Source organism: Hippocampus guttulatus, chromosome 23 (assembly GCF_054856545.1).
Source record: "Hippocampus guttulatus isolate MCC_2025c chromosome 23, RoL_Hgut_1.0, whole genome shotgun sequence".
NCBI lineage: Eukaryota > Metazoa > Chordata > Actinopteri > Syngnathiformes > Syngnathidae > Hippocampus > Hippocampus guttulatus.
Genome location: NC_141283.1, coordinates 5,148,050 through 5,208,997, shown reverse-complemented (window position 1 = coordinate 5,208,997; position 60,948 = coordinate 5,148,050). Strand labels below are relative to the sequence as shown.

The window sequence follows — 60,948 nt, the reverse complement described above, 5'->3', positions numbered from 1 at the left end:
GAATTTGTTTTCCTGCTTCTCGAAACAGTGCTGCATTCACTCTTCTCCCCAGCTGCGATGCCACAAAGTTTGAATTGAGCAGGCCACACTCACCTCATTGCTTGTCGCCTCACAACATGGTTACGTGTTTTGTTTTTTTTCCCTCCTCATCAATTTGACAATACTTTTATTCAAATAGACACGCATCCTATTATGTGCATTTACGTCAGTTATAACCGCACTGTAGGACGCGGACAAAATCTCACCTACAGAGAAATACAATCATGTGCAGGACCACTAAATAATTATGGATAGATATTAGCGACAAAAACAGGATACTTGAGTAGATGGCTATACTAAAAAACGATTGATTTGTGTGCATTGGTACATCCCGTCGTGCGGACTCGGGCTCCCTGGCCCCCGTAATTTAAGCCAAGTGTCTCGAACTTGGCTCTTAAACCGGACAGTGATTTAAAATTGGACCGGCAATTTGGTGCCGGTGTTCAGTCAAATCCTAATTTCCTCCTTGAACGTCTATCAAGTCATGCCCGAGGAATCGCTTTGCGCAGATCATCCCTTCATTGCAAAAATGTCCGGCACAGCATCGTTGCTACAGATGAATGGAACTTCTTTAACCTTCGGGGGAAGCTGAGTTGCATGAATGTTATCCACGGAAAAAAAACGATTCTCACCTTTCAGCAGCAACTGGTGTCGAGAAGCATACTGCGAATGCGCGGTCCATCCAAGATTGATCCAAATTCATGACGGTGGCGGAGACGCTCTGTGGCCTTTGTACTGAATCACCCGTCACAATTTGCATGTTTCATGACAGAATCGCTCGTACAGCCTTTTCATGATTTACAAGGGCTTAATATTTGTCTACCAAATCAAATTTTCACCTTCAGGATCTCACACAGAAGCTGCCAAATATACGTTAGATGTTTAGTTTTTGTTTTTCTCACTCTCGGTGTGACACGAGACTTCCCCCGAATGCTTTTTAGCCACATACGCAGCAAAAAAAAAGAAACGGATGACTGCATCATTTGGTTTTAGTTGATTGACATTTATGATAACACAATGACAGAGTGTTGGCACGCTATAAAAGAATGACATTTCGTATCGATCAGGCTGTATAAATGATCACTCAATCGTACACATTCATTGACATTAGAAAACTCAACAGACATCATACGACGCGATCATCAACATTCAGGAGTCTCGAGACTCTGTCGACAGTATTATTCAAAAGATTTGGGGAGGGGGTGGGGACGAAAATCATCCTCTCTGTCCCCATCTGAATGCCTCTAATTTAATTAAAAGTATTCATTCGTACCTTGTCACGCCGAGACAAAACTAGCCAATCAGACGACTCGAGAGACAAAAGGCGTAACCAAGATTTGCTTCAGTCTTTTGCTCGCATGCATCAGCTGCTCACAGAGGCTCGCTGTTGCAAAGGAGGCAATTATAGTTTCTTGGCCGCTTACAGTATTTAACGACGGTGAGCGAGAGAGGTTAAGCTGGAGGAATTGCGACGGGCCTTCCGGCCAGCGCCGCCTTTTTCGCAGCACGTAATCTAAACGTAAAACCTCCCAAGCCTTTGCGCGATCGGATGGAGTCACCGTTGTAGTTCTTCGCATCTGCCGCGGCGATCGTCGTTAAAAGCACGACCGGTGCTTGACGGGGATCCGTCATATCCAACTTGTCGAGCTTGCACATGTATCTCATGATGTCCCCTTCATCGAAGCGAGATGTGTATTCATCCTGACAGAATATTGACTTTGGAAACCTTCGTTTGATTACAGCGCTCCATCTTTCGCCAACCGTCCTGCATGGCCGTGTCGGCGAACGCACGCGAGGAACAGTCACGTGACGTCCGGCGCTCTGTCACCGTTCGCGTCGGACCATCAGGTAAGTCGATGACCTCTTTTATGTTTTACTGAATTGTGTATTCCAAACAAATCAAACATCAAACTGGTAGCTTTTCATATCTGGCAATACTCCATCATGAATAAGTCATGCTATTGTTTTGTGTTTTTTGTTATTGTAAAGTGTCCTTGGGTGTCTTGACAGGCGCCTGTAAATAAAATGCATTATTATTATTATTATTATTATTATCGGTGTAGCTGCCTTGAGTACTGACGTGCATGCGCATTAGTCAGCTGGAGGCTTTTGGGCCGAGATGTGATGGGGGAAGCGCAAATATGGAGACGAGATCCGCCGGCCCGCTGTAGCAGAATATCATGTCTAGTGTGGGGGGGGTAGAACATATTATCGGAAGGCAAATTTGAAAACCTTTGAAAGAGGACAATAGGACAGCAGTATGAAAGTTCTTGAGAAGTAGAATAACAATCTTGCAACATTCAAACAAGATTTGGCGACCGTTTGTCGCTAGGTCAACTCGAGCAGAGACGCGTGCAGCGGTCATCGAGATCAACCGGCGTGAGATGATGCACTGACATCAGAAGACGGGTTGTTACCGCCTGAAAAAAAAACAACAAAACGCGTCAACAAAGTAGACCAGACAATGACAAAAAAAAAGAAAAAAAAAGGTAACCAGTCGTTGGTGTTTTGACTTTGTGAAGTCTGCCGTGACGTGCTGGTATCGAATGCACTTTGAGTTTGGTTTCCGTTTTCAGTAGTGGCAAGATGTTAATGTTGTTGTTGTTGTTTTTAAGTCCAGCTGACCCGGCGTTATGTTATCAATTTGGGAGTATGATTCAGTTCAAGGTTCACTGACGGCGTTGCGGTTGATTAATGCGACTCCCGGGCAGAAGGAATGGATCTCGAAACCATTTGAATGTCAGCGCGATGGATTCGGTGCTTCTGAATATCCCGAGATGATGGATCAAATAAAATCGCTGCGTTCATCCCGATGACGGGGGCCGCAACTACTGTTGGCAACTCGCAATGGAGAGTCGAAGAAATACTCAAAATGTGGTCGTTGTGCCGTTTGTACTCGGGAAGTATTGCACACTTATTAAAAAAAAAAAAAAAAAAATAGTAGTTATACCTCCTCGTCCAATGTTCTTAAAAGCTTGCAAGACACTTGATGAGTTTCCAGAACTGGTGATCTAAAAGTATTGACAGAACCCCACATGAGTACTTTATTGCAGAAAGGATATGTGAACTGGCTTAGCAAAATCATTTGCGTCAACGGCGTTATTACCTTTGTCCCACTTCCAGAAGAAGCTTGGGACAGTCTGATAAATGGCCTTGCGATTTCTGACCGCACCTGAAAAGGTTAGGGTACAAAATCGGACAGATGACTTTAGCTGGAAATATGACTTTTAATGGCACACTGCAAATGATTCTTCCAAATAGTGCCGTGAAGATGAACAGGGCAAAACGACCTTAGAAGCAAGTTAAGTTGCGGGACTGCTAAATTGTGATTGTTACGGACATGCTACCCCCCCCCCCCCCCAAAAAACCCCCCCTCTTGTTTCAGTGACTACATTGTAATCGTGCATCGTGAGAGCACAAACAATTATCAGACTTTTGTCATCAAATAAACGATGCGGGATACTTTCACTTTCTGTCATGTCTCGATGGCTGATTGTTGTCGTCCTGCCAGTTCTTTTGTGAGCCGTTTATTGCGCAATTCGTCTTGTTCGTTTCGGTGAAGTATTTTGTCTTTCTTATTTTGCCGTCTGGCTTCCATTTGTGCTTCGCCCGTCCACTTGTTGACTTTTTTTCCGCACTCACCTGGTGCTGATGTAGTACTTTTTTTGCTCACGGTCTCATGCTCCCTTGGTTTAGCAAATTATTTTGTCTCCCCAACATGCGTCAAGTGCTACATGCCATTTTAGTCAATAAAAAAAAAAGTAATTCTCGTGTTCGAGGTACCTACCCTTTTGACCAAGAGCGTTCCAAAAACCAATACGAAGAAACCCTATGTCAAGACAGAGAAAAAATTTGCAAAACTGGTCGGCAGTCAGGTGCAGGGTACATATAGAGACGGACAACCATACGCACCCACGTTCGCGCAAGTCGGGCGAGTGTAGCACAACACACTCGGCGACACGGAAGAAATCCATTTCTCAAGAAGCGTCGAGAAATGGTAATCGGAAACTCACCTGCAGAGAGTTGAAGAAGGCAAAGGCAATGTGGATTCCCAAATTTCTCGGGGCAACTAGGGTTCCCACTCCAAGACTCCAAGTTATTCCGAAAAACGGCGTGAGGATAGCCAAGGTCCGACAAACGGCCCCCAATACGTGCTTCTCGCCATCTTGCACGCTGCTTTGATTTCGTCGACTCTGCAGTACTTTCACCAACACCACGATTAAGATGAGGATGTTTATAAACACAATGAGGAGTGCCGGGATGACAAAGGCCAGCAGTGCTTTCGACTGATTCCAATTGAGCCAGCAGACCTGATTTTCTTGAACGTAAGTCCTCCTCGGAGCGGTGATCGCTATCGTAAGGGTCGCGATCAGAAGCGGCATCCCGTAGCCGAAGGAGAATCCCATGATCAACATGGCTGTTTTCGAGGGTCCTCTGCCCAAAACGTTGACCGTGTGATAGAACAGGAACATGGCAAAATTCAACATCCAGAAAAAGAGGGCCAAGTAGAAGAAATGGATGAAAAAGGTGGCGGCGGTGCAGGCGGGCGTATTTGTTTTTTCTCCTTCGGAGATACTGGCGCCGATAATGAACCAAATGTTTGCAATCAGGAGAGAGAGAGCGATGTTGACAATGGCGATGTTGCGCAAGTGGGATAGCGTGTCCTTTCGAACTCTGGTCCATATAAAGGCCTCGATAATGAGGCATAAAACTAAAGACCCCATGGAAATGCCCACGCCGATGAAGGTGATGTAACTCAAGATGCGGCTGTTGGGAAAGTTGGGCGACATGAGCATCGAAAACGAGGTCAGGTGGTCACACAGGCACGTGACCGTGTCGTCCGCTTGTTCGACGAGCTCGCAGCCTTCGCCGTCCCATCCTCCGAGACCGTCGAAGAGGGAAAAGTTCCAGAACACGCACTGAGGGTTCCCAAGGCCGTCGTTTACGATGTCGAAGGTGAACGTGATGTTGTTGACGGTCGTGTCGGATTGAACCAGGACGACTCTCCCGTTGATGACCCTGCCCGAGGCGTTGTTCTCGTCTCTCGGGGCGAGTACGTTATCCAGGGACTCAAAGGTGATCACGGTGAGGTTGGTCTCTCCGTTAGACTGCGGGATGTCGATCTCCACGGTGGAATTAAAGTCCCCGTTGAAGCTGCCGTTGAATGCCGTTTTGTTCAGGAGAATCAAAGGGGTTTCGATGCCGAAAGAATCATTGACGAGTCGACTCGTGATGCCCTCAAGAGAAAACAACAGTAGGGAGCTGGTGCTCTCATTTCTGGGAGTGACGGTTCTCCTTCCTAGAACCTCGATGACAGCTTCGGTGTTAAGAGTGTTCCACGCGTCAATTGCCTGATCTTGGGTAAGGACGCCGGTAGTTAACAGGACATCCTAAAGAAACAAAAAGGGGGCGGAGAAACAGTCAACAGTTGTTTTCACGTCATTTGCTGTGAGACGAGACGGGTGCCGATACCTCCATAGACTCCTGACTTATCTGGAACAAAACCGCCGTCACAAAGGAGGCCACATTGTTCAGAATGGTCACGATGGCCTCGATGTTGTTCGGATTTTCAGTCACTGGCTCGTTCAGTTCGATTGTGGCATTGCTGAGTTCGTCCAAGAACTCTGGCAAAGTCGTTTCAGTCAAAAACTGAAATGTCAGAAGAAAAATGGCCGTTGCCCTCAGTGCCTGGCTGGACTCAAGCAAACCCATCTAATCTTTGCAGATTTCTAGTCCTTAAACAGGACTAAAAGGCCCTTTTAGGTCATTTGTCATTGTACCGCCTTCATGGGAGCCCAGAACATTTCTTAAGGTGGGACCCAACTGGGTCCCCGATAACTCAAATCCTCGTTGTTAGAATGTTATTTGATTTAAAATAAGCAAGTCAAGCCACTCACCTGAGATTCGAGGAGTAGTTGCGCAATCCTCTGCAGGACGCAGGTATCTTCTCGATCTTCCCATTCGCCACTTTCGCTGCAAACGGCGGTCATCTCTCCCACCTCGCCAATATCACAAGAGACGCTGGCCATTTCGTTTAAAACTCCATTTCCAAAGTCCGGATCACCGAAACATATGAGTTCACCTGGAGATACGAGACATTTCCGCAAAGGGCGCCATCGTATTCCACGTGTCGTCACTTCCCGGCTCGATAGTTACCTTCGCCGACCAACACCAATGAGATGTTCTGTCTGAACTGAGTAAATTGAATCTCTTGACAAGGGATGTTGATTTCTCGGTTGTCGCAGTCTTCCTGTGTGATTATAATGACTTCTTGGATATCGGTGCCATTATCTAAACGTGCACAAAAATAGACAAGACGAGACAGATTATCGACACCCGTTTAGATTCGAACGCCAAGTCTTTCTAAACTAGGGAGAAAAGCTCAACTGTGTGCCTTCGCACCTTCAATAAAAAGCTAATGAACTGAACTACGCAAGACGGACAATCGAGAACTGCTTTCTTGACTGACTTTAGCGTGTTCGCAGAATTTTTAAGTGGCCCTTTTCACCCTTCCGTTTTTCTGTATGCAGTCCTCAAATGAAAATGTTTTGGCCACCCCTGAACTTAACTGAGCCAGATAAATTGGGTCTCTCGCAGTGCAAAAACAATGAGCCAATTCAGGAGTTTGCTTCGCTTTGTCTTGTCACATAGGGGCCGAAATTTTGACATTTCGTTGGTCAGTTCCAGTGTGATGGACTGGTCACATTTCCTCCTTTTTCTGTGCTCCCTTTCTAAAATATTTAGAACACCTCTGAACTTGCGAAGTTTTGCGACTGCAAAATCTTGTTTTGCTGCTTTTCTGTTGTTGTTGTACCTGAATCCGAGATGTCGCTAAACACCACCCGGTAGGGTTCCTGGACAGAACACCGGAGTGTCACTTCCTGCCCAACCTCGCACACGATTGTGTTTCGGCGCGGGACAACCCGGATTGCGGGTGTGATCCCAAGCCTGACTCTTTGATTCGACTCTTGTAGGAAACTTGACTCCCCATCGAACAGCCGACATTGATATTGTCCTGAAATTAAATCGTATTGGGAATGAAAGACTCCACCTTGAACTAATCTAGCAAGCGGGTGGTGACAATAGAGGAAAAACATTTTCAAATCACTAAATGCGTTATTGTTGCTCCCCCCCCCCCCCCCCCCCCCAATTGATGCCAGCAGATGACAAATGTATCCCAAGACCGCGTGTAAATTTTGCGTTCATTTTGAAAGCGCGTTTCCTCCAGAGATTTCTTACCATCGTCGGTGACAAAGAAATCTGTGATCGTAAGCGTTTCCGATCTTTCATCTCGTGAAAAGTTGTGGCGATCATCTATATCTTCATTGATTACAATTCCATCACGTGTCCACACCGTCGAAGTGATGCGGAAGTCGAGGTCCTGCGGTGGTGGGCCACATGCCAGAGTCACGGTTTCTCCGAAAAATACCTCAGATGGTACAGCTTCTAAGCTACTGCGGCCTTTGACGGGAAACGATGCAAAGATTGGACAATTATTCGACTGCAGAGACATTTTTTTTCCCCCCAGACAATGAAGAGAGACGACATGAGCAGGTCTTGAAATGTATTCCAATGAGAACCTGAGTTACTTACTCTCAAACACCACAGGAAACGAGTTCCTCAGGTCATTGAATATTCCTACTAGAAGTGCTTCAACAGTCGAGTCTTGAATTGGAGTATTTGCCGAAATGACAAAGTCGATAATGGTGCTACCAGACCTTTGTGAAAACATCAAAGCAGATGAAACAATCTGTGGGAACTTGATCAGTTGAATGAATTACCGCAATACTGTACAACTTTGCTATGTCCCGCGAGGTATGTCGTAATGAGGGTCGACTGTAAATACCGGACCAGTATCGCTGATCGCGATACTTTTGAGAGGCGTAGGGGGAAAAAAATATTTGACTGCTCGGCGCCGAGACAGATGCAGCAAGTCCGACGACATTGCTGTCGCCTATGTGACAAAACTCTTTCCGAGAGTGAAACTGAAAGTACTGTATGGATCTCGGATCGCTAGCATCAATCCGATGATGATCCTGACGCTTAGCAATATTCTTCGATCTGCACACCACTCGCGGAAAGCTCGCAGAATATCCGATGAAAGAATTAAATGTACCTGACGCGTAAAAGATCCGCTGATTGCAGACCTGGGATGTGGATCGGTGATTGCGTTTCAATCTGTTTGAGACAGTGAGCGTGCCCAACGGCTGAATTGAAACACTTCGATATCAACAATTACAAGCACTCCTTGAAGAGATGATGACAAACGATAACTTACGGAATTTGAAGATGTCAGGAAAACAACATTATTTTCGTCGTTGAATGAGTCATCAAAGTCCAGATCTAAGGTGAATGATAAAGACCTCTCTAAAATACAAACGGAGCTTGTCAGTGCAAATTTTTTTAAAAATCGAGAAAAATAGTAATTGCGTGTAACTCATTTACCGTCTATTGCCGGGGTCGTTGTCGGTGGACCTGGGGAGTTAATAGTAATGTTGAGTTAAAAAAAGAAAAACAGTTCTCAAACATCCCGCTATTTGTTCACAAATCTAACTCATGTTCACAAAACAACTTTCAGGACACTCTGGTTTTCACGAGATCAACCATAGAGATTAACCCCCCCCCCCCCCCCCCCCAACCAAACCAAAAAAAACCCATCTTATTAACCGAAACTCATCTGATTATAGTTGGGCGAAATCCGACTTGAGACCGAAGAACGGAACGGAAGTTTCTGAAAGAACGCTCTCAAATATCGATCGTTTTAAGTTTGCGATTCCGAAATGTTGCAGACGAGCTTCATTCAAAGTCTATCAGCACCGAGTTCATTCATAAATATATGCTTTGAATTTGTTTGCGGCATTTTAGCTCAATTAATGTTGGCGTTATATGCATTCCAGATACATTACTTTCTGTTGGACATGTAGCGGAGATGCCTGCGGAGAAAAAAAAAAGTTCATCGTAAACATCATGCTGTCACTCGCGTTATGACGAATAAATAAATACGTTCTGAAACATCTTGAGTGCAGTTGCGCTTACTTGGCAGACAGAATATCCCGTTTGGGGGAATTGTATTGATGCAGTCGCAATTTTCCACACTGTCAATGTTGCAGGCGCCAAAAGTTTCACAGACCCCGCAGGGCCATAGGTACTCTTCCCCGCACTCGCACTGCTCTTCCAGATTGAAATTTGACTGGCAGACTGAAAAAGAAATGGACACCGCAGCGTTGACTCATCACATTTTGAAAAACAAAAGACCAAGAAGCATGAAACGCGTTCTCACCCGTGGTCAGATTAAATTCTGTCACGATGAAATCGATGGCGACGTTTAATGGTAAACTATCCGCTGCTTCTCGGAGTCGTTGAATAACTTCTGTTGGCTCCGTCCTGAGTGTCCTGATGTCGAGAACAGTGTCTATCGAAGCTGACGAGAGGTACAGGAACAGGACGGCACTTTAAACCACATGCGGTATGATCTAGCCGCCTCAATAAAACAATCGACTGTGGACGATATGTGTTCGGAACGCTGAATCCCTTTCAGACAAACGTAATGGAAAAATGAAAATAAATGAGAAGAGTATTATTTAAATGTCAAGCCGAGGGTCAGACTAAGGACTGGAGTGCACCGACTTCTTGATTAGGCACATGCACCATCCCTTTCCATTGAATTTTCTCATCTCTCGCGCCCGATACGTCGATTGCGACGCAAAATCGGTCGATGGAAAATGAAAGACGCGAAATCGGGACTTTGAAATATGCACTTTATCGGGTTGGAAACATAAACGGGCTACGTTGAAAAGAGGTTTGACTGTACCTCGCATCGTTGGCTGCATGACTGGTGAGACCGGTGTTGGACATGGTGGGATAACTGTGGAGCAAAAAAAAAAGAGAACAAATATTCATCGTTTAATAGAAAGGGGAAACCGGTCGGTGTCAAACCTCATCAAATTCTAAAAAATCAATAAGCAGCTTTGAATAACAACTTCACATTCGACATTCAGTGTAGATCTTTTCCACCCTTGGGTCAGAATATTTCAAAAATATCCTCCTGAAATCACATCTCGGTCACGCGAGAGAGGCTACGTCTCACAAGCTCGAGGATGATGGCTGGAGACAGGCACGTCTGGGCATTCCGACTCACGACTGTTCCCGCCGCAACCCGGGTGAGGAGAAGGAAACGGAAGCGCGGAAATTGGTCGTGCTTGACTTTTACGAGCCGACTGTGATTTCAACAGATGAATATAAGATATCCACTTACTTGAAATTGGTTCACAGAACCCCGCAAATGGAGGGATGCCACGTATGCAGTCACACGTCGGTATTGTACTGGCATTGTTGCACGTAGGATGAGTTTCGCAGATGTCACACGGCCATCCAAATGACTCCTCGCACTGACATTCATATTCAGTAGCAGAGCTTGAATTTGAAGAGCAAACTAAAAAAAAAAACAGATGCCGGAATGGTCTTTCTTTTTTTTTTTTTTTTTTTTTTCCAACTCTGACAAATTTCTGAATTGGATGAGCCAGTCACATTTGTTGAGGAGACAAACAACGAAGCAAAATTCTTACCCGTGGTAAGATTCCAGTCCAGTCTTAAATCATTTATCCCCGACTCCAAGATCGAGGGAGCATCCTCCACCGCGACCCTCAGCGAATCAATGAACGCAAATGGCTTTGACGTGTTCACGATGAGGACCAAGTCCACTGATGCCGAGATGGGGCACAGGGGACACGACGACAGGAATCAGTTGACATTGCATTTTGGGACCTTCATTTGAAGCGCAGAGTTTTCTGCGTGGCCTGCTGGCCTTACTCGTAGGATGAGTGACGATGGTTGTACTTTATGATGCAAACTTGGTTTTCATCCAAACAAGAACTTGGCAAAATAGTGAGCCTGCGCGTGTGGTTAACGTCACACAGCCAAAACAATTTTCACATGGGACTACATTTAAATTGAATAAGTCTTTGTTTACAAGCATTTGGAAGTAAAAAGAAGCGGTACCTGTGATTAGTTGGGTCGGAGGTGCGATGGCGATACCTGCAAAGCACAATCACAACCTCAACAAAAAAAAAAAAGTTCATTGCAACCTTTGAATTGCAGTCGTGCATCGATTGACTAATGCTCCATCCTAATCAAGTCCTCTCAAACATTACTCACCATTCCTTTTTTCTCTGCCATGCCTGTGGGTTAGTTTTATGTCTGTTATCTCCTGGAACATATTGAAAGCACACTCGAGTCACATAAAATACCAAACTGGAATTTTAGGGCAGTTTGGAATGGGAGCTATTTTGTTGTTGTCAGTTTGCTCCGTTTTGTTCACCTCACAAACACTTTTTACAAATGTTTCCGCGTGTCTGTCTCAATCTGCCCGCCGGCATTCACGTCTCGATTTCTTTCGCTCTTGCAATAGCTGAATAACATGAACCGTGCTAAGGTAAACATGGCGAAAATAATTGGCTACACGCGTTCAAGAGCTTGTCAAATAAATCCAGGGTGTTCATTTGTCTTTCAATCACCCTGCACGTCACCGCAATTATAATTGCATGGATTTTCCGTTTTGCCCCACGATAGCTAAAAAAAGCATCGACGCTAGTGGAAACAAAAAACAAAACCAAAACACCAAATGGCTTCCCAATCCTAATTCCAACAACGTATTTGTAGTTGAAGAATCATTTGCGATGCGTTTGCAAGGCATCGCACTGCATTAAAAGCTTACTTTGAAAAAAAAGTTTGAAGACTGTGTGGGGTCCTTATTCCAGACGTAGGCCCCCAGAAGGAGAACACAGATGAATCGTAGTACCTTCTGTAATGTCATCCCGACTGTAGGGAGCAAACGGAATCGCAATCAGAAGAAATTCAAATTGGCCCTCTTAAGACAGAAAGCCGTCCACCCGTTTTCGAAAGCGCTTGAAAAAAATAAATAAAAATCATGTCAAACGTGTTGTTGCGCCTGCCTGGACATATCAAGTCAAAGCATGTACGACAAAGAAGTCGTTTCCAAAGTTTGTATTTACCTTTGGTCTTCTTGTTATTGGTGAACGCAGCTATTTTGCCGAACGGCTTCTGAAAAGTCTGCGTCAGTTGCCATCCATCTACTTTATAGGGCTTGCGTCCGCGTTTACGCACCAGTCTGACAGGTTCAGTTGCTACACATAAATGGAACAATGACATTCATTATGCGCTTTGAACGTTCGAATTAGGGAATTAGGTTCCTTCTTCCTTGATGTTCGGGCTGCTGCTCGAACGCCGCTGCTGTTTGGGTGTGCATGAGGGCCTTTTAAACGTGATACGAGCAGAGAGTTAGAGATCAGACAAATCCGCAGTTGCTGTATCGTATGATTTTCTGATATGCCAGCTGTCGTTTTAATACTGCTTTCCAGTGGTGAGAAATGAAGAAATTAAAGACTGAATAGTTGTTATTGTGACATGGTTTGATGATGGTGTACACCAAGGGTAGGGAAGTCCGGTTCCTCGAGAGCCGTATCCCGCTTGTTTTTGATCCGTCCCTACTACAACACACCTGAATCAATTGTTCATGATCGTTTCAGGCCCGTACAGAGCTTGCTGATCGTTTGAACCAGATGTGCTGAAGTAGGGAGGGATGAAAAACAGGCAGGCTAAGTCTCTCGAGGAACCGGACTTCCACGCGCCAGATGCATGGTGTTGATGCTTGGCTGGCTTGCGCTTCTCTGGGTTGGAGTCGCCGGTGCATCAGCCCAGCCTTCCGTCTCCCCCCAGCTACATTTTGAAGCTCAATTTAGACTCTAAATTTTAAGAGTCTTCCATTCAGCTGCCTTTGGAATGTGGGAGGAAACCGGAGTACCCGGAGAAAACCCACACAAGCACGGGGGAGAACATGCAGACTTCACACGGGAATCTAACCCTGCACGTCGGTGTGAAACCAGTGCGATGACTGCATACCACACCTATGACACGAACCGCATCATTATACGCCTTCTTGTCACTCTCTCGGGCGACGTTCTTTGTTATTCTCTTGTGCCAGCAGGAAGAAGGCATCGTCATAGAAAAATGTCTTGTCTCACAGAACTTTACTGGCGTGTTGACAGCAGTTAACTGACTTTCACTTTCACTTGACTTTCAGCAGCTTTTTATGCAAGTTACAGACATTGCTTTTTGACCTGATTACGCCCAAATACTGATGCGGTTGAGTATTGCAATACCTTTTCACGGTCCCTTCTACGAATTACCATTTTAAATAGCTAAATTGGCTCAGATTGGCTGACAACCGGGTCAGGGTGTCCCCCGCCTACTGCCCGAAGACAGCTGGGATAGGCTCCGGCATGCCCGCGAACCTCGTGAGGATAAGCGGATCGGAAAATGGATGGATGGATGAATACCTAAATTGGGTTTTTCATGTCTTGATAGTAACAGTTCCCCACCCTGATACTAAGCGACTAGAGTATATACTGTATTCCTCAGGATGTCCATTTGGCTCCTCACAGATGTATCGTTTGTTCTAAGTTTACTGAAGCGAGCGTCGTCATCGTTTTGGTCATAAATTGTTTTGTACAGTTTTCCCCTGGTTTAAGAATTGCTTTAAATGAAAGAAAATTATTACAGACAAAAGGCCGCTGGTTGGATAAAAATGCGATGCTTTGAGGAAGTATGTGTCAGGGTGTGCCCATTGGGTGTGTGTGCGTGTGTGTAAGGAATGTCCATCGACAGGTGACTTTAATTTGCACTTTGACAGTTGTGACTTGACCTATTTTATTTTTTTCAGAATCCTACCCACATTATGTACTTTATCTATGTACTTTGGGGCACTGTACTAAAACAGAGGAGGCTTTTGGGAAGTGCATGCTCTGTCTTTTGCCATGTCTCCAATTGAGTTTTCAAACATTTGTCATTTTCAGATTTTACAGTGAGGCTAATGTGTTTAATATTTCTGAGTTGCATATTCAATTGATTGCATAAAACTGCAGATAGATCATAAAGTGAGGCAGACTGAATTCTGCCTCCCCACTATTAAAATATCACTAATAATACTTAATTATCTATAGTGTTCATAATGTCTTGAAGTAATTAAGCTCTTAACCACGGAACATAGCGCTAGAACGCAAGTATCGGAATGTTAAATAACGCACAATAGCTAAAAGACTGAGATAATACACAAACATACAAGGAAGTGTTATAAGATAAGAAAACCTTTATTTCTCTCACAATGGAGACATTTCCAATTATGCGAGGGGTGCCTTGATCTAATGCTGTCAGCATCTCCAGTAACCGCTTCTGTGATTAGAGTACATAGCTTATGCACAAAAAGTTCGGAAAAATCGGCTTTTGAATGACATTTCAGGATGAGCAACATTGACACCACTTTTTGGAAACAGTTTGTCGGTTGTTGAGTCTGAGCTGCGAATTTTGCAGCGGGTATCAAGTGTTGATCGCCTGGGATGATGAGGAGGCCTGCGATGATGGGTTACTAACACCTGAAAAACACACAAAAAAACCCCACACTTAATCCAAGACCAAATGTGTGCAAATAGATTTATCTACCGGAGTTTCCGCCACAGTTTTTGCGGCGGTTCAAAATATAAATTGCTGTTGCATAATGTGGCCACACTGCAAAGTACAGCCCATCAAATGCACTGCCCATCAAATTGTCAGGCGCAGCAGGGCCCTGTCAGAGAAAACACCCTTGGGCCGCTGTGGAGCGCCCGGAATGGCGCAAGGTCGTCTGCTCGATTCCAAAACGCAAAGCTTGCGCCGAATAAAATAGCCCACTTTTCAAATGACACCATACCTCTTCTTCCAAAGTTCTTCCAGATATGCCATCCGCTTGATGAATTTTCAGCACTCGAGCTCTAAAAGAATTGAAAAAAAAAAAAGAAAAAAAACCCCACACAAATCAGTACAGGATTGATGATCTGCCAACAAAGTGTGAAGGAATCGCGTTCTAACCTTTGTCCCACTTCCCGAAGCCTGAGACTGTGTGAACATCGATATTTCTGACCGAACCTGAAAAAAAATGGAGTGCAGACAAATCAGCATTCGACTGTCCAACTCTAATAAATCTTACCAGGAGTTATGACAAGATTTCTCATTTCGATCATAATTTTTTCAAAGAGTGTTACCAATAGCACAATAAAGGAAAGCGAAGCAAGGCTAACATCAAAACGTCTGTGAACAATTATGGGGCTGCTCAGATGTAATGATTGCGATTACTAGGCTCAAATTAACTGTGGATGATGACAGAAAACCGCTCACGCTCAAACCTCGGGAAAATTTAAGAGTGTTCAAGCAGCCTGCCATGCATGTTTTTGGAATGTGGGAGGAAACCGGAGTACCCGGAGAAAACCCACACGGGCATGGGGAGAATCAAACTTGCAACCTCTGTACTGTGAGGCCGACGTGCGAACCCAAACATCGTTTTTTTTTTTTTTTTAACAATTACGGTACATACCTTTTTGTCCAAGAGCGTTCCAAAAACTAATATGAAAAATCCCTACATAAAGAAGAGAAGAGAAGCTTTAGACAACAGTGCCGATTCAAGATGAAATGCAGCGGCTTGCGAAACATCGAACCAGAGCCACATCTGCGTATGATGACTCAATATAAATATGACATGGTTATGGCAGTTCTGAATTAGGACTAAACAGTGATGACTGTCGTAATGCTCGTTCCTTTTGGATGAACGAGGCTTTCAGTCACTTACAGCTCATCCATAATGCTCTGATTTTTAACTGGCTTTCAGACTAGTATGAGATGATCCGGCCTGTGCTTGTATTTTATATTCTCATATGTTTAGTTGTTTCTACTCCCAACTTGCATCTAACCCCATTTCTTGCGGTTGTTTTTGAAGTCCTGTAGGGGTATTTTGTTATTGATTAATTGGTAGAGTCTGGTTTAACAAAAAACAGTGGAAAGCACAAAACCAGTCAAACTAAAAATCAATTCTCATGCGGAGTCAAAAGCCAAAGAATAAAAAGGAGTTTGAAGACGAGTTTTAAAGATGAGCAGCGAGGGGGCTCGCCGAATGTTCATTTCAAAGAGGGGGAACGGGAACGGAAAAGGCTCCATCCCCTCTCGCTCGAACGGTGTCAGAGAAGTAAGATGGGGCCAGGCCATTTCAAGATTTGAAAGCAAATCATCGGCTCTTCAAAAGAACTCTAAAATGGAGAGGGAGCCAGTGAAGAATCAATAAATATATGAAAATGGGGTTAAAGTTGAAAATCTGGGAGAGAATGTCCAGCGTAGCTTGATTCAGTTGACTAAATTGACACGAGATTGAAAGATGACTTCCAAATATATGAATGAAATATCAACAGATAAACACAAAACATACAGAACGACATCCGAAGCTCACCTGCAGAGAATTGAAGAAGGCGAAGGTGATGTGGATTCCGAGATTAGTTGGGTCAACTAAGATTCCAACTCCAAGACCCCACGTTATTCCAAAAAAGGGTGTGAGGATGGCCAAGCTGCGAATAATGACGACCAGGACATACTTCTCATCTTCATGGGCACCGCGCGTCATCCCCCGACTCTGCAATATTTTAACTATCACCACAATTAGGATGATAATGTTGAGAAACACAATGAGCAGTGCCGGGACCACAAATGCCAGAAGTGCTCTCGACTTTTCCCAATTGAGCCAGCAGATGACATTTTCTCTAATGTATGCGTCGTTGGGTGCAGTCACGGCGATGGTAATGACTGTGATAATTAGCGGGGCCCCGTAGCCAAGCGAGAATCCAATAGCTAGCATTGTGTTTTTCGAAAGTCCTCCACCAAAGACTCTGACGGAGCGGTAGAACAGCAGTAGGGCAGATGCCAACATCCAGAAAAAGAGGGCTAAGTAAAAGAAATGGATGAAAAAAGTCGCGGCGGTGCAGGCATCTGGATTCTTTTTATCTCCCTCGGAGATACTTGCGCCGATAATGAACCAAATGTCTGCGATCAGAAGAGACATTGCGATGTTGATGATGGAAACGTGGCGCAAGTGTGACGTGTTGCTCTTTCGAACTTTTTTCCATATCAGCGCCTCGATAATCAGGCATATCACCAAGCATGCCATGGAAATACCGACGCCAATGTAGGTTATGAAATCCAGCACGCGGCTGTTGGGAACGCTGGGCGACATGAGTATCGAAAATGAGGTCAGGTGGTCACACCGACACGTGACCGTGTCGTCCTTTCGTTGAACGAGCTCGCAGCCTTCGCCGTCCCATCCTCCGAGTCCGTCGAAGAGGGAAAAGTTCCAGAACACGCACTGAGGGTTCCCAAGGCCGTCGTTTACGATGTCAAAGGTGAACGTGATGTCGTCGACGGTCGTGTCGGACTGAACCAGGACGACTCTCCCGTTGATGACCCTGCCCGAGGCGTTGTTCTCGTCTCTCGGGGGGAGTATGTTATCGAAAGATTCAAAGGTGATCACGGTGAGGTTGGTCTCTCCGTTAGACTGCGTGATGTCGATCTCCACGGTGGAATTAAAATCCCCGTTGAAGCTGTCGGTGAAAGTCGTTTTGTTCAAGACTATCAACGGCGTTTCAATGCTGAAAGAGCCATTGACAAGCCTGCTCGTGATACCCTCAAGGGAAAACAACAATAATGAGCTGACACTCTCATTTCTGGGAGTGACCTGTCTCGTGTCCTCAAGGAGAGCTTGAAGGTTAAGATTGTCCCACGATTCCCTTGCCTGATCTCGACTAAGGACGTCCGTCACGATAAGGACATCCTGAAGTAAAAAGGGGGGAAAAGAATTCAAGTCAGTCCATATCTTAACATCCACCGTTTGTGTATTGTTTGATGAGACAACACAAACACACCTCCATCGAGTCCCGACTGATCTGGATAGTTGGAGATGCTGTGACCAAGGTGGCTACATTGTTGAGAATTCTCACAATGAACTCAATGTCGTTGGGAGATTGAGTCACTTCCTCACTTAGAACAAGAGTAGCATTGCTGAGTTCCTCCAGGAAATCCGGCAATGTCCGTTCATTCAAAAACTGAATTGTCAGAGGAAAGACAAAACAGGAAACACAGTGTTACCATCAATCGGTGCCTCGAGGTTTCCGCACAGAAAATTGGACTACCAAGTGCAATGTCCAGACAACCACTGATCGAGAAATCGCTCCCGTTGGTTGGCCAATGACATTAATTTTGTGCCGAAAAAAAGTCAACCATCTCACCTCAGATTCAATCAATAGTTGCACAATTTTCTGGATGTTGCAGTTGTCTTCGCGATCTTCCCATTCTCCGCTTTCCCTGCAAATGGCAGTCCTGTTTCCGACATAATTTGTTGCACATGAAGCTTGACCCACTTCGTTTAAAAATCCATTTCCAAATTCTGGGTCACCTACACACGTGAATCCACCTGGAAAGATGTGCATGTTTACCTCTCTGATAGGGCAGGGGGGGAAATAGTCTGAAATGTGTGGCCGTTGCCGGCTCAATACTTACCATCGCTGACAAACAGCAACGTGATGTTCCGTGTGAATTGGGGAAATTCAATCACTTGGCAAACAATGCTTATTTCTTGGTTATCGCAGTCTTCCTGTGTGATTGTTTTCAGAAGTTGGATTGCAATGCCCGTTTCTAAACAAGTGCAAGAAAAAAAAAAACACTGTGACAGTCTTCACAAAAAGTAAAAAAAAAAAAAAAAATTTTTTTAAATTCTGTAAACTGAATGTGAATTTTTGAAAATCCCAGATTCAGTAAAAATCCACACATGAACCCCCCAGTTAAATGTTGCGTCGATTGGTCATGTAGTTTTTTTCCATTGTTCTCAGTATTAATTACAGCTAACTCACACTTTTGACGGTTCGAGCAATAATTTGGGAATAAACTGCAAAATGCCAAATGTAGATGCCTTTCTGTTTCAGTCTTACCTGTATTTGGGAAGTCTTTAAACTTGACACGGTAAGGTTCCTGGACAGAGCACTGGAGTGACAATTCCTGCCCAACCTCGCACACAATCGTGTTTTTTAGGGGAACAATCCGAATGGTGGGTGTTTCCAAAAGACTGAATCTTTCATTGGAGTCTTGCAGGAAACTTGAATCCCCATCAAACAGCCGACATTGATAGTGCCCTGAAATAATATTATGCCAATTACGTAAGACTTGACTGCGAATTACCAAGGTGGGAGATAACAGCAAAAGGAAAATGATTTCAACTGGTGTAAAGGTTAAGACTGAGTTGCTTTTCCACAATCTCCCCCAGAAAAGATGACAAGTGTGCAATAGTTGAGTACACTCGAACCCCTTTTCACCCCTATAACGTTCACATTTCAAAGTCCCGATTTCACGTCATTCATTCTCCATCTGCCGATTTTGCTGACAACGAATACCTTTTTTATAACGTGATCTTCATGATAACAACCAGATTTACTTGCGTAAACTCATGAAAAGGCCTTTGTTACATCAAACCATGGGAAGCTCACTGTCATCGCGACCTTGCTTATGAACAAAATGTTCAGTGAAGGATTCTCCTCTTTTGCTTTGTGATACGACTGATAGTCTATGTTCATTGTTGTGCCCCCGGAGGCACGACGCGGTCCTGACCACTGTCAGGTTTCCGCAAGGAAACGTAAACTCGGAAAGAATTGACAAAAAAGCTTAATGAACAAAAATTGGTCGCAGGACCAACAAAGTTTGACAAAGAACACTGGTACAACCCCGGTAAAACACTTGCAAAAAGGGTGAAGGATAAAAAAAACGAATGAAAATTGCTTGTCAATAAATGGAGAAGAAGAAACCCAAACGCGTACAATCCAAAAAAAAAATGACACGAGCGTCCTTAAATAGTCGACTGATTATTTAGGCAGCAGATGTGCAAAATAGAGCAATGGCCCTCTTCTGCCACCTGCTGGAGAAACACAAGAGCAGGACCATGACAAGCACATGGTCTGAAAACACGTCCGGTAAAGGGAAGCAAATCTTTCTTTCTGAGAAGGCGGAAATTGTCCCGCACGTTCAAAAGGGAGTCTCCCAGGTCAGCCGAGACATCCTTAATGGCAACAAAATCATGGCAGATTGAAAGATGTTTGTTGGAACGAGGTTCGAAGGGATACATTTTGTTGATTTTAAGATCATAGACGGTGCTTCAAGTGTTTCTTACCGTTGTCAGTAAAAAAGAAATTGGTGATCACAAGCGTTTCCATTCGATTAGCCCGTGAAAACCTGTGCAGGTCATCTTCGATTATTAAAGCACGATCAATTGTCCATTCGCTCGAGGTGATACGAAACTGGAGCGTCTGTGGTGGTGGGCCACATGTCACATTCAATCTGTCGTTGAAGAATACGCCACGTGGTTGAAATGTTAAGTTTCTGCTGCCTTTGATGAAAAACAACACAGAGGGTGTTACAATTATTATTCAGCTGAAGATTTTCCAGAAAAAATCTGCCAAATGCCCACGACCCTTGTAAGGACAAGCAGATTAGAAAATGGATAGGCGGATGGATAAACCAAATGATGCGATGACATGAAAAATGTCTCCAAAATTATGAGTTACTTACTCTCAAACCTCATCGGGAAGCTATTCCTCAGGTCATTGAATATTGCCACCAGAAGTGCATCAACATCCTGGTCTTGAATTGTCATATTTGCAGTAATTTCAAAGTCAAAAATGGTGCTACCAGTCCTATAGAAAACATTTAAAATCAGATTTGACTACAGTGCGTGAACTTAATCAGAGCAACTTGAAAAATGAGAGAGATATGTTTCTTATTTGATCACTCATGAACCGAAAAGGTAGCTTTGACCAGAATTATGAAACAAAGGCCAAAAGTCTTGCATTGAACTGTCGTAACGGCAAGGTAAGGTAAATCATTGTTTAAAAAAAAAAATAATTCAATCTACCTGAAGGCCAAGAGATCAGCTGAAAGTAGACCAGGGATATGGATCTTAGAATGCGTTTCAATCTATTTGCAAGTATGAGAACATCCAACGTGTGAGTTCGACAATGATACCAGTGACAACAATTGCAAGCGTTCTTTGAAATGACCACAAGAAAAAAAGAACTCACAGCTTGTGAACATCTCTGGTGAACACTGTTACTTTCATCATTGTATGATTCATCAAAGTCAATCTCCAAAGTGACCGATAATGACCTCTCTAAAATGCAGAAGTAGCTGGTCAGTACAAATTATTTAACGACTTCATTTTGAAGAGTCATTATGTAAAACTTAATTACCGTCTATTGTCGTGGCCGGTGTAGACAAACCTAAAGAGTGAATTGGAGAGGAAAGTTGAATTAGAAGAAGTTCTCAAACAGTCCAGGAGAAAATATTGGATAAAGTATTGGACTGTTGTTGAATTAAACACTAAAATGTCACAGCAAGGGTGAAGGAAAGTTCTCTCACGTGAATTTGTTTCAAGATTGTGAAACCAGTGCGATTCTGAAATGTGTCGTTTTACTTTACCTTTGATGGAGTTCATGTATTTGTACTTGTGAGTTAAGATTTGAGGTGAATGAATGGAAGAGTTGTATACTGTACTGGAGTGTATGTCTCGGATACTTTACTTTCTGTTGATGGTGAGGTGGTTGTTGCGGTGGTCGCTGTTGTCGCTGTTGTCGCTGTTGTCCCTGTTGTCGCTGTTGTCGCTGTTGTCACTGTTGTCGCTATTGTTGTTGTTGTCGCTGTTGTCACTGTTGTCACTGTTGTCGCTATTGTTGTTGTTGCTGCTGTCGTTGCTGTCGTCGGTGTCGTCTGTGTTGTGGTTGGAGTTGGGGTTGGTGTTGGAGTTGGGGGTGTTTTTGATGGACAGGCGGTGGTGAGATCTGTGGGGCACAGTTGGAATATGTTTCTTATTCACAAGTAAAAATGACTGAAATGATCATTACATGATGTTTGCTTGCAAATTTAATTAAGAGTCAGTGATGGGGATTCCGTTCCTGGTATGGAACGGTTCGGAGGGACGGATATTTGGGGATGGAGGCTTAGAAGTCTCTTTCAAAAGGTACAAGGCAAGAACGGAAAATGGGTTTTCATCCCTAACTGGGTCAAGTATCGATGGATGAAATTTTCACAATCAAGAGACAGAAATACATCTACACGCATGAGCTTGAGAAAATGGATGGATGGAGACCAGCAATGCTTTCCGTCTTTGAATGACGTTTCATCACATTCACAAGAGCTGCACTTACTTGTGATTGGCTGACAGAACTTCCCAAATTGAGGGATTCCATTGATGCAGGCACAGGTGAATGGACTGGCATTGCTGCATGGACCATACGTGTCGCAGATGTCACATGACCAAGTGAAGGAATCTTCACATTGACATTCGGTTCCTCCGGCAGAGTTTAGGGGGCAGGCTGAAAAAGATATTTGCACCACAGTATTTATTGGTGACCCATTTCGAAACAGAATTAGAACAGCTCCTTACATTTGTCGAGGAGCGCTATCACCTGACAGAAAGCCTCACCTGTGGACAAGGTCCAGCTTGACAGTGTTAAGTCATCAGTTATCTCTAAAGCAGATGAGACGTTAGCCACGGCATCCCTCAGCCGATTAATGATCTCTGATGGCTCCATGTTGGTTGGAGTGTCAACCGTGAGGACAATGTCCACTGAAGCAGAGTAGCGTCGCAGGAGACAGGAGAAAATGTTACTCCAAATGTAGTCATCCAAACCTATTCCCCCAATACTTCAAAACAGTTCCAGACATGTCCGATGCTGAATTATCCCAAACAGTACCTTCGGTCAGTGGTGGACATGGGCCGATGGCTGTGGAGCAAATGTTGGAAAAAATATATTACTCTGTAAAGGGAAAAACCAATGTCCTGATCATCACAGTCATAAGAGCTGCACTTGCTTGAGATTGGCTGACAGAACTTCCCAAATGGAGGGATTCCATTGATGCAGTCACAGGTGAATGGACTGGCATTGCTGCATGCACCATACGTGTCGCAGATGTCACATGACCAAGTGAAGGAATCTTCACATTGACATTTGGTTCCTCCGGCAGAGTTTAGGGGGCAGGCTGAAAAAGATATTTGCACCACAGTATTTATTGGTGACCCATTTCAAAACAGAATTAGAACGGCTCCTGACATTTGTCGAGGAGCGCTATCACCTGACAGAAAGCCTCACCTGTGGACAAGGTCCAGCTTGACAGTGTTAAATCATCAGTTATCTCTAAAGCAGATGAGACGTTAGCCACGGCATCCCTCAGCCGATTAATGATCTCTGATGGCTCGATGTTGGTTGGAGTGTCCACCGTGAGGACAATGTCCACTGAAGCAGAGTAGCGTCGCAGGAGACAGGAGAAAATGTTACTCCAAATGCAGTCATCCAAACCTCTTCCCCCAATACTTCAAAACAGTTCCAGACATGTCCGATGCTGAATTATCCCGTATCTTTGTACAGTACCTTCGGTCAGTGGTGGACATGGGCCGATGGCTGTGGAGCAAATGTTGGAAAAAATATATCACTCTGTAAAGGGAAAAACCAATGTCCTGATGGTCACATTCACAAGAGCTGCACTTACTTGAGATTGGCTGACAGAACTTCCCAAATGGAGGGATTCCATTGATGCAGTCACAGGTGAATGGACTGGCATTGCTGCATGCACCATACGTATCGCAGATGTCACATGACCAAGTGAAGGAATCTTCACATTGACATTCGGTTCCTCCGGCAGAGTTGAGGGGGCAGGCTGAAAAAGATATTTGCACCACAGTATTTATTGGTGACCCATTTCAAAACAGAATTAGAACGGCTCCTTACATTTGTCGAGGAGCCCGATCACCTGACAGAAAGCCTCACCTGTGGACAAGGTCCAGCTTGACAGTGTTAAATCATCAGTTATCTCTAAAGCAGATGAGACGTTAGCCACGGCATCCCTCAGCCGATTAATGATCTCTGATGGCTCCATGTTGGTTGGAGTGTCCACCGTGAGGACAATGTCCACTGAAGCAGAGTAGCGTCGCAGGAGACAGGAGAAAATGTTACTCCAAATGCAGTCATCCAAACCTATTCCCCCAATACTTCAAAACAGTTCCAGACATGTCCGATGCTGAAATATCCCGAATCTTTGTACAGTACCTTCGGTCAGTGGTGGACATGGGCCGATGGCTGTGAAGCAAATGTTGTAAAAAATATATTACTCTGTAAAGGGAAAAACCAATGTCCTGATGGTCACATTCACAAGAGCTGCACTTACTTGAGATTGGCTGACAGAACGTCCCAAATGGAGGGATTCCATTGATGCAGTCACAGGTGAATGGACTGGCATTGCTGCATGCACCATACGTGTCGCAGATGTCACATGACCAAGTGAAGGAATCTTCACATTGACATTCGGTTCCTCCGGCAGAGTTTAGGGGGCAGGCTGAAAAAGATATTTGTGCCACAGTATTTATTGGTGACCCATTTCAAAACAGAATTAGAACGGCTCCTTACATTTGTCGAGGAGCCCGATCACCTGGCAGAAAGCCTCACCTGTGGACAAGGTCCAGCTTGACAGTGTTAAATCATCAGTTATCTCTAAAGCAGATGAGACGTTAGCCACGGCATCCCTCAGCCGATTAATGATCTCTGATGGCTCGATGTTGGTTGGAGTGTCCACCGTGAGGACAATGTCCACTGAAGCAGAGTAGCGTCGCAGGAGACAGGAGAAAATGTTACTCCAAATGCAGTCATCCAAACCTCTTCCCCCAATACTTCAAAACAGTTCCAAACATCTCCGATGCTGAATTATCCCGTATCTTTGTACAGTACCTTCGGTCAGTGGTGGACATGGGCCGATGGCTGTGGAGCAAATGTTGGAAAAAATATATCACTCTGTAAAGGGAAAAACCAATGTCCTGATGGTCACATTCACAAGAGCTGCACTTACTTGAGATTGGCTGACAGAACGTCCCAAATGGAGGGATTCCATTGATGCAGTCACAGGTGAATGGACTGGCATTGCTGCATGCACCATACGTGTCGCAGATGTCACATGACCAAGTGAAGGAATCTTCACATTGACATTCGGTTCCTCCGGCAGAGTTTAGGGGGCAGGCTGAAAAAGATATTTGCACCACAGTATTTATTGGTGACCCATTTCAAAAAAGAATTAGAACGGCTCCTTACATTTGTCGAGGAGCGCTATCACCTGACAGAAAGCCTCACCTGTGGACAAGGTCCAGCTTGACAGTGTTAAATCATCAGTTATCTCTAAAGCAGATGAGACGTTAGCCACGGCATCCCTCAGCCGATTAATGATCTCTGATGGCTCGATGTTGGTTGGAGTGTCCACCGTGAGGACAATGTCCACTGAAGCACAGTAGCGTCGCAGGAGACAGGAGAAAATGTTACTCCAAATGCAGTCAACCAAACCTATTCCCCCAATACTTCAAAACAGTTCCAGACATGTCCGATGCTGAATTATCCCGAATCTTTGTACAGTACCTTCGGTCAGTGGTGGACATGGGCCGATGGCTGTGAAGAAAATGTTGGAAAAAATATATTACTCTGTAAAGGGAAAAACCAATGTCCTGATCATCACGGTCATAAGAGCTGCACTTGCTTGAGATTGGCTGACAGAACTTCCCAAATGGAGGGATTCCATTGATGCAGTCACAGGTGAATGGACTGGCATTGCTGCATGCACCATACGTATCGCAGATGTCACATGACCAAGTGAAGGAATCTTCACATTGACATTCGGTTCCTCCGGCAGAGTTGAGGGGGCAGGCTGAAAAAGATATTTGCACCACAGTATTTATTGGTGACCCATTTCAAAACAGAATTAGAACGGCTCCTTACATTTGTCGAGGAGCCCGATCACCTGACAGAAAGCCTCACCTGTGGACAAGGTCCAGCTTGACAGTGTTAAATCATCAGTTATCTCTAAAGCAGATGAGACGTTAGCCACGGCATCCCTCAGCCGATTAATGATCTCTGATGGCTCCATGTTGGTTGGAGTGTCCACCGTGAGGACAATGTCCACTGAAGCAGAGTAGCGTCGCAGGAGACAGGAGAAAATGTTACTCCAAATGCAGTCATCCAAACCTATTCCCCCAATACTTCAAAACAGTTCCAGACATGTCCGATGCTGAAATATCCCGAATCTTTGTACAGTACCTTCGGTCAGTGGTGGACATGGGCCGATGGCTGTGAAGCAAATGTTGTAAAAAATATATTACTCTGTAAAGGGAAAAACCAATGTCCTGATCATCACGGTCATAAGAGCTGCACTTGCTTGAGATTGGCTGACAGAACTTCCCAAATGGAGGGATTCCATTGATGCAGTCACAGGTGAATGGACTGGCATTGCTGCATGCACCATACGTATCGCAGATGTCACATGACCAAGTGAAGGAATCTTCACATTGACATTCGGTTCCTCCGGCAGAGTTGAGGGGGCAGGCTGAAAAAGATATTTGCACCACAGTATTTATTGGTGACCCATTTCAAAACAGAATCAGAACGGCTCCTTACATTTGTCGAGGAGCCCGATCACCTGACAGAAAGCCTCACCTGTGGACAAGGTCCAGCTTGACAGTGTTAAATCATCAGTTATCTCTAAAGCAGATGAGACGTTAGCCACGGCATCCCTCAGCCGTTTAATGATCTCTGATGGCTCCATGTTGGTTGGAGTGTCCACCGTGAGGACAATGTCCACTGAAGCAGAGTAGCGTCGCAGGAGACAGGAGAAAATGTTACTCCAAATGCAGTCATCCAAACCTCTTCCCCCAATACTTCAAAACAGATCCAAACATCTCCGATGCTGAATTATCCCGTATCTTTGTACAGTACCTTCGGTCAGTGGTGGACATGGGCCGATGGCTGTGGAGCAAATGTTGGAAAAGATTTATCACTCTGTAAAGGGAAAAACCAATGTCCTGATGGTCACATTCACAAGAGCTGCACTTACTTGAGATTGGCTGACAGAACGTCCCAAATGGAGGGATTCCATTGATGCAGTCACAGGTGAATGGACTGGCATTGCTGCATGCACCATACGTGTCGCAGATGTCACATGACCAAGTGAAGGAATCTTCACATTGACATTCGGTTCCTCCGGCAGAGTTTAGGGGGCAGGCTGAAAAAGATATTTGCACCACAGTATTTATTGGTGACCCATTTCAAAAAAGAATTAGAACGGCTCCTTACATTTGTCGAGGAGCGCTATCACCTGACAGAAAGCCTCACCTGTGGACAAGGTCCAGCTTGACAGTGTTAAATCATCAGTTATCTCTAAAGCAGATGAGACGTTAGCCACGGCATCCCTCAGCCGATTAATGATCTCTGATGGCTCCATGTTGGTTGGAGTGTCCACCGTGAGGACAATGTCCACTGAAGCAGAGTAGCGTCGCAGGAGACAGGAGAAAATGTTACTCCAAATGCAGTCATCCAAACCTCTTCCCCCAATACTTCAAAACAGATCCAAACATCTCCGATGCTGAATTATCCCGAATCTTTGTACAGTACCTTCGGTCAGTGGTGGACATGGGCCGATGGCTGTGAAGCAAATGTTGGAAAAAATATATTACTCTGTAAAGGGAAAAACCAATGTCCTGATCATCACGGTCATAAGAGCTGCACTTGCTTGAGATTGGCTGACAGAACTTCCCAAATGGAGGGATTCCATTGATGCAGTCACAGGTGAATGGACTGGCATTGCTGCATGCACCATACGTATCGCAGATGTCACATGACCAAGTGAAGGAATCTTCACATTGACATTCGGTTCCTCCGGCAGAGTTTAGGGGGCAGGCTGAAAAAGATATTTGCACCACAGTATTTATTGGTGACCCATTTCAAAACAGAATCAGAACGGCTCCTTACATTTGTCGAGGAGCCCGATCACCTGACAGAAAGCCTCACCTGTGGACAAGGTCCAGCTTGACAGTGTTAAATCATCAGTTATCTCTAAAGCAGATGAGACGTTAGCCACGGCATCCCTCAGCCGATTAATGATCTCTGATGGCTCCATGTTGGTTGGAGTGTCCACCGTGAGGACAATGTCCACTGAAGCAGAGTAGCGTCGCAGGAGACAGGAGAAAATGTTACTCCAAATGCAGTCATCCAAACCTCTTCCCCCAATACTTCAAAACAGTTCCAAACATCTCCGATGCTGAATTATCCCGTATCTTTGTACAGTACCTTCGGTCAGTGGCGGACATGGGCCGATGGCTGTGGAGCAAATGTTGGAAAAAATATATCATTCTGTAAAGGGAAAAACCAATGTCCTGATGGTCACATTCACAAGAGCTGCACTTACTTGAGATTGGCTGACAGAACGTCCCAAATGGAGGGATTCCATTGATGCAGTCACAGGTGAATGGACTGGCATTGCTGCATGCACCATAGATGTCGCAGATGTCACATGACCAAGTGAAGGAATCTTCACATTGACATTCGGTTCCTCCGGCAGAGTTTAGGGGGCAGGCTGAAAAAGATATTTGCACCACAGTATTTATTGGTGACCCATTTCAAAAAAGAATTAGAACGGCTCCTTACATTTGTCGAGGAGCGCTATCACCTGACAGAAAGCCTCACCTGTGGACAAGGTCCAGCTTGACAGTGTTAAATCATCAGTTATCTCTAAAGCAGATGAGACGTTAGCCACGGCATCCCTCAGCCGATTAATGATCTCTGATGGCTCCATGTTGGTTGGAGTGTCCACCGTGAGGACAATGTCCACTGAAGCACAGTAGCGTCGCAGGAGACAGGAGAAAATGTTACTCCAAATGCAGTCATCCAAACCTATTCCCCCAATACTTCAAAACAGTTCCAGACATGTCCGATGCTGAATTATCCCGAATCTTTGTACAGTACCTTCGGTCAGTGGTGGACATGGGCCGATGGCTGTGAAGCAAATGTTGTAAAAAATATATTACTCTGTAAAGGGAAAAACCAATGTCCTGATCATCACGGTCATAAGAGCTGCACTTGCTTGAGATTGGCTGACAGAACTTCCCAAATGGAGGGATTCCATTGATGCAGTCACAGGTGAATGGACTGGCATTGCTGCATGCACCATACGTATCGCAGATGTCACATGACCAAGTGAAGGAATCTTCACATTGACATTCGGTTCCTCCGGCAGAGTTGAGGGGGCAGGCTGAAAAAGATATTTGCACCACAGTATTTATTGGTGACCCATTTCAAAACAGAATTAGAACGGCTCCTTACATTTGTCGAGGAGCCCGATCACCTGACAGAAAGCCTCACCTGTGGACAAGGTCCAGCTTGACAGTGTTAAATCATCAGTTATCTCTAAAGCAGATGAGACGTTAGCCACGGCATCCCTCAGCCGATTAATGATCTCTGATGGCTCCATGTTGGTTGGAGTGTCCACTGTGAGGACAATGTCCACTGAAGCAGAGTAGCGTCGCAGGAGACAGGAGAAAATGTTACTCCAAATGCAGTCATCCAAACCTCTTCCCCAAATACTTCAAAACAGTTCCAGACATGTCCGATGCTGAATTATCCCAAATCTTTGTACAGTACCTTCGGTCAGTGGTGGACATGGGCCGATGGCTGTGGAGCAAATGTTGGAAAAAATATATTACTCTGTAAAGGGAAAAACCAATGTCCTGATCATCACAGTCATAAGAGCTGCACTTGCTTGAGATTGGCTGACAGAACTTCCCAAATGGAGGGATTCCATTGATGCAGTCACAGGTGAATGGACTGGCATTGCTGCATGCACCATACGTGTCGCAGATGTCACATGACCAAGTGAAGGAATCTTCACATTGACATTCGGTTCCTCCGGCAGAGTTTAGGGGGCAGGCTGAAAAAGATATTTGCACCACAGTATTTATTGGTGACCTATTTCAAAACAGAATTAGAACGGCTCCTGACATTTGTCGAGGAGCGCTATCACCTGACAGAAAGCCTCACCTGTGGACAAGGTCCAGCTTGACAGTGTTAAATCATCAGTTATCTCTAAAGCCGATGAGACGTTAGCCACGGCGTCCCTCAGCCGATTAATGATCTCTGATGGCTCCATGTTGGTTGGAGTGTCCACCGTGAGGACAATGTCCACTGAAGCAGAGTAGCGTCGCAGGAGACAGGAGAAAATGTTACTCCAAATGCAGTCATCCAAACCTCTTCCCCCAATACTTCAAAACAGTTCCAAACATCTCCGATGCTGAATTATCCCGTATCTTTGTACAGTACCTTCGGTCAGTGGTGGACATGGGCCGATGGCTGTGGAGCAAATGTTGGAAAAAATATATCACTCTGTAAAGGGAAAAACCAATGTCCTGATGGTCACATTCACAAGAGCTGCACTTACTTGAGATTGGCTGACAGAACGTCCCAAATGGAGGGATTCCATTGATGCAGTCACAGGTGAATGGACTGGCATTGCTGCATGCACCATACGTGTCGCAGATGTCACATGACCAAGTGAAGGAATCTTCACATTGACATTTGGTTCCTCCGGCAGAGTTTAGGGGGCAGGCTGAAAAAGATATTTGCACGACAGTATTTATTGGTGACCCATTTCAAAAAAGAATTAGAACGGCTCCTTACATTTGTCGAGGAGCGCTATCACCTGACAGAAAGCCTCACCTGTGGACAAGGTCCAGCTTGACAGTGTTAAATCATCAGTTATCTCTAAAGCAGATGAGACGTTAGCCACGGCATCCCTCAGCCGATTAATGATCTCTGATGGCTCCATGTTGGTTGGAGTGTCCACCGTGAGGACAATGTCCACTGAAGCAGAGTAGCGTCGCAGGAGACAGGAGAAAATGTTACTCCAAATGCAGTCATCCAAACCTATTCCCCCAATACTTCAAAACAGTTCCAGACATGTCCGATGCTGAATTATCCCGAATCTTTGTACAGTACCTTCGGTCAGTGGTGGACATGGGCCGATGGCTGTGAAGCAAATGTTGTAAAAAATATATTACTCTGTAAAGGGAAAAACCAATGTCCTGATCATCACGGTTATAAGAGCTGCACTTGCTTGAGATTGGCTGACAGAACTTCCCAAATGGAGGGATTCCATTGATGCAGTCACAGGTGAAATGACTGGCATTGCTGCATGCACCATACGTGTCGCAGATGTCACATGACCAAGTGAAGGAATCTTCACATTGACATTCGGTTCCTCCGGCAGAGTTTAGGGGGCAGGCTGAAAAAGATATTTGAGCCACAGTATTTATTGGTGACCCATTTCAAAACAGAATTAGAACGGCTCCTTACATTTGTCGAGGAGCCCGATCACCTGACAGAAAGCCTCACCTGTGGACAAGGTCCAGCTTGACAGTGTTAAATCATCAGTTATCTCTAAAGCAGATGAGACGTTAGCCACGGCATCCCTCAGCCGATTAATGATCTCTGATGGCTCGATGTTGGTTGGAGTGTCCACCGTGAGGACAATGTCCACTGAAGCAGAGTAGCGTCGCAGGAGACAGGAGAAAATGTTACTCCAAATGCAGTCATCCAAACCTCTTCCCCCAATACTTCAAAACAGTTCCAAACATCTCCGATGCTGAATTATCCCGTATCTTTGTACAGTACCTTCGGTCAGTGGCGGACATGGGCCGATGGCTGTGGAGCAAATGTTGGAAAAAATATATCACTCTGTAAAGGGAAAAACCAATGTCCTGATGGTCACATTCACAAGAGCTGCACTTACTTGAGATTGGCTGACAGAACGTCCCAAATGGAGGGATTCCATTGATGCAGTCACAGGTGAATGGACTGGCATTGCTGCATGCACCATAGATGTCGCAGATGTCACATGACCAAGTGAAGGAATCTTCACATTGACATTCGGTTCCTCCGGCAGAGTTTAGGGGGCAGGCTGAAAAAGATATTTGCACCACAGTATTTATTGGTGACCCATTTCAAAAAAGAATTAGAACGGCTCCTTACATTTGTCGAGGAGCGCTATCACCTGACAGAAAGCCTCACCTGTGGACAAGGTCCAGCTTGACAGTGTTAAATCATCAGTTATCTCTAAAGCAGATGAGACGTTAGCCACGGCATCCCTCAGCCGATTAATGATCTCTGATGGCTCCATGTTGGTTGGAGTGTCCACCGTGAGGACAATGTCCACTGAAGCAGAGTAGCGTCGCAGGAGACAGGAGAAAATGTTACTCCAAATGCAGTCATCCAAACCTATTCCCCCAATACTTCAAAACAGTTCCAGACATGTCCGATGCTGAATTATCCCGAATCTTTGTACAGTACCTTCGGTCAGTGGTGGACATGGGCCGATGGCTGTGAAGCAAATGTTGTAAAAAATATATTACTCTGTAAAGGGAAAAACCAATGTCCTGATCATCACGGTCATAAGAGCTGCACTTGCTTGAGATTGGCTGACAGAACTTCCCAAATGGAGGGATTCCATTGATGCAGTCACAGGTGAATGGACTGGCATTGCTGCATGCAACATACGTGTCGCAGATGTCACATGACCAAGTGAAGGAATCTTCACATTGACACTCGGTTCCTCCGGCAGAGTTTAGGGGGCAGGCTGAAAAAGATATTTGCGCCACAGTATTTATTGGTGACCCATTTCAAAACAGAATTAGAACGGCTCCTTACATTTGTCGAGGAGCGCTATCACCTGACAGAAAGCCTCACCTGTGGACAAGGTCCAGCTTGACAGTGTTAAATCATCAGTTATCTCTAAAGCAGATGAGACGTTAGCCACGGCATCCCTCAGCCGATTAATGATCTCTGATGGCTCCATGTTGGTTGGAGTGTCCACCGTGAGGACAATGTCCACTGAAGCAGAGTAGCGTCGCAGGAGACAGGAGAAAATGTTACTCCAAATGCAGTCATCCAAACCTATTCCCCCAATACTTCAAAACAGTTCCAGACATGTCCGATGCTGAATGATCCCGAATCTTTGTACAGTACCTTCAGTCAGTGGTGGACATGGGCCGATGGCTGTGGAGCAAATGTTGGAAAAAATATATTACTCTCTAAAGGGAAAAACCAATGTCCTGATCATAACGGTCATAAGAGCTGCACTTGCTTGAGATTGGCTGACAGAACTTCCCAAATGGAGGGATTCCATTGATGCAGTCACAGGTGAATGGACTGGCATTGTTGCATGCACCATACGTGTCGCAGATGTCACATGACCAAGTGAAGGAATCTTCACATTGACATTCGGTTCCTCCGGCAGAGTTTAGGGGGCAGGCTGAAAAAGATAATTGCACCACAGTATTTATTGGTGACCCATTTCAAAACAAATTTAGAACGGCTCCTTACATTTGTCAAGGAGCGCTATCACCTGACAGAAAGCCTCACCTGTGGACAAGGTCCAGCTTGACAGTGTTAAATCATCAGTTATCTCTAAAGCAGATGAGACGTTAGCCACGGCATCCCTCAGCCGATTAATGATCTCTGATGGCTCCATGTTGGTTGGAGTGTCCACCGTGAGGACAATGTCCACTGAAGCAGAGTAGCGTCGCAGGAGACAGGAGAAAATGTTACTCCAAATGCAGTCATCCAAACCTATTCCCCCAATACTTCAAAACAGTTCCAGACATGTCCGATGCTGAATTATCCCGAATCTTTGTACAGTACCTTCGGTCAGTGGTGGACATGGGCCGATGGCTGTGAAGCAAATGTTGTAAAAAATATATTACTCTGTAAAGGGAAAAACCAATGTCCTGATCATCACGGTCATAATAGCTGCACTTGCTTGAGATTGGCTGACAGAACGTCCCAAATGGAGGGATTCCATTGATGCAGTCACAGGTGAATGGACTGGCATTGCTGCATGCACCATACGTGTCGCAGATGTCACATGACCAAGTGAAGGAATCTTCACATTGACACTCGGTTCCTCCGGCAGAGTTTAGGGGGCAGGCTGAAAAAGATATTTGTGCCACAGTATTTATTGGTGACCCATTTCAAAACAAATTTAGAACGGCTCCTTACATTTGTCAAGGAGCGCTATCACCTGACAGAAAGCCTCACCTGTGGACAAGGTCCAGCTTGACAGTGTTAAATCATCAGTTATCTCTAAAGCAGATGAGACGTTAGCCACGGCATCCCTCAGCCGATTAATGATCTCTGATGGCTCCATGTTGGTTGGAGTGTCCACCGTGAGGACAATGTCCACTGAAGCAGAGTAGCGTCACAGGAGACAGGAGAAAATGTTACTTCAAATGCAGTCATCCAAACCTATTCCCCCAATACTTCAAAACATTTCCAAACTTCTCCGATGCTGAATTATCCCGTATCTTTGTACAGTACCTTCGGTCAGTGGTGGACATGGGCCGATGGCTGTGGAGCAAATGTTGGAAAAAATATATTACTCTGTAAAGGGAAAAACCAATGTCCTGATCGTCACATTCACAAGAGCTGCACTTACTTGAGATTGGCTGACAGAACGTCCCAAATGGAGGGATTCCATTGATGCAGTCACAGGTGAATGGACTGGCATTGCTGCATGCACCATACGTGTCACAGATGTCACATGACCAAGTGAAGGAATCTTCACATTGACACTCGGTTCCTCCGGCAGAGTTTAGGGGGCAGGCTGAAAAAGATATTTGCGCCACAGTATTTATTGGTGACCCATTTCAAAACAGAATTAGAACGGCTCCTTACATTTGTCGAGGAGCCCGATCACCTGACAGAAAGCCTCACCTGTGGACAAGGTCCAGCTTGACAGTGTTAAATCATCAGTTATCTCTAAAGCAGATGAGACGTTAGCTACGGCATCCCTCAGCCGATTAATGATCTCTGATGGCTCGATGTTGGTTGGAGTGTCCACCGTGAGGACAATGTCCACTGAAGCAGAGTAGCGTCGCAGGAGACAGGAGAAAATGTTACTCCAAATGCAGTCATCCAAACCTCTTCCCCCAATACTTTAAAACAGTTCCAAACATCTCCGATGCTGAATTATCCCATATCTTTGTACAGTACCTTCGGTCAGTGGTAGACATGGGCCGATGGCTGTGGAGCAAATGTTGTAAAAAATATATTACTCTGTAAAGGGAAAAACCAATGTCCTGAGCGTCACGGTCATAAGAGCTGCACTTACTTGAGATTGGCTGACAGAACGTCCCAAATGGAGGGATTCCATTGATGCAGTCACAGGTGAATGGACTGGCATTGCTGCATGCACCATACGTGTCACAGATGTCACATGACCAAGTGAAGGAATCTTCACATTGACATTCGGTTCCTCCGGCAGAGTTTAGGGGGCAGGCTGAAAAAGATATTTGCACCACAGTATTTATTGGTGACCCATTTCAAAACAGAATTAGAACGGCTCCTTACATTTGTCGAGGAGCGCTATCACCTGACAGAAAGCCTCACCTGTGGACAAGGTCCAGCTTGACAGTGTTAAATCATCAGTTATCTCTAAAGCAGATGAGACGTTAGCCACGGCATCCCTCAGCCGATTAATGATCTCTGATGGCTCCATGTTGGTTGGAGTGTCCACCGTGAGGACAATGTCCACTGAAGCAGAGTAGCGTCGCAGGAGACAGGAGAAAATGTTACTCCAAATGCAGTCATCCAAACCTCTTCCCCCAATACTTCAAAACATTTCCAAACTTCTCCGATGCTGAATTATCCCGTATCTTTGTACAGTACCTTCGGTCAGTGGTGGACATGGGCAGATGGCTGTGGAGCAAATGTTGGAAAAAATATCTTACTCTGTAAAGGGAAAAACCAATGTCCTGATCGTCACATTCACAAGAGCTGCACTTACTTGAGATTGGCTGACAGAACGTCCCAAATGGAGGGATTCCATTGATGCAGTCACAGGTGAATGGACTGGCATTGCTGCATGCACCATACGTGTCACAGATGTCACATGACCAAGTGAAGGAATCTTCACATTGACATTCGGTTCCTCCGGCAGAGTTTAGGGGGCAGGCTGAAAAAGATATTTGCACCACAGTATTTATTGGTGACCCATTTCAAAACAGAATTAGAACGGCTCCTTACATTTGTCGAGGAGCGCTATCACCTGACAGAAAGCCTCACCTGTGGACAAGGTCCAGCTTGACAGTGTTAAATCATCAGTTATCTCTAAAGCAGATGAGACGTTAGCCACGGCATCCCTCAGCCGATTAATGATCTCTGATGGCTCCATGTTGGTTGGAGTGTCCACCGTGAGGACAATGTCCACTGAAGCAGAGTAGCGTCGCAGGAGACAGGAGAAAATGTTACTCCAAATGCAGTCATCCAAACCTATTCCCCCAATACTTCAAAACAGTTCCAGACATGTCCGATGCTGAATTATCCCGAATCTTTGTACAGTACCTTCGGTCAGTGGTGGACATGGGCCGATGGCTGTGAAGCAAATGTTGTAAAAAATATATTACTCTGTAAAGGGAAAAACCAATGTCCTGATCATCACGGTCATAAGAGCTGCACTTGCTTGAGATTGGCTGACAGAACGTCCCAAATGGAGGGATTCCATTGATGCAGTCACAGGTGAATGGACTGGCATTGCTGCATGCACCATACGTGTCGCAGATGTCACATGACCAAGTGAAGGAATCTTCACATTGACACTCGGTTCCTCCGGCAGAGTTTAGGGGGCAGGCTGAAAAAGATATTTGTGCCACAGTATTTATTGGTGACCCATTTCAAAACAAATTTAGAACGGCTCCTTACATTTGTCAAGGAGCGCTATCACCTGACAGAAAGCCTCACCTGTGGACAAGGTCCAGCTTGACAGTGTTAAATCATCAGTTATCTCTAAAGCAGATGAGACGTTAGCCACGGCATCCCTCAGCCGATTAATGATCTCTGATGGCTCCATGTTGGTTGGAGTGTCCACCGTGAGGACAATGTCCACTGAAGCAGAGTAGCGTCACAGGAGACAGGAGAAAATGTTACTTCAAATGCAGTCATCCAAACCTATTCCCCCAATACTTCAAAACAGTATCAAACATGTCCGATGCTGAATCATCCCGAATCTTTGTACAGTACCTTCGGTCAGTGGTGGACATGGGCCGATGGCTGTGGAGCAAATGTTGTAAAAAATATATTACTCTGTAAAGGGAAAAACCAATGTCCTGAGCGTCACGGTCATAAGAGCTGCACTTACTTGAGATTGGCTGACAGAACGTCCCAAATGGAGGGATTCCATTGATGCAGTCACAGGTGAATGGACTGGCATTGCTGCATGCACCATACGTGTCGCAGATGTCACATGACCAAGTGAAGGAATCTTCACATTGACATTCGGTTCCTCCGGCAGAGTTTAGGGGGCAGGCTGAAAAAGATATTTGCACCACAGTATTTATTGGTGACCCATTTCAAAACAGAATTAGAATTGCTCCTTACATTTGTCGAGGAGCCCGATCACCTGACAGAAAGCCTCACCTGTGGACAAGGTCCAGCTTGACAGTGTTAAATCATCAGTTATCTCTAAAGCCGATGAGACGTTAGCCACGGCGTCCTTCAGCCGTTTAATGATCTCTGATGGCTCCATGTTGGTTGGAGTGTCCACCGTAAGGACAATGTCCACTGAAGCAGAGTAGCGTCGCAGGAGACAGGAGAAAATGTTACTCCAAATGCAGTCATCCAAACCTCTTCCCCCAATACTTCAAAACAGTTCCAAACATCTCCGATGCTGAATTATCCCGTATCTTTGTACAGTACCTTCGGTCAGTGGTGGACATGGGCCGATGGCTGTGGAGTAAATGTTGGAAAAAATATATTACTCTGTAAAGGGAAAAACCAATGTCCTGATGGTCACATTCACAAGAGCTGCACTTACTTGAGATTGGCTGACAGAATGTCCCAAATGGAGGGATTCCATTGATGCAGTCACAGGTGAATGGACTGGCATTGCTGCATGCACCATACGTGTCGCAGATGTCACATGACCAAGTGAAGGAATCTTCACATTGACATTCGGTTCCTCCGGCAGAGTTTAGGGGGCAGGCTGAAAAGGATATTTGCACCACAGTATTTATTGGTGACCCATTTCAAAACAGAATTAGAATGGCTCCTTACATTTGTCGAGGAGCGCTATCACCTGACAGAAAGCCTCACCTGTGGACAAGGTCCAGCTTGACAGTGTTAAATCATCAGTTATCTCTAAAGCCGATGAGACGTTAGCCACGGCGTCCCTCAGCCGATTAATGATCTCTGATGGCTCCATGTTGGTTGGAGTGTCCACCGTGAGGACAATGTCCACTGAAGCAGAGTAGCGTCGCAGGAGACAGGAGAAAATGTTACTCCAAATGCAGTCATCCAAACCTCTTCCCCCAATACTTCAAAACAGTTCCAAACATCTCCGATGCTGAATCATCCCGTATCTTTGTACAGTACCTTCGGTCAGTGGTTGACATGGGCCGATGGCTGTGGAGCAAATGTTGGAAAAAATATATTACTCTGTAAAGGGAAAAACCAATGTCCTGATCTTCACATTCACAAGAGCTGCACTTACTTGAGATTGGCTGACAGAACGTCCCAAATGGAGGGATTCCATTGATGCAGTCACAGGTGAATGGACTGGCATTGCTGCATGCACCATACGTGTCACATATGTCACATGACCAAGTGAAGGAATCTTCACATTGACACTCGGTTCCTCCGGCAGAGTTTAGGGGGCAGGCTGAAAAAGATATTTGCGCCACAGTATTTATTGGTGACCCATTTCAAAACAGAATTAGAACGGCTCCTTACATTTGTCGAGGAGCCCGATCACCTGACAGAAAGCCTCACCTGTGGACAAGGTCCAGCTTGACAGTGTTAAATCATCAGTTATCTCTAAAGCAGATGAGACGTTAGCTACGGCATCCCTCAGCCGATTAATGATCTCTGATGGCTCGATGTTGGTTGGAGTGTCCACCGTGAGGACAATGTCCACTGAAGCAGAGTAGCGTCGCAGGAGACAGGAGAAAATGTTACTCCAAATGCAGTCATCCAAACCTCTTCCCCCAATACTTTAAAACAGTTCCAAACATCTCCGATGCTGAATTATCCCGTATCTTTGTACAGTACCTTCGGTCAGTGGTAGACATGGGCCGATGGCTGTGGAGCAAATGTTGTAAAAAATATATTACTCTGTAAAGGGAAAAACCAATGTCCTGAGCGTCACGGTCATAAGAGCTGCACTTACTTGAGATTGGCTGACAGAACGTCCCAAATGGAGGGATTCCATTGATGCAGTCACAGGTGAATGGACTGGCATTGCTGCATGCACCATACGTGTCACAGATGTCACATGACCAAGTGAAGGAATCTTCACATTGACATTCGGTTCCTCCGGCAGAGTTTAGGGGGCAGGCTGAAAAAGATATTTGCACCACAGTATTTATTGGTGACCCATTTCAAAACAGAATTAGAACGGCTCCTTACATTTGTCGAGGAGCGCTATCACCTGACAGAAAGCCTCACCTGTGGACAAGGTCCAGCTTGACAGTGTTAAATCATCAGTTATCTCTAAAGCAGATGAGACGTTAGCCACGGCATCCCTCAGCCGATTAATGATCTCTGATGGCTCCATGTTGGTTGGAGTGTCCACCGTGAGGACAATGTCCACTGAAGCAGAGTAGCGTCGCAGGAGACAGGAGAAAATGTTACTCCAAATGCAGTCATCCAAACCTCTTCCCCCAATACTTCAAAACATTTCCAAACTTCTCCGATGCTGAATTATCCCGTATCTTTGTACAGTACCTTCGGTCAGTGGTGGACATGGGCCGATGGCTGTGGAGCAAATGTTGGAAAAAATATCTTACTCTGTAAAGGGAAAAACCAATGTCCTGATCGTCACATTCACAAGAGCTGCACTTACTTGAGATTGGCTGACAGAACGTCCCAAATGGAGGGATTCCATTGATGCAGTCACAGGTGAATGGACTGGCATTGCTGCATGCACCATACGTGTCACAGATGTCACATGACCAAGTGAAGGAATCTTCACATTGACATTCGGTTCCTCCGGCAGAGTTTAGGGGGCAGGCTGAAAAAGATATTTGCACCACAGTATTTATTGGTGACCCATTTCAAAACAGAATTAGAACGGCTCCTTACATTTGTCGAGGAGCGCTATCACCTGACAGAAAGCCTCACCTGTGGACAAGGTCCAGCTTGACAGTGTTAAATCATCAGTTATCTCTAAAGCAGATGAGACGTTAGCCACGGCATCCCTCAGCCGATTAATGATCTCTGATGGCTCCATGTTGGTTGGAGTGTCCACCGTGAGGACAATGTCCACTGAAGCAGAGTAGCGTCGCAGGAGACAGGAGAAAATGTTACTCCAAATGCAGTCATCCAAACCTATTCCCCCAATACTTCAAAACAGTTCCAGACATGTCCGATGCTGAATTATCCCGAATCTTTGTACAGTACCTTCGGTCAGTGGTGGACATGGGCCGATGGCTGTGAAGCAAATGTTGTAAAAAATATATTACTCTGTAAAGGGAAAAACCAATGTCCTGATCATCACGGTCATAAGAGCTGCACTTGCTTGAGATTGGCTGACAGAACGTCCCAAATGGAGGGATTCCATTGATGCAGTCACAGGTGAATGGACTGGCATTGCTGCATGCACCATACGTGTCGCAGATGTCACATGACCAAGTGAAGGAATCTTCACATTGACACTCGGTTCCTCCGGCAGAGTTTAGGGGGCAGGCTGAAAAAGATATTTGTGCCACAGTATTTATTGGTGACCCATTTCAAAACAAATTTAGAACGGCTCCTTACATTTGTCAAGGAGCGCTATCACCTGACAGAAAGCCTCACCTGTGGACAAGGTCCAGCTTGACAGTGTTAAATCATCAGTTATCTCTAAAGCAGATGAGACGTTAGCCACGGCATCCCTCAGCCGATTAATGATCTCTGATGGCTCCATGTTGGTTGGAGTGTCCACCGTGAGGACAATGTCCACTGAAGCAGAGTAGCGTCACAGGAGACAGGAGAAAATGTTACTTCAAATGCAGTCATCCAAACCTATTCCCCCAATACTTCAAAACAGTATCAAACATGTCCGATGCTGAATCATCCCGAATCTTTGTACAGTACCTTCGGTCAGTGGTGGACATGGGCCGATGGCTGTGGAGCAAATGTTGTAAAAAATATATTACTCTGTAAAGGGAAAAACCAATGTCCTGAGCGTCACGGTCATAAGAGCTGCACTTACTTGAGATTGGCTGACAGAACGTCCCAAATGGAGGGATTCCATTGATGCAGTCACAGGTGAATGGACTGGCATTGCTGCATGCACCATACGTGTCGCAGATGTCACATGACCAAGTGAAGGAATCTTCACATTGACATTCGGTTCCTCCGGCAGAGTTTAGGGGGCAGGCTGAAAAAGATATTTGCACCACAGTATTTATTGGTGACCCATTTCAAAACAGAATTAGAATTGCTCCTTACATTTGTCGAGGAGCCCGATCACCTGACAGAAAGCCTCACCTGTGGACAAGGTCCAGCTTGACAGTGTTAAATCATCAGTTATCTCTAAAGCCGATGAGACGTTAGCCACGGCGTCCTTCAGCCGTTTAATGATCTCTGATGGCTCCATGTTGGTTGGAGTGTCCACCGTAAGGACAATGTCCACTGAAGCAGAGTAGCGTCGCAGGAGACAGGAGAAAATGTTACTCCAAATGCAGTCATCCAAACCTCTTCCCCCAATACTTCAAAACAGTTCCAAACATCTCCGATGCTGAATTATCCCGTATCTTTGTACAGTACCTTCGGTCAGTGGTGGACATGGGCCGATGGCTGTGGAGTAAATGTTGGAAAAAATATATTACTCTGTAAAGGGAAAAACCAATGTCCTGATGGTCACATTCACAAGAGCTGCACTTACTTGAGATTGGCTGACAGAATGTCCCAAATGGAGGGATTCCATTGATGCAGTCACAGGTGAATGGACTGGCATTGCTGCATGCACCATACGTGTTGCAGATGTCACATGACCAAGTGAAGGAATCTTCACATTGACATTCGGTTCCTCCGGCAGAGTTTAGGGGGCAGGCTGAAAAGGATATTTGCACCACAGTATTTATTGGTGACCCATTTCAAAACAGAATTAGAATGGCTCCTTACATTTGTCGAGGAGCCCGATCACCTGACAGAAAGCCTCACCTGTGGACAAGGTCCAGCTTGACAGTGTTAAATCATCAGTTATCTCTAAAGCCGATGAGACGTTAGCCACGGCGTCCCTCAGCCGATTAATGATCTCTGATGGCTCCATGTTGGTTGGAGTGTCCACCGTGAGGACAATGTCCACTGAAGCAGAGTAGCGTCGCAGGAGACAGGAGAAAATGTTACTCCAAATGCAGTCATCCAAACCTCTTCCCCCAATACTTCAAAACAGTTCCAAACATCTCCGATGCTGAATCATCCCGTATCTTTGTACAGTACCTTCGGTCAGTGGTTGACATGGGCCGATGGCTGTGGAGCAAATGTTGGAAAAAATATATTACTCTGTAAAGGGAAAAACCAATGTCCTGATCTTCACATTCACAAGAGCTGCACTTACTTGAGATTGGCTGACAGAACGTCCCAAATGGAGGGATTCCATTGATGCAGTCACAGGTGAATGGACTGGCATTGCTGCATGCACCATACGTGTCACAGATGTCACATGACCAAGTGAAGGAATCTTCACATTGACACTCGGTTCCTCCGGCAGAGTTTAGGGGGCAGGCTGAAAAAGATATTTGCGCCACAGTATTTATTGGTGACCCATTTCAAAACAGAATTAGAACGGCTCCTTACATTTGTCGAGGAGCCCGATCACCTGACAGAAAGCCTCACCTGTGGACAAGGTCCAGCTTGACAGTGTTAAATCATCAGTTATCTCTAAAGCAGATGAGACGTTAGCTACGGCATCCCTCAGCCGATTAATGATCTCTGATGGCTCGATGTTGGTTGGAGTGTCCACCGTGAGGACAATGTCCACTGAAGCAGAGTAGCGTCGCAGGAGACAGGAGAAAATGTTACTCCAAATGCAGTCATCCAAACCTCTTCCCCCAATACTTTAAAACAGTTCCAAACATCTCCGATGCTGAATTATCCCGTATCTTTGTACAGTACCTTCGGTCAGTGGTAGACATGGGCCGATGGCTGTGGAGCAAATGTTGTAAAAAATATATTACTCTGTAAAGGGAAAAACCAATGTCCTGAGCGTCACGGTCATAAGAGCTGCACTTACTTGAGATTGGCTGACAGAACGTCCCAAATGGAGGGATTCCATTGATGCAGTCACAGGTGAATGGACTGGCATTGCTGCATGCACCATACGTGTCGCAGATGTCACAAGACCAAGTGAAGGAATCTTCACATTGACACTCGGTTCCTCCGGCAGAGTTTAGGGGGCAGGCTGAAAAAGATATTTGTGCCACAGTATTTATTGGTGACCCATTTCAAAACAGAATTAGAACGGCTCCTTACATTTGTCGAGGAGCGCTATCACCTGACAGAAAGCCTCACCTGTGGACAAGGTCCAGCTTGACAGTGTTAAATCATCAGTTATCTCTAAAGCAGATGAGACGTTAGCCACGGCATCCCTCAGCCGATTAATGATCTCTGATGGCTCCATGTTGGTTGGAGTGTCCACCGTGAGGACAATGTCCACTGAAGCAGAGTAGCGTCGCAGGAGACAGGAGAAAATGTTACTCCAAATGCAGTCATCCAAACCTATTCCCCCAATACTTCAAAACAGTTCCAGACATGTCCGATGCTGAATGATCCCGAATCTTTGTACAGTACCTTCGGTCAGTGGTGGACATGGGCCGATGGCTGTGGAGCAAATGTTGGAAAAAATATATTACTCTGTAAAGGGAAAAACCAATGTCCTGATCATCACGGTCATAAGAGCTGCACTTGCTTGAGATTGGCTGACAGAACTTCCCAAATGGAGGGATTCCATTGATGCAGTCACAGGTGAATGGACTGGCATTGCTGCATGCACCATACGTGTCGCAGATGTCACATGACCAAGTGAAGGAATCTTCACATTGACATTCGGTTCCTCCGGCAGAGTTTAGGGGGCAGGCTGAAAAAGATAATTGCACCACAGTATTTATTGGTGACCCATTTCAAAACAGAATTAGAATGGCTCCTTACATTTGTCGAGGAGCCCGATCACCTGACAGAAAGCCTCACCTGTGGACAAGGTCCAGCTTGACAGTGTTAAATCATCAGTTATCTCTAAAGCCGATGAGACGTTAGCCACGGCGTCCCTCAGCCGATTAATGATCTCTGATGGCTCCATGTTGGTTGGAGTGTCCACCGTGAGGACAATGTCCACTGAAGCAGAGTAGCGTCGCAGGAGACAGGAGAAAATGTTACTCCAAATGCAGTCATCCAAACCTCTTCCCCCAATACTTCAAAACAGTTCCAAACATCTCCGATGCTGAATTATCCCGTATCTTTGTACAGTACCTTCGGTCAGTGGTTGACATGGGCCGATGGCTGTGGAGCAAATGTTGGAAAAATATATTACTCTGTAAAGGGAAAAACCAATGTCCTGATCTTCACATTCACAAGAGCTGCACTTACTTGAGATTGGCTGACAGAACGTCCCAAATGGAGGGATTCCATTGATGCAGTCACAGGTGAATGGACTGGCATTGCTGCATGCACCATACGTGTCGCAGATGTCACATGACCAAGTGAAGGAATCTTCACATTGACACTCGGTTCCTCCGGCAGAGTTTAGGGGGCAGGCTGAAAAAGATATTTGTGCCACAGTATTTATTGGTGACCCATTTCAAAACAGAATTAGAACGGCTCCTTACATTTGTCGAGGAGCCCGATCACCTGACAGAAAGCCTCACCTGTGGACAAGGTCCAGCTTGACAGTGTTAAATCATCAGTTATCTCTAAAGCCGATGAGACGTTAGCCACGGCGTCCTTCAGCCGTTTAATGATCTCTGATGGCTCCATGTTGGTTGGAGTGTCCACCGTAAGGACAATGTCCACTGAAGCAGAGTAGCGTCGCAGGAGACAGGAGAAAATGTTACTCCAAATGCAGTCATCCAAACCTCTTCCCCCAATACTTCAAAACAGTTCCAAACATCTCCGATGCTGAATTATCCCGTATCTTTGTACAGTACCTTCGGTCAGTGGTGGACATGGGCCGATGGCTGTGGAGTAAATGTTGGAAAAAATATATTACTCTGTAAAGGGAAAAACCAATGTCCTGATGGTCACATTCACAAGAGCTGCACTTACTTGAGATTGGCTGACAGAATGTCCCAAATGGAGGGATTCCATTGATGCAGTCACAGGTGAATGGACTGGCATTGCTGCATGCACCATACGTGTCGCAGATGTCACATGACCAAGTGAAGGAATCTTCACATTGACATTCGGTTCCTCCGGCAGAGTTTAGGGGGCAGGCTGAAAAGGATATTTGCACCACAGTATTTATTGGTGACCCATTTCAAAACAGAATTAGAATGGCTCCTTACATTTGTCGAGGAGCGCTATCACCTGACAGAAAGCCTCACCTGTGGACAAGGTCCAGCTTGACAGTGTTAAATCATCAGTTATCTCTAAAGCCGATGAGACGTTAGCCACGGCGTCCCTCAGCCGATTAATGATCTCTGATGGCTCCATGTTGGTTGGAGTGTCCACCGTGAGGACAATGTCCACTGAAGCAGAGTAGCGTCGCAGGAGACAGGAGAAAATGTTACTCCAAATGCAGTCATCCAAACCTCTTCCCCCAATACTTCAAAACAGTTCCAAACATCTCCGATGCTGAATCATCCCGTATCTTTGTACAGTACCTTCGGTCAGTGGTTGACATGGGCCGATGGCTGTGGAGCAAATGTTGGAAAAAATATATTACTCTGTAAAGGGAAAAACCAATGTCCTGATCTTCACATTCACAAGAGCTGCACTTACTTGAGATTGGCTGACAGAACGTCCCAAATGGAGGGATTCCATTGATGCAGTCACAGGTGAATGGACTGGCATTGCTGCATGCACCATACGTGTCACAGATGTCACATGACCAAGTGAAGGAATCTTCACATTGACACTCGGTTCCTCCGGCAGAGTTTAGGGGGCAGGCTGAAAAAGATATTTGCGCCACAGTATTTATTGGTGACCCATTTCAAAACAGAATTAGAACGGCTCCTTACATTTGTCGAGGAGCCCGATCACCTGACAGAAAGCCTCACCTGTGGACAAGGTCCAGCTTGACAGTGTTAAATCATCAGTTATCTCTAAAGCAGATGAGACGTTAGCTACGGCATCCCTCAGCCGATTAATGATCTCTGATGGCTCGATGTTGGTTGGAGTGTCCACCGTGAGGACAATGTCCACTGAAGCAGAGTAGCGTCGCAGGAGACAGGAGAAAATGTTACTCCAAATGCAGTCATCCAAACCTCTTCCCCCAATACTTTAAAACAGTTCCAAACATCTCCGATGCTGAATTATCCCGTATCTTTGTACAGTACCTTCGGTCAGTGGTAGACATGGGCCGATGGCTGTGGAGCAAATGTTGTAAAAAATATATTACTCTGTAAAGGGAAAAACCAATGTCCTGAGCGTCACGGTCATAAGAGCTGCACTTACTTGAGATTGGCTGACAGAACGTCCCAAATGGAGGGATTCCATTGATGCAGTCACAGGTGAATGGACTGGCATTGCTGCATGCACCATACGTGTCACAGATGTCACATGACCAAGTGAAGGAATCTTCACATTGACATTCGGTTCCTCCGGCAGAGTTTAGGGGGCAGGCTGAAAAAGATATTTGCACCACAGTATTTATTGGTGACCCATTTCAAAACAGAATTAGAACGGCTCCTTACATTTGTCGAGGAGCGCTATCACCTGACAGAAAGCCTCACCTGTGGACAAGGTCCAGCTTGACAGTGTTAAATCATCAGTTATCTCTAAAGCAGATGAGACGTTAGCCACGGCATCCCTCAGCCGATTAATGATCTCTGATGGCTCCATGTTGGTTGGAGTGTCCACCGTGAGGACAATGTCCACTGAAGCAGAGTAGCGTCGCAGGAGACAGGAGAAAATGTTACTCCAAATGCAGTCATCCAAACCTCTTCCCCCAATACTTCAAAACATTTCCAAACTTCTCCGATGCTGAATTATCCCGTATCTTTGTACAGTACCTTCGGTCAGTGGTGGACATGGGCCGATGGCTGTGGAGCAAATGTTGGAAAAAATATCTTACTCTGTAAAGGGAAAAACCAATGTCCTGATCGTCACATTCACAAGAGCTGCACTTACTTGAGATTGGCTGACAGAACGTCCCAAATGGAGGGATTCCGTTGATGCAGTCACAGGTGAATGGACTGGCATTGCTGCATGCACCATACGTGTCGCAGATGTCACATGACCAAGTGAAGGAATCTTCACATTGACACTCGGTTCCTCCGGCAGAGTTTAGGGGGCAGGCTGAAAAAGATATTTGTGCCACAGTATTTATTGGTGACCCATTTCAAAACAAATTTAGAACGGCTCCTTACATTTGTCAAGGAGCGCTATCACCTGACAGAAAGCCTCACCTGTGGACAAGGTCCAGCTTGACAGTGTTAAATCATCAGTTATCTCTAAAGCAGATGAGACGTTAGCCACGGCATCCCTCAGCCGATTAATGATCTCTGATGGCTCCATGTTGGTTGGAGTGTCCACCGTGAGGACAATGTCCACTGAAGCAGAGTAGCGTCACAGGAGACAGGAGAAAATGTTACTTCAAATGCAGTCATCCAAACCTATTCCCCCAATACTTCAAAACAGTATCAAACATGTCCGATGCTGAATCATCCCGAATCTTTGTACAGTACCTTCGGTCAGTGGTGGACATGGGCCGATGGCTGTGGAGCAAATGTTGTAAAAAATATATTACTCTGTAAAGGGAAAAACCAATGTCCTGAGCGTCACGGTCATAAGAGCTGCACTTACTTGAGATTGGCTGACAGAACGTCCCAAATGGAGGGATTCCATTGATGCAGTCACAGGTGAATGGACTGGCATTGCTGCATGCACCATACGTGTCGCAGATGTCACATGACCAAGTGAAGGAATCTTCACATTGACATTCGGTTCCTCCGGCAGAGTTTAGGGGGCAGGCTGAAAAAGATATTTGCACCACAGTATTTATTGGTGACCCATTTCAAAACAGAATTAGAATTGCTCCTTACATTTGTCGAGGAGCCCGATCACCTGACAGAAAGCCTCACCTGTGGACAAGGTCCAGCTTGACAGTGTTAAATCATCAGTTATCTCTAAAGCCGATGAGACGTTAGCCACGGCGTCCTTCAGCCGTTTAATGATCTCTGATGGCTCCATGTTGGTTGGAGTGTCCACCGTAAGGACAATGTCCACTGAAGCAGAGTAGCGTCGCAGGAGACAGGAGAAAATGTTACTCCAAATGCAGTCATCCAAACCTCTTCCCCCAATACTTCAAAACAGTTCCAAACATCTCCGATGCTGAATTATCCCGTATCTTTGTACAGTACCTTCGGTCAGTGGTGGACATGGGCCGATGGCTGTGGAGTAAATGTTGGAAAAAATATATTACTCTGTAAAGGGAAAAACCAATGTCCTGATGGTCACATTCACAAGAGCTGCACTTACTTGAGATTGGCTGACAGAATGTCCCAAATGGAGGGATTCCATTGATGCAGTCACAGGTGAATGGACTGGCATTGCTGCATGCACCATACGTGTCGCAGATGTCACATGACCAAGTGAAGGAATCTTCACATTGACATTCGGTTCCTCCGGCAGAGTTTAGGGGGCAGGCTGAAAAGGATATTTGCACCACAGTATTTATTGGTGACCCATTTCAAAACAGAATTAGAATGGCTCCTTACATTTGTCGAGGAGCGCTATCACCTGACAGAAAGCCTCACCTGTGGACAAGGTCCAGCTTGACAGTGTTAAATCATCAGTTATCTCTAAAGCCGATGAGACGTTAGCCACGGCGTCCCTCAGCCGATTAATGATCTCTGATGGCTCCATGTTGGTTGGAGTGTCCACCGTGAGGACAATGTCCACTGAAGCAGAGTAGCGTCGCAGGAGACAGGAGAAAATGTTACTCCAAATGCAGTCATCCAAACCTCTTCCCCCAATACTTCAAAACAGTTCCAAACATCTCCGATGCTGAATCATCCCGTATCTTTGTACAGTACCTTCGGTCAGTGGTTGACATGGGCCGATGGCTGTGGAGCAAATGTTGGAAAAAATATATTACTCTGTAAAGGGAAAAACCAATGTCCTGATCTTCACATTCACAAGAGCTGCACTTACTTGAGATTGGCTGACAGAACGTCCCAAATGGAGGGATTCCATTGATGCAGTCACAGGTGAATGGACTGGCATTGCTGCATGCACCATACGTGTCACAGATGTCACATGACCAAGTGAAGGAATCTTCACATTGACACTCGGTTCCTCCGGCAGAGTTTAGGGGGCAGGCTGAAAAAGATATTTGCGCCACAGTATTTATTGGTGACCCATTTCAAAACAGAATTAGAACGGCTCCTTACATTTGTCGAGGAGCCCGATCACCTGACAGAAAGCCTCACCTGTGGACAAGGTCCAGCTTGACAGTGTTAAATCATCAGTTATCTCTAAAGCAGATGAGACGTTAGCTACGGCATCCCTCAGCCGATTAATGATCTCTGATGGCTCGATGTTGGTTGGAGTGTCCACCGTGAGGACAATGTCCACTGAAGCAGAGTAGCGTCGCAGGAGACAGGAGAAAATGTTACTCCAAATGCAGTCATCCAAACCTCTTCCCCCAATACTTTAAAACAGTTCCAAACATCTCCGATGCTGAATTATCCCGTATCTTTGTACAGTACCTTCGGTCAGTGGTAGACATGGGCCGATGGCTGTGGAGCAAATGTTGTAAAAAATATATTACTCTGTAAAGGGAAAAACCAATGTCCTGAGCGTCACGGTCATAAGAGCTGCACTTACTTGAGATTGGCTGACAGAACGTCCCAAATGGAGGGATTCCATTGATGCAGTCACAGGTGAATGGACTGGCATTGCTGCATGCACCATACGTGTCGCAGATGTCACAAGACCAAGTGAAGGAATCTTCACATTGACACTCGGTTCCTCCGGCAGAGTTTAGGGGGCAGGCTGAAAAAGATATTTGTGCCACAGTATTTATTGGTGACCCATTTCAAAACAGAATTAGAACGGCTCCTTACATTTGTCGAGGAGCGCTATCACCTGACAGAAAGCCTCACCTGTGGACAAGGTCCAGCTTGACAGTGTTAAATCATCAGTTATCTCTAAAGCAGATGAGACGTTAGCCACGGCATCCCTCAGCCGATTAATGATCTCTGATGGCTCCATGTTGGTTGGAGTGTCCACCGTGAGGACAATGTCCACTGAAGCAGAGTAGCGTCGCAGGAGACAGGAGAAAATGTTACTCCAAATGCAGTCATCCAAACCTATTCCCCCAATACTTCAAAACAGTTCCAGACATGTCCGATGCTGAATGATCCCGAATCTTTGTACAGTACCTTCGGTCAGTGGTGGACATGGGCCGATGGCTGTGGAGCAAATGTTGGAAAAAATATATTACTCTGTAAAGGGAAAAACCAATGTCCTGATCATCACGGTCATAAGAGCTGCACTTGCTTGAGATTGGCTGACAGAACTTCCCAAATGGAGGGATTCCATTGATGCAGTCACAGGTGAATGGACTGGCATTGCTGCATGCACCATACGTGTCGCAGATGTCACATGACCAAGTGAAGGAATCTTCACATTGACATTCGGTTCCTCCGGCAGAGTTTAGGGGGCAGGCTGAAAAAGATAATTGCACCACAGTATTTATTGGTGACCCATTTCAAAACAGAATTAGAATGGCTCCTTACATTTGTCGAGGAGCCCGATCACCTGACAGAAAGCCTCACCTGTGGACAAGGTCCAGCTTGACAGTGTTAAATCATCAGTTATCTCTAAAGCCGATGAGACGTTAGCCACGGCGTCCCTCAGCCGATTAATGATCTCTGATGGCTCCATGTTGGTTGGAGTGTCCACCGTGAGGACAATGTCCACTGAAGCAGAGTAGCGTCGCAGGAGACAGGAGAAAATGTTACTCCAAATGCAGTCATCCAAACCTCTTCCCCCAATACTTCAAAACAGTTCCAAACATCTCCGATGCTGAATTATCCCGTATCTTTGTACAGTACCTTCGGTCAGTGGTTGACATGGGCCGATGGCTGTGGAGCAAATGTTGGAAAAATATATTACTCTGTAAAGGGAAAAACCAATGTCCTGATCTTCACATTCACAAGAGCTGCACTTACTTGAGATTGGCTGACAGAACGTCCCAAATGGAGGGATTCCATTGATGCAGTCACAGGTGAATGGACTGGCATTGCTGCATGCACCATACGTGTCGCAGATGTCACATGACCAAGTGAAGGAATCTTCACATTGACACTCGGTTCCTCCGGCAGAGTTTAGGGGGCAGGCTGAAAAAGATATTTGTGCCACAGTATTTATTGGTGACCCATTTCAAAACAGAATTAGAACGGCTCCTTACATTTGTCGAGGAGCCCGATCACCTGACAGAAAGCCTCACCTGTGGACAAGGTCCAGCTTGACAGTGTTAAATCATCAGTTATCTCTAAAGCAGATGAGACGTTAGCCACCGCATCCCTCAGCCGATTAATGATCTCTGATGGCTCGATGTTGGTTGGAGTGTCCACCGTGAGGACAATGTCCACTGAAGCAGAGTAGCGTCGCAGGACACAGGAGAAAATGTTACTCCAAATGCAGTCATCCAAACCTCTTCCCCCAATACTTCAAAACAGTTCCAAACATCTCCGATGCTGAATTATCCCGTATCTTTGTACAGTACCTTCGGTCAGTGGTGGACATGGGCCGATGGCTGTGGAGCAAATGTTGGAAAAAATATATTACTCTGTAAAGGGAAAAACCAATGTCCTGATCGTCACATTCACAAGAGCTGCACTTACTTGAGATTGGCTGACAGAACGTCCCAAATGGAGGGATTCCATTGATGCAGTCACAGGTGAATGGACTGGCATTGCTGCATGCACCATACGTGTCACAGATGTCACATGACCAAGTGAAGGAATCTTCACATTGACACTCGGTTCCTCCGGCAGAGTTTAGGGGGCAGGCTGAAAAAGATATTTGTGCCACAGTATTTATTGGTGACCCATTTCAAAACAAATTTAGAACGACTCCTGACATTTGTCGAGGAGCCCGATCACCTGACAGAAAGCCTCACCTGTGGACAAGGTCCAGCTTGACAGTGTTAAATCATCAGTTATCTCTAAAGCCGATGAGACGTTAGCCACGGCGTCCTTCAGCCGTTTAATGATCTCTGATGGCTCCATGTTGGTTGGAGTGTCCACCGTAAGGACAATGTCCACTGAAGCAGAGTAGCGTCGCAGGAGACAGGAGAAAATGTTACTCCAAATGCAGTCATCCAAACCTCTTCCCCCAATACTTCAAAACAGTTCCAAACATCTCCGATGCTGAATTATCCCATATCTTTGAACAGTACCTTCGGTTGGTGGTGGACATGGGCCGATGGCTGTGGAGTAAATGTTAGAAAAAGTATATGAGTCTGTAAAGGGAAAAACCAACGTCCTGATCGTCACATTCACAAGAGCTGCACTTACTTGAGATTGGCTGACAGAACGTCCCAAATGGAGGGATTCCATTGATGCAGTCACAGGTGAATGGACTGGCATTGCTGCATGCACCATACGTGTCACAGATGTCACATGACCAAGTGAAGGAATCTTCACATTGACATTCGGTTCCTCCGGCAGAGTTGAGGGGGCAGGCTGAAAAAGATATTTGCACCACAGTATTTATTGGTGACCCATTTCAAAACAGAATTAGAACGGCTCCTTACATTTGTCGAGGAGCGCTATCACCTGACAGAAAGCCTCACCTGTGGACAAGGTCCAGCTTGACAGTGTTAAATCATCAGTTATCTCTAAAGCCGATGAGACGTTAGCCACGGCGTCCCTCAGCCGATTAATGATCTCTGATGGCTCCATGTTGGTTGGAGTGTCCACCGTGAGGACAATGTCCACTGAAGCAGAGTAGCGTCGCAGGAGACAGGAGAAAATGTTACTCCAAATGCAGTCATCCAAACCTCTTCCCCCAATACTTCAAAACAGTTCCAAACATCTCCGATGCTGAATTATCCCGTATCTTTGTACAGTACCTTCGGTCAGTGGTTGACATGGGCCGATGGCTGTGGAGCAAATGTTGGAAAAATATATTACTCTGTAAAGGGAAAAACCAATGTCCTGATCTTCACATTCACAAGAGCTGCACTTACTTGAGATTGGCTGACAGAACGTCCCAAATGGAGGGATTCCATTGATGCAGTCACAGGTGAATGGACTGGCATTGCTGCATGCACCATACGTGTCGCAGATGTCACATGACCAAGTGAAGGAATCTTCACATTGACACTCGGTTCCTCCGGCAGAGTTTAGGGGGCAGGCTGAAAAAGATATTTGTGCCACAGTATTTATTGGTGACCCATTTCAAAACAGAATTAGAACGGCTCCTTACATTTGTCGAGGAGCCCGATCACCTGACAGAAAGCCTCACCTGTGGACAAGGTCCAGCTTGACAGTGTTAAATCATCAGTTATCTCTAAAGCAGATGAGACGTTAGCCACCGCATCCCTCAGCCGATTAATGATCTCTGATGGCTCGATGTTGGTTGGAGTGTCCACCGTGAGGACAATGTCCACTGAAGCAGAGTAGCGTCGCAGGACACAGGAGAAAATGTTACTCCAAATGCAGTCATCCAAACCTCTTCCCCCAATACTTCAAAACAGTTCCAAACATCTCCGATGCTGAATTATCCCGTATCTTTGTACAGTACCTTCGGTCAGTGGTGGACATGGGCCGATGGCTGTGGAGCAAATGTTGGAAAAAATATATTACTCTGTAAAGGGAAAAACCAATGTCCTGATCGTCACATTCACAAGAGCTGCACTTACTTGAGATTGGCTGACAGAACGTCCCAAATGGAGGGATTCCATTGATGCAGTCACAGGTGAATGGACTGGCATTGCTGCATGCACCATACGTGTCACAGATGTCACATGACCAAGTGAAGGAATCTTCACATTGACACTCGGTTCCTCCGGCAGAGTTTAGGGGGCAGGCTGAAAAAGATATTTGTGCCACAGTATTTATTGGTGACCCATTTCAAAACAAATTTAGAACGACTCCTGACATTTGTCGAGGAGCCCGATCACCTGACAGAAAGCCTCACCTGTGGACAAGGTCCAGCTTGACAGTGTTAAATCATCAGTTATCTCTAAAGCCGATGAGACGTTAGCCACGGCGTCCTTCAGCCGTTTAATGATCTCTGATGGCTCCATGTTGGTTGGAGTGTCCACCGTAAGGACAATGTCCACTGAAGCAGAGTAGCGTCGCAGGAGACAGGAGAAAATGTTACTCCAAATGCAATCATCCAAACCTCTTCCCCCAATACTTCAAAACATTTCCAAACTTCTCCGATGCTGAATTATCCCGTATCTTTGTACAGTACCTTCGGTCAGTGGTGGACATGGGCCGATGGCTGTGGAGCAAATGTTGGAAAAAATATATTACTCTGTAAAGGGAAAAACCAATGTCCTGATCGTCACATTCACAAGAGCTGCACTTACTTGAGATTGGCTGACAGAACGTCCCAAATGGAGGGATTCCATTGATGCAGTCACAGGTGAATGGACTGGCATTGCTGCATGCACCATACGTGTCACAGATGTCACATGACCAAGTGAAGGAATCTTCACATTGACACTCGGTTCCTCCGGCAGAGTTTAGGGGGCAGGCTGAAAAAGATATTTGTGCCACAGTATTTATTGGTGACCCATTTCAAAACAAATTTAGAACGGCTCCTTACATTTGTCAAGGAGCGCTATCACCTGACAGAAAGCCTCACCTGTGGACAAGGTCCAGCTTGACAGTGTTAAATCATCAGTTATCTCTAAAGCCGATGAGACGTTAGCCACGGCGTCCTTCAGCCGTTTAATGATCTCTGATGGCTCCATGTTGGTTGGAGTGTCCACCGTAAGGACAATGTCCACTGAAGCAGAGTAGCGTCGCAGGAGACAGGAGAAAATGTTACTCCAAATGCAGTCATCCAAACCTCTTCCCCCAATACTTCAAAACAGTTCCAAACATCTCCGATGCTGAATTATCCCATATCTTTGAACAGTACCTTCGGTTGGTGGTGGACATGGGCCGATGGCTGTGGAGTAAATGTTAGAAAAAGTATATGAGTCTGTAAAGGGAAAAACCAACGTCCTGATCGTCACATTCACAAGAGCTGCACTTACTTGAGATTGGCTGACAGAACGTCCCAAATGGAGGGATTCCATTGATGCAGTCACAGGTGAATGGACTGGCATTGCTGCATGCACCATACGTGTCACAGATGTCACATGACCAAGTGAAGGAATCTTCACATTGACATTCGGTTCCTCCGGCAGAGTTGAGGGGGCAGGCTGAAAAAGATATTTGCACCACAGTATTTATTGGTGACCCATTTCAAAACAGAATTAGAACGGCTCCTTACATTTGTCGAGGAGCGCTATCACCTGACAGAAAGCCTCACCTGTGGACAAGGTCCAGCTTGACAGTGTTAAATCATCAGTTATCTCTAAAGCCGATGAGACGTTAGCCACGGCGTCCCTCAGCCGATTAATGATCTCTGATGGCTCCATGTTGGTTGGAGTGTCCAGCGTGAGGACAATGTCCACTGAAGCAGAGTAGCGTCGCAGGAGACAGGAGAAAATGTTACTCCAAATGCAGTCATCCAAACCTCTTCCCCCAATACTTCAAAACAGTTCCAAACATCTCCGATGCTGAATTATCCCATATCTTTGAACAGTACCTTCGGTCTGTGGTGGACATGGGCCGATGGCTGTGAAGCAAATGTTGTAAAAAATATATTACTCTGTAAAGGGAAAAAAACAATGTCCTGATCGTCACATTCACAAGAGCTGCACTTACTTGAGATTGGCTGACAGAACGTCCCAAATGGAGGGATTCCGTTGATGCAGTCACAGGTGAATGAACTGGCATTGCTGCATGCACCATACGTGTCGCAGATGTCACATGACCAAGTGAAGGAATCTTCACATTGACACTCGGTTCCTCCGGCAGAGTTTAGGGGGCAGGCTGAAAAAGATAATTGTGCCACAGTATTTATTGGTGACCCATTTCAAAACAAATTTAGAACGACTCCTGACATTTGTCGAGGAGCCCGATCACCTGACAGAAAGCCTCACCTGTGGACAAGGTCCAGCTTGACAGTGTTAAATCATCAGTTATCTCTAAAGCCGATGAGACGTTAGCCACGGCGTCCTTCAGCCGTTTAATGATCTCTGATGGCTCCATGTTGGTTGGAGTGTCCACCGTAAGGACAATGTCCACTGAAGCAGAGTAGCGTCGCAGGAGACAGGAGAAAATGTTACTCCAAATGCAGTCATCCAAACCTCTTCCCCCAATACTTCAAAACAGTTCCAAACATCTCCGATGCTGAATTATCCCATATCTATAACAGTACCTTCGGTTGGTGGTGGACATGGGCCGATGGCTGTGGAGTAAATGTTAGAAAAAGTATATGACTCTGTAAAGGGAAAAACCAACGTCCTGATCATCACATTCACAAGAGCTGCACTTACTTGAGATTGGCTGACAGAACGTCCCAAATGGAGGGATTCCATTGATGCAGTCACAGGTGAATGGACTGGCATTGCTGCATGCACCATACGTGTCGCAGATGTCACATGACCAAGTGAAGGAATCTTCACATTGACATTCGGTTCCTCCGGCAGAGTTTAGGGGGCAGGCTGAAAAAGATATTTGCACCACAGTATTTATTGGTGACCCATTTCAAAACAGAATTAGAACGGCTCCTTACATTTGTCGAGGAGCGCTATCACCTGACAGAAAGCCTCACCTGTGGACAAGGTCCAGCTTGACAGTGTTAAATCATCAGTTATCTCTAGAGCAGATGAGACGTTAGCCACGGCAACCCTCAGCCGATTAATGATCTCTGATGGCTCCATGTTGGTTGGAGTGTCCACCGTGAGGACAAGGTCCACTGAAGCAGAGTAGCGTCGCAGGAGACAGGAGAAAATGTTACTCCAAATGCAGTCATCTAAACCTATTCCCCCAATACTTCACAACAGTTCCAGACATGTCCGATGCTGAATTATCCCGAATCTTTGTACAGTACCTTCGGTCAGTGGTGGACATGGGCCGATGGCTGTGAAGCAAATGTTGTAAAAAATATATTACTCTGTAAAGGGAAAAACCAATGTCCTGATCATCACGGTCATAAGAGCTGCACTTGCTTGAGATTGGCTGACAGAACGTCCCAAATGGAGGGATTCCATTGATGCAGTCACAGGTGAATGGACTGGCATTGCTGCATGCACCATACGTGTCGCAGATGTCACATGACCAAGTGAAGGAATCTTCACATTGACACTCGGTTCCTCCGGCAGAGTTTAGGGGGCAGGCTGAAAAAGATATTTGTGCCACAGTATTTATTGGTAACCCATTTCAAAACAAATTTAGAACGGCTCCTTACATTTGTCAAGGAGCGCTATCACCTGACAGAAAGCCTCACCTGTGGACAAGGTCCAGCTTGACAGTGTTAAATCATCAGTTATCTCTAAAGCAGATGAGACGTTAGCCACGGCATCCCTCAGCCGATTAATGATCTCTGATGGCTCCATGTTGGTTGGAGTGTCCACCGTGAGGACAATGTCCACTGAAGCAGAGTAGCGTCGCAGGAGACAGGAGAAAATGTTACTCCAAATGCAGTCATCCAAACCTCTTCCCCCAATACTTCAAAACAGTTTCAAACATCTCCGATGCTGAATTATCCCGTATCTTTGTACAGTACCTTCGGTCAGTGGTGGACATGGGCCGATGGCTGTGGAGCAAATGTTGGAAAAAATATATTACTCTGTAAAGGGAAAAACCAATGTCCTGATGGTCACATTCACAAGAGCTGCACTTACTTGAGATTGGCTGACAGAATGTCCCAAATGGAGGGATTCCATTGATGCAGTCACAGGTGAATGGACTGGCATTGCTGCATGCACCATACGTGTCGCAGATGTCACATGACCAAGTGAAGGAATCTTCACATTGACATTCGGTTCCTCCGGCAGAGTTTAGGGGGCAGGCTGAAAAGGATATTTGCACCACAGTATTTATTGGTGACCCATTTCAAAACAGAATTAGAATGGCTCCTTACATTTGTCGAGGAGCGCTATCACCTGACAGAAAGCCTCACCTGTGGACAAGGTCCAGCTTGACAGTGTTAAATCATCAGTTATCTCTAAAGCCGATGAGACGTTAGCCACGGCGTCCCTCAGCCGATTAATGATCTCTGATGGCTCCATGTTGGTTGGAGTGTCCACCGTGAGGACAATGTCCACTGAAGCAGAGTAGCGTCGCAGGAGACAGGAGAAAATGTTACTCCAAATGCAGTCATCCAAACCTCTTCCCCCAATACTTCAAAACAGTTCCAAACATCTCCGATGCTGAATCATCCCGTATCTTTGTACAGTACCTTCGGTCAGTGGTTGACATGGGCCGATGGCTGTGGAGCAAATGTTGGAAAAAATATATTACTCTGTAAAGGGAAAAACCAATGTCCTGATCTTCACATTCACAAGAGCTGCACTTACTTGAGATTGGCTGACAGAACGTCCCAAATGGAGGGATTCCATTGATGCAGTCACAGGTGAATGGACTGGCATTGCTGCATGCACCATACGTGTCACAGATGTCACATGACCAAGTGAAGGAATCTTCACATTGACACTCGGTTCCTCCGGCAGAGTTTAGGGGGCAGGCTGAAAAAGATATTTGCGCCACAGTATTTATTGGTGACCCATTTCAAAACAGAATTAGAACGGCTCCTTACATTTGTCGAGGAGCGCTATCACCTGACAGAAAGCCTCACCTGTGGACAAGGTCCAGCTTGACAGTGTTAAATCATCAGTTATCTCTAAAGCAGATGAGACGTTAGCCACGGCATCCCTCAGCCGATTAATGATCTCTGATGGCTCCATGTTGGTTGGAGTGTCCACCGTGAGGACAATGTCCACTGAAGCAGAGTAGCGTCGCAGGAGACAGGAGAAAATGTTACTCCAAATGCAGTCATCCAAACCTATTCCCCCAATACTTCAAAACAGTTCCAGACATGTCCGATGCTGAATGATCCCGAATCTTTGTACAGTACCTTCGGTCAGTGGTGGACATGGGCCGATGGCTGTGGAGCAAATGTTGGAAAAAATATATTACTCTGTAAAGGGAAAAACCAATGTCCTGATCATCACGGTCATAAGAGCTGCACTTGCTTGAGATTGGCTGACAGAACTTCCCAAATGGAGGGATTCCATTGATGCAGTCACAGGTGAATGGACTGGCATTGCTGCATGCACCATACGTGTCGCAGATGTCACATGACCAAGTGAAGGAATCTTCACATTGACATTCGGTTCCTCCGGCAGAGTTTAGGGGGCAGCCTGAAAAAGATAATTGCACCACAGTATTTATTGGTGACCCATTTCAAAACAGAATTAGAATGGCTCCTTACATTTGTCGAGGAGCCCGATCACCTGACAGAAAGCCTCACCTGTGGACAAGGTCCAGCTTGACAGTGTTAAATCATCAGTTATCTCTAAAGCCGATGAGACGTTAGCCACGGCGTCCCTCAGCCGATTAATGATCTCTGATGGCTCCATGTTGGTTGGAGTGTCCACCGTGAGGACAATGTCCACTGAAGCAGAGTAGCGTCGCAGGAGACAGGAGAAAATGTTACTCCAAATGCGGTCATCCAAACCTCTTCCCCCAATACTTCAAAACAGTTCCAAACATCTCCGATGCTGAATTATCCCGTATCTTTGTACAGTACCTTCGGTCAGTGGTTGACATGGGCCGATGGCTGTGGAGCAAATGTTGGAAAAATATATTACTCTGTAAAGGGAAAAACCAATGTCCTGATCTTCACATTCACAAGAGCTGCACTTACTTGAGATTGGCTGACAGAACATCCCAAATGGAGGGATTCCATTGATGCAGTCACAGGTGAATGGACTGGCATTGCTGCATGCACCATACGTGTCGCAGATGTCACATGACCAAGTGAAGGAATCTTCACATTGACACTCGGTTCCTCCGGCAGAGTTTAGGGGGCAGGCTGAAAAAGATATTTGTGCCACAATATTTATTGGTGACCCATTTCAAAACAGAATTAGAACGGCTCCTTACATTTGTCGAGGAGCGCTATCACCTGACAGAAAGCCTCACCTGTGGACAAGGTCCAGCTTGACAGTGTTAAATCATCAGTTATCTCTAAAGCAGATGAGACGTTAGCCACCGCATCCCTCAGCCGATTAATGATCTCTGATGGCTCGATGTTGGTTGGAGTGTCCACCGTGAGGACAATGTCCACTGAAGCAGAGTAGCGTCGCAGGACACAGGAGAAAATGTTACTCCAAATGCAGTCATCCAAACCTCTTCCCCCAATACTTCAATACAGTTCCAAACATCTCCGATGCTGAATTATCCCGTATCTTTGTACAGTACCTTCGGTCAGTGGTGGACATGGGCCGATGGCTGTGGAGCAAATGTTGGAAAAAATATATTACTCTGTAAAGGGAAAAACCAATGTCCTGATCGTCACATTCACAAGAGCTGCACTTACTTGAGATTGGCTGACAGAACGTCCCAAATGGAGGGATTCCATTAATGCAGTCACAGGTGAATGGACTGGGATTGCTGCATGCACCATACGTGTCACAGATGTCACATGACCAAGTGAAGGAATCTTCACATTGACATTCGGTTCCTCCGGCAGAGTTGAGGGGGCAGGCTGAAAAAGATATTTGCACCACAGTATTTATTGGTGACCCATTTCAAAACAGAATTAGAATGGCTCCTTACATTTGTCGAGGAGCCCGATCCCCTGACAGAAAGCCTCACCTGTGGACAAGGTCCAGCTTGACAGTGTTAAATCATCAGTTATCTCTAAAGCCGATGAGACG

General features: G+C 45.6%; 2 protein-coding genes and 2 long non-coding RNA genes across 6 annotated transcripts; all 4 read right to left on the bottom strand.

Annotated features, from left to right (window-relative positions):
- Positions 1-1,021: 1,021 nt before the first annotated feature.
- LOC147185853 (uncharacterized) lies at positions 1,022-12,222 on the bottom strand. Its single transcript, XM_086104339.1, has 24 exons — positions 12,051-12,222; positions 11,753-11,856; positions 11,194-11,245; positions 11,038-11,073; positions 10,605-10,739; positions 10,295-10,471; positions 9,851-9,904; positions 9,320-9,460; positions 9,076-9,237; positions 8,946-8,972; positions 8,485-8,514; positions 8,318-8,406; positions 8,156-8,217; positions 7,633-7,757; positions 7,279-7,500; positions 6,854-7,054; positions 6,196-6,330; positions 5,937-6,121; positions 5,512-5,688; positions 4,053-5,429; positions 3,827-3,868; positions 3,146-3,211; positions 2,990-3,050; positions 1,022-2,459 (listed from the first exon to the last, which is right to left on the bottom strand). Exons 1-24 carry the CDS (start codon positions 12,205-12,207, stop codon positions 2,410-2,412), a joined length of 3,867 nt encoding a protein of 1,288 aa, XP_085960465.1. The 5' UTR covers positions 12,208-12,222; the 3' UTR covers positions 1,022-2,409.
- A 1,961-nt stretch (positions 12,223-14,183) lies between these two features.
- LOC147185852 (adhesion G protein-coupled receptor F1-like) lies at positions 14,184-23,920 on the bottom strand. Of its 2 annotated transcripts, none has more exons than XM_086104123.1 (17): positions 23,766-23,920; positions 23,488-23,655; positions 21,522-21,779; positions 21,192-21,221; positions 21,024-21,112; positions 20,858-20,919; positions 20,515-20,639; positions 20,117-20,332; positions 18,888-19,088; positions 18,460-18,594; positions 18,189-18,373; positions 17,826-18,005; positions 16,364-17,734; positions 15,461-15,502; positions 14,959-15,015; positions 14,801-14,861; positions 14,184-14,486 (listed from the first exon to the last, which is right to left on the bottom strand). In XM_086104123.1, exons 1-17 carry the CDS (start codon positions 23,872-23,874, stop codon positions 14,431-14,433), a joined length of 3,345 nt encoding a protein of 1,114 aa, XP_085960249.1. In that variant the 5' UTR covers positions 23,875-23,920; the 3' UTR covers positions 14,184-14,430. The 2 variants fall into 2 exon arrangements, with proteins under 2 accessions (XP_085960249.1, XP_085960248.1); XM_086104122.1 differs by lacking the exons at positions 23,488-23,655; positions 23,766-23,920 and adding exons at positions 22,146-22,313; positions 22,424-22,563.
- Positions 23,921-27,821: 3,901 nt separating this feature from the next.
- LOC147185851 (uncharacterized) lies at positions 27,822-28,377 on the bottom strand. The gene is made up of 3 exons (XR_015099441.1): positions 28,213-28,377; positions 28,095-28,124; positions 27,822-27,959 (listed from the first exon to the last, which is right to left on the bottom strand). It is a non-coding gene; the product is annotated as an uncharacterized LOC147185851 (long non-coding RNA).
- A 1,867-nt stretch (positions 28,378-30,244) lies between these two features.
- LOC147185850 (uncharacterized) lies at positions 30,245-31,752 on the bottom strand. Of its 2 annotated transcripts, XR_015099439.1 has the most exons (4): positions 31,588-31,752; positions 31,470-31,499; positions 30,516-30,659; positions 30,245-30,405 (listed from the first exon to the last, which is right to left on the bottom strand). It is a non-coding gene; the product is annotated as an uncharacterized LOC147185850 (long non-coding RNA). The 2 variants fall into 2 exon arrangements; XR_015099440.1 differs by lacking the exons at positions 30,245-30,405; positions 30,516-30,659 and adding an exon at positions 31,197-31,334.
- Between the last annotated feature and the right edge of the window lie 29,196 nt (positions 31,753-60,948).

What these genes read in the sequence shown, in the direction of transcription:
- LOC147185853 (XM_086104339.1), bottom strand. Translation starts at nt 12,207, where the DNA reads ATGTCATTGTTCCATTTATGTGTAGCAACTGAACCTGTCAGACTGGTG. An exon ending in AGAATTTAATCTGACCACGG is followed by an intron (nt 9,238 to 9,319) that starts GTGAGAACGCGT and finishes TTTCTTTTTCAG; the next exon opens with TCTGCCAGTCAAATTTCAAT. An exon ending in GCGGATCTTTTACGCGTCAG is followed by an intron (nt 7,758 to 8,155) that starts GTACATTTAATT and finishes GTTTTCACAAAG; the next exon opens with GTCTGGTAGCACCATTATCG.
- LOC147185852 (XM_086104123.1), bottom strand. Translation starts at nt 23,874, where the DNA reads ATGGAGCCATCAGAGATCATTAATCGGCTGAGGGATGCCGTGGCTAAC. An exon ending in GTTCTGTCAGCCAATCTCAA is followed by an intron (nt 21,780 to 23,487) that starts GTAAGTGCAGCT and finishes TGTGCCCCACAG; the next exon opens with ATCTCACCACCGCCTGTCCA. An exon ending in CTTCCCGATGAGGTTTGAGA is followed by an intron (nt 20,333 to 20,514) that starts GTAAGTAACTCA and finishes TTTTCATCAAAG; the next exon opens with GCAGCAGAAACTTAACATTT.